General features: G+C 44.3%; 8 protein-coding genes across 8 annotated transcripts; 2 read left to right on the forward strand and 6 right to left on the reverse strand.

Annotated features, from left to right (window-relative positions):
* Window positions 1–3,299: 3,299 nt before the first annotated feature.
* Window positions 3,300–6,093, reverse strand: LOC105059135 (putative 4-coumarate--CoA ligase-like 8). Its single transcript, XM_010942352.3, has 6 exons — window positions 5,098–6,093; window positions 4,822–5,008; window positions 4,439–4,584; window positions 4,271–4,338; window positions 3,993–4,095; window positions 3,300–3,500 (listed from the first exon to the last, which is right to left on the reverse strand). Exons 1-6 carry the CDS (start codon window positions 6,088–6,090, stop codon window positions 3,363–3,365), a joined length of 1,635 nt encoding a protein of 544 aa, XP_010940654.1. The 5' UTR covers window positions 6,091–6,093; the 3' UTR covers window positions 3,300–3,362.
* A 5,057-nt stretch (window positions 6,094–11,150) lies between these two features.
* Window positions 11,151–11,964, reverse strand: LOC109506712 (transcription factor SRM1-like). The gene is made up of 2 exons (XM_019855370.3): window positions 11,587–11,964; window positions 11,151–11,398 (listed from the first exon to the last, which is right to left on the reverse strand). Exons 1-2 carry the CDS (start codon window positions 11,928–11,930, stop codon window positions 11,221–11,223), a joined length of 522 nt encoding a protein of 173 aa, XP_019710929.1. The 5' UTR covers window positions 11,931–11,964; the 3' UTR covers window positions 11,151–11,220.
* A 147-nt stretch (window positions 11,965–12,111) lies between these two features.
* On the reverse strand, window positions 12,112–27,331 carry LOC105059235 (putative 4-coumarate--CoA ligase-like 8). The gene is made up of 3 exons (XM_073249826.1): window positions 26,942–27,331; window positions 12,235–12,834; window positions 12,112–12,117 (listed from the first exon to the last, which is right to left on the reverse strand). Exons 1-3 carry the CDS (start codon window positions 27,329–27,331, stop codon window positions 12,112–12,114), a joined length of 996 nt encoding a protein of 331 aa, XP_073105927.1.
* An 18,172-nt stretch (window positions 27,332–45,503) lies between these two features.
* LOC140854367 (uncharacterized) lies at window positions 45,504–46,591 on the forward strand. Its single transcript, XM_073250252.1, has 3 exons — window positions 45,504–45,725; window positions 46,117–46,209; window positions 46,370–46,591. The coding sequence occupies exons 1-3, from the start codon at window positions 45,540–45,542 to the stop codon at window positions 46,484–46,486; spliced, it is 396 nt and encodes a 131-aa protein (XP_073106353.1). The 5' UTR covers window positions 45,504–45,539; the 3' UTR covers window positions 46,487–46,591.
* Window positions 46,592–51,757: 5,166 nt separating this feature from the next.
* LOC140854234 (transcription factor SRM1-like) lies at window positions 51,758–52,585 on the reverse strand. Its single transcript, XM_073249703.1, has 2 exons — window positions 52,183–52,585; window positions 51,758–52,038 (listed from the first exon to the last, which is right to left on the reverse strand). The coding sequence occupies exons 1-2, from the start codon at window positions 52,524–52,526 to the stop codon at window positions 51,861–51,863; spliced, it is 522 nt and encodes a 173-aa protein (XP_073105804.1). The 5' UTR covers window positions 52,527–52,585; the 3' UTR covers window positions 51,758–51,860.
* A 1,240-nt stretch (window positions 52,586–53,825) lies between these two features.
* On the reverse strand, window positions 53,826–56,139 carry LOC105037228 (uncharacterized). Its single transcript, XM_010912919.3, has 2 exons — window positions 55,719–56,139; window positions 53,826–55,393 (listed from the first exon to the last, which is right to left on the reverse strand). Exons 1-2 carry the CDS (start codon window positions 55,917–55,919, stop codon window positions 53,969–53,971), a joined length of 1,626 nt encoding a protein of 541 aa, XP_010911221.2. The 5' UTR covers window positions 55,920–56,139; the 3' UTR covers window positions 53,826–53,968.
* Window positions 56,140–57,870: 1,731 nt separating this feature from the next.
* On the forward strand, window positions 57,871–59,267 carry LOC140854276 (uncharacterized). The gene is made up of 4 exons (XM_073249827.1): window positions 57,871–58,056; window positions 58,135–58,338; window positions 58,447–58,539; window positions 58,700–59,267. The coding sequence occupies exons 1-4, from the start codon at window positions 57,871–57,873 to the stop codon at window positions 58,745–58,747; spliced, it is 531 nt and encodes a 176-aa protein (XP_073105928.1). The 3' UTR covers window positions 58,748–59,267.
* A 3,258-nt stretch (window positions 59,268–62,525) lies between these two features.
* Window positions 62,526–64,662, reverse strand: LOC140854235 (putative 4-coumarate--CoA ligase-like 8). The gene is made up of 3 exons (XM_073249704.1): window positions 63,670–64,662; window positions 63,008–63,359; window positions 62,526–62,820 (listed from the first exon to the last, which is right to left on the reverse strand). The coding sequence occupies exons 1-2, from the start codon at window positions 64,660–64,662 to the stop codon at window positions 63,354–63,356; spliced, it is 999 nt and encodes a 332-aa protein (XP_073105805.1). The 3' UTR covers window positions 62,526–62,820; window positions 63,008–63,353.
* Window positions 64,663–66,352: the final 1,690 nt, after the last annotated feature.

Here is a 66,352-nt window from a genome sequence, read left to right on the forward strand (position 1 = left end):
TGATGACTACTCAAGAATGACATGGGTGTACTTTATGAGGCATAAGTCCGAGGCATTCACCATCTTTAAAAAGTTTAAAAATCTTGTGGAAAGACAAAATGAGCACTACATCAAAGTGCTAAGAAGTGATAGAGATAGTGAACATAACTTAAATGAATTTGAGAAGTTTTGTGAAGATGTTGGTTTGCAAAGATAATTGACCGTTGGCTATACACCAGAATAAAATAGAGTTATCGAAAGAAAGAACCATACTATTTTTGAGATGGCTAGATCTATGCTCAAAGACAAAGGCCTTCCAATTTTTTTTTGGACGGAAGCGGTGTACATGGCGGTATACTTGATGAATAGATGTTCAACAAAAACTCTTCAAAACAAAACACCATTTGAAGCTTGGTCCGGTAAAAAATCTTCGGTGAAGCATTTCAAAGTCTTTGGATGTGTATGCTATGCACATGTTCCAAAAGAGAGGAGGTACAAACTTGATGAAGTGAAAAATATATTTTTGTTGGCTATAGTTTTAAATCAAAAAGTTATAGACTTTTTAGCTTGAAACATAATAAGGTGATCATAAAAAGAGATATTCTTTTCAATGAGAAGACTACTTGGGATTGGAAGAATAAGAAAGTTGAAGAAAATGTTATTACTCTTGATGAAAAAATTCATGATGTCCAAAATGAAGAAAATGAGGATGAAGATTCACCACAAATTTTTTCAAATGTAAGTCCATCATCAACTTCAAACTCAAGCTCATCTTCAAATTCTACTCCCACAAGAATGAGAAGCCTAAATAATATTTATGCCACTTGTAACTTTTGCATGATTGAACCTAAAACTTATGAAGAAGCTGTACATGAAGAAATGTGGAACAAGGCAATACAAGAAGAAATTGATGTGATTGAGAAGAACAAAACTTGAGAGCTAGTGGAGAAACCAAATGATAAGGAAGTCATTGACTTGAAGTAGATCTACAAGACAAAACACAATCCGGATGAGTCTATTCAAAGATACAAAGTAAGATTGGTAGCAAAAGGGTACTCTCAACTACCCATGATTGATTATCAAAAAATTTTTGCACCGGTTGCTCGACATGATATAATTAGAACTCTCATTTCTATGGTGGCATATAAAGATGAGAAACTACACCAACTTGATGTAAAATCGGTATTTTTAAATGAGATATTGGAAGAAAAAATTTATGTAGAACAATCTCAAGGTTTCATTATCAAAGGTCAATAAAGTAAAGTGTACAAGTTGAACAAAGTATTGTATAGATTGAAGCAAGTACTCCAAGCATGGTATTCTCAAATTGATGCCTACTTCAATGAAAAATATTTCCAAAAAAGTCTAAATGAACTAACACTTTATGTGAAGAAGAAAGGTAATGACATTCTCATTATCTCTCTTTATGTTGATGATTTTATCATTATCGGTAACAATGAGAATATGATTTTGGCTTTCAAAAGTGATATAATGAGAAGATATGAAATGAATGATATGAGTTTGCTCCATTATTTTTTGGGAATTGAAATCAAGCCAAGAGAAGATGGCATTTTTATTTGTCAAAAAAGTATGTAGAAAGCATTCTCAAGAAGTTCAAAATGGAGAATTGCAATGTTGTGACAACACCTTTAGTAGTAAATGAAATGTTCATGAAAGAAGATGAAAGTGATGAAGCCAATGCACCATTGTATAGAAGTATTGTTAGAAGCTTATTGTATCTCACAACTATAAGACCGGATATAATGTTTGCATCTAGTTTACTTTCTAGATTCATGCAAAAGCTAAGCAAAGTCTACTTTGGGATGGCAAAAAAGAGTCTTGAGATACATCAAAGGTACTAAAGATTATAGCATCATGTATGAAAGGAGCATAAATGACCATGTAAAGTTATTTGGATTTTGTGATAGTGATTGGACCGAAAGCATTGATGATATGAAGAGCACATCGGGCTATACATTTTCTTTTGAATCCGGTGTCATATCTTGGGCATCAAAGAAGCAAGACATTGTGGCATTGTCATCCACGGAAGTTGAATATATCTCAACTACCTTGGCGGTATAACAAATAATTTGGTTGATAAGAATACTAGAAGATGTGGGTGAGAAATAAGAAGAAGCCACTACACTACTTTATGACAACAAATTTACCATCTCTATGACAAAGAATCCTATCTATCATAGCCGCACCAAGCACATCAAAATTAAGTACCATTTTATAAGAGGTGTGGTAGAAGAAAAAGAAGTTGAAGTGAAGTATGTGAGGACGCCAAACCAAGTGCCGGATATTTTCACCAAGGCATTACCTAAAGAGAAATTCACCTACCTTAGAGACCTCATGGGTATTCAAGAACAATCATTAAAGGAGAGTGTTAAAATGTAATGTTTGTTTTTTTTAATTTCTAAGTTATGTAAGTTTTGGTTTAGTTATATATTGGGTTAATATATGGGCTCATATATAGTTGGGCTCATGTTGTCATAGTGCTTTTTGTGTTGATATATGAATTTTTATAGGATATGGTAGTCTCACACATAAGAGGCCTTATGTACTAAGAAAAAAGAAAGAAAGAACTCTAGATCTATATTTTCTCCCAATTTTCTATCTCATTCTCCACTTCAATCTCCTCTCAAATTTCACGAAGTTAGTAAACAAAGCCAACACACATGACAGACTTGCTGGTGTTCATCATCGAGGTTCATCTCGGCATTTTTGTTAGCCTAAGATTTCCGAGGATGAGCCCTGAGAACCATGGCTGAGGTGGCGTGATGCCGTAACAGCCACCTGAATTTATTTAAGTATGCGAAGTATATACAATGGTAGACTTACAATACAAGCAGCAGGGGTGAGCAGAGGAGAAAAGGAGAGAAGAAAGCTAAGAGGACCAAGTAGAGATGTCAAGGGGTGAGAATGAAGCTCAGAAGATAGAACAGAGGCTGCTGAATGTCAAACTGCAGTTTTGGTACCGACGAAATAAAGCTTAGCAGACTAACAGACCTTTCCAAAAGCAATTTCTGCATGAAGAAACCACAAATTAAATCCACGACCTCAGACAAGGAAGAGACATTAAAGCGAGGGGGAGCTAAATAGAGATTTCAGCTTGTTCCATAGTCTGCTGTGACGATGCATTGTTTTGTCATTGGACAAATGCTCCCAAAGGTGGTAAGCGTGAAGGATCCATTGCAACACGCAGCAGACGGACGAATTCGTCTTTAGGAAGATTATCTCCTTGGGGAGCTAATTAACCAACATATATAACATCAAATGAATCAGTTGTAATGCCACAATGTAACATCCAGTTAATCCCTATCAGCTATAAAGTTTCAACGTAACAATTCAATGTATAAAGATACTGAAGAAATCTTTTTCTATAGCCTTGCAGAAATTCCTAGCTTTCGATGCTGCATGACTGTAGCCTTTAGATGCCGCCGGAGGATCTTTCCTGAAGGTGATCTTGGGATGATTTCCACAAACAATACTTTCCTGATCTTCTTGTAAGGGGCGACCTGATAATATTTGGAAACATTCTGTTAGTTGGTGTGAAAAACTGATATAATTATTTCCAGCTAGCACAGCATTGATGTTGGTGAAATAACTTCTCTTTATTACGTATAGAAGCAGTGAACGCCCGAAGGGGTTTTCAGTAAATTTAAAAAAAAAAAAACCCGAAGGTTATAATAGATAAAGGTCTATATTGTCCTTGCATTTGTTTATCCGACTCTCATAACGTCTCATATTTATGAATTATTTGATACTATAAAGTAGTTTTATCATTCATTAAAACAAAAAGGATAGATGCAAGAGTTTTGTTGTATGACCTCCTCGTTCCTTTTGGTATATTTGCATGGAAAAATTTTCCTCACTATAGTTTATAGGTAAGAGCGTATTGGCACAAACATTAATGGAATAATGTCCATTCACTCAAATAAGAAACCTGAGAGACATATTCAAATAAGTGAATGGTCAGTCAGTAAAATGAAATCGACTAAGTTTAACACCTTCTTCTCCATAAAAGAAATTATATCTTCTTCTCTGATTTTGCTCCCTGCCTTTCTCACTACACATGCCATTGGAATCTCTCCTGCCTCCTCATCTGGGTACCTATATATCACCCCAAAAAAAAAAAAAGAAGAAAAACCATTTACAGCAATACTTCTCATAACGGAAAAGAAAAAAAAGGTACAATCGATGACATCGAACAATCTGCATCAACAGGATCAACGGTGATACTATGCGTTTCCCATAAGCTTTTTTAAAAACTTTTATTTGCACTCACGGTGTCACGGCAACATCGAGAATCTCTGGATGGGTGGAGAGAACCTCTTCAAGCTCTGCTGGGGCTACCTACGTTATCAAAGCACACCAACATTACATTGTTGCTTCATAGTCGATCGATGTTTTCCTGCATAATAGATCACTTGAGACGAAGATAAGAAGTGATGACCTGGTAAGCTTTGTATTTTATGAGCTCTTTGATCCTGTCAACGACGTAGACATGCCCCTGCGTGTCAATATAGCACAAATCCCCAGTGCGTAGCCATCCTTCTTCATCAATAGCCAGAGATGTGGCTTCCTGGTTCTTCAGATAACCTACAAAGCTTCATAATTAACTTAATTACTTGCATCATGATAAATCGAACTATATTGATCATGGCTCTCAAATAATGTACATCTGGAAAAACAATACATGCATGCATATATTCCAGCACGCATTATATATCATGCACGTAAAAAGATTTATATGCATTCGTACATGCATGCATCTGTAGGCACAGAGACACACACACACACATATATATATATATATATATATATATATACATATACCCTGCATAACAGGAGGGCCCCTAAGGCATAATTCCCCGTGTTCGTTCGGTGGAAGAGCTTTCCCGGTGCGTACGTGAACTATCTTTGCCTCCACAGTAGGGATCAATCTTCCAATGGAAATTTGGAATCTTCCTTTAAGCCCATGACAAACGGTTACCGGACCACTTGTTTCAGTTAAGCCATAGCACTGCACCACCAAGCAATTTATATATTAAGCGTACGTACAAGGAAGAAGAGATCTACTATTACTAGTGGTAGAAGATATGAGACAGAGACCTGAGATAGGGTTATGCCGGGGTATGCGTCGGCGAAGCGCTCCATGTTGTCCCTCCCGAGCGGCGCGCCGGAGCTGATCACCTCCCTGAGCGAGCGCAGATCGTAATTGGCTCGCGCCACGCCGCCCGACCTCGCCAGCTGCACCACCATCGGCGGCACCGCCGGCAGCAGCGTCACCCGGTGCTCCTCCACCGCCATCAGCAGCTCATCCAGCGCGTACCGCCGAAGCACCACCACCGTCGCCCCCGCCGCCACCGCCCCGCACACAAACACCGAGAAGCCGAACATGTGGGACAGCGGCACCACGCACGCGTACACCTCCTCCCTCCTCCCCCACACGTGCCGCAGAACGCTGGCCATCGCCACCAGATTCCCGTGCGAGCTCACCACCCCCTTGCTCTTCCCCGTCGTCCCGGACGAGTACATCAGCGCCGCCGGATCGGCTGGGCCCACGCCGGGGAACTCGACCGGGGCGTTCCGATCGATGGAGAGCGATGCGAGGAATTGGTCGATCAGGGTCGGAGGGCGGGGTATGAGGCCGTCGAGCTTGGGGGCGAGGTCAGCGGTGGTGAGGATGAGAACGGGGCCGGAATCTTGAACCTGGGATTGGATCTCCGAGCGGGTTTGGAGGAAGTTGGCGGTGGAGAAGACGGCGCCGAGGGACATGACGGCGAGGACGAGAGCGGGGAAGTGGAGAGAGTTGGGAGAGACGTGAAGGACGACGTCGCCACGGCGGACGCCGAGGACGGCGAGTGCACGGGCGGCGGCGGCGGTGAGAGCGCGGAGGTTGGCGAAGGTGAGGGCTACGCCGGTCTCCGCATCGATGAAAGCGGGCTTGGAGGAGGAGGAGGAAGCGGAGTGGGAGAGGAGGAATTGGGGAAGCGAGAGAGGTGGTGTGGGAGCCAGCGACGAACTCCATGGACCGTTGTAGATGCCGGTGGAGGGGCAGAAGAAGCTTCTCTCTTCTCGTGTAATAAATGAGGAGCCTGCCATCTCTCTCTCTCTGGCACTGCGACTCTGAGCCTCGTATGAGAGGCCTTAAATAGGTGGGGATGGGGGAACAGCGCAGCAGTTTTTTATTTTTTTATTTTTGGTACAACAGTACAGTAGGTGATGGATTTCACGAGAGGTGAACCTTCTCCGTGCTGTTGGTGAGGGGCCGAACCAGATAATGATATCCATCATTGTAGGGAGCAGCTGAAGAAGTGGGTGTTATCCCTTATGATTTTCATCTTCAACATCCAGAATGTTAGGATTTGAAAAATTTTTACACTCCTCATAAGGATTGTAACGGTTGGTCTTTATCAGATCTATTGAAAAAAGTTTTTTAAGCATAGAGAGGTTCGATGGGTCCGGAGGATCAAAATACGTTCAAAGATAAGTCTATTCCACTGAAAGATGGCTTGAAATTGACTCCTAATTTTTTCTACGAGCTCAGAACATGAATATTCAGCTGGTATGTTCTTGGTGCAACGTTGAAGAGAAGACTATGAAGCATGCTCTTTTTTAATGTATGAGGATGAGATCTGTTTGATCCTTGATGAAAATGTATCTGTAAATTGCTTAGGCGAAGGATCCCACCTAAAGTTTTCTAAAATTTCTACAGTACAGTCTTAGACATGATGCTTCTAGGGCAACAAGTATCCGAGTGGCCTATATAGCCCTTCACATTTGGTTGATGAGGAACAACTTGATGTTTGATTCTCGATGATTTTCGGTGCGATTTGTTTTCGAGATAGCCTTAGACATGGCAGTGGAGATCATCAATGTGACGTCCAGACTTTTAGAGACTTGGAGCTCCCACTCTGCTCACGTAGTGATCTATCGGATGTTCATTTTTTGAGGCCTCCTCTGTTGTATCTGAAGGTCAACTTCAATGGAAATGTTAGAGATAATTATGGTGGGACTGAGTTTGTAATTCGTGGACTTGACTCTAAGCTTGTAGCGGCTTGGGGAGTCACTTATTAAAGACTACGATTCTTAGGGGGGGCTTTCGCGCGGCCTGGGCCGGGATTGTATTTGCTAGGCAGATATTGGGAGCAGACCAACTTGTTGTGGAGGATGACTCAGCATGGTAGTGTATTGACTTCATAGCTGTATCCGTGATAGAACCACTTATGTCCTTCTGCATGACATTTTGATTTTGTTGGAGGGATGCACTGTACTAGTTACAAGGCATGTCTTCTATGAGAAGAATACTGCAGCCAATTGGGTGGTAACCTTTGTAGCTGAGCATGTTGGAGAAGTTTTTTGGACTGAGGTAAGGATTATTCTTGAGCAACTCTGGGATACTTTATTTTCATTTTTTTTTATTATATTCATATAAGAATTATTTAAGTAAACCATCTTATCAAAAAAAAAAGAGAAATTATTGGTTAGAACCATCATACCACGTATATCATCGACCATTTAATAAAAAATATCATATCTTACTAGAGGAGGTTAATGTTGCAGAGATAGCATAGTAGTTAAAGGATGCCCCGAAATAGAAAAATTATTGGTTAGAATCATTATACCATACATATCTTCGATAATTTAATGAAAAATTATCATATTATCCTAGGAGAGACTAATGTTGCGGAGTTGAAGGATATTATCGATATAGCAATTTTTTTTTGTTGAAACTATTGTATCGAATGTATCTTCAATGATTCTGATAGCCCTCATTTTTGGAGTTTGTCAAGATCAGCTTTGATAACAGTGTCAAAAATGACAGAGGTGGTTTGAATTTTATCATCCGAGATCCAGATGTGAAGCTTTTGATAGTGAGGGAGTCCCAGCTTTTTGACTCGACCGTCCCCGATGCTGAGCTTCGTGCCGTTTGAGCAGATATTATCTGTACAAGGCAAGAGTTGTAGACTGAGAGGATCTTCATCGAGGATGATTCTGTCACTGTCATTGTTTGGATCTAAGATGAGGTTGAATATCTGAATATTTATCCGCTTCTCTATGATATCTGGAAGTCCCTTCGTCTTTCCATCGAGATGACTAATCGACATATTTATTGGGTGGCCAACAGTGCTGCAAATTGGGTGGTTTTCTTTATTGTCAAGTATTCTGAAGATTAGATTTAACATCGAAATGATATCTATCTTCGTGTCTTGAAAGATATTTTATATCCTCATTCTTTAGATTGCTCTCATATTAAAATAACGTGATCATTCATATATATATATATATATATATATATATATATATATATGCGCCATCATTCATCTACAGCCCTCATCCACATGCAATGCACTTCTTCGAGATACATAGCAAATGGAATTGAATGCGTAACTTGTAGGTGGAGAGTTAAAGTTGCGCGCAACATCCCACAAAACGTTGAATCTTTGGTAAAGCAGAGGACGCCACAGCTTTATTAGAGCATGGACGGCAGTTCACAAATACAAGTAACCAACATCAGTAGGTAAACCATTAAATGCTTTTCACTATTGCGTCGGTGATTGGCAAATTCCCCATGGATTAAGGTTCAATTCCAGCCCAGCCATGCGACAAGCATTGATTTCGATCATTTTTTTTTTGAACATATCTGTTCAGAGGACGTGGCCGATCCTCCATTTTAATCACCCGGCCCTCTCATCTCATGTTTCCTCAGCAACGTGAGCTAGGTAAATTAGTTAACGACAAGGTCCCACGTCCAAACCTTACTCCATTATTCATTTATTTTTCACAAAGGGACACGTGCGAAGCACGTGTGACATGTGAGTCAGGATGACTTGTACTTTTGTGATGGGAGCTACTGGAATCATTGCATTCAACCCTTCCTCTATTGTTTATTAATTTATGTTTTTAGTAAAACATGTGCATCGCACGTGTAATGTTTCAATGATGATAACTTTGTGCATATGACGTTGGATCGTCCTTTAGACCGTATGCAAGGCCATCATAGCTTATATCCTGCACCACTTACGTCATATAGTGGTGCGCCATGCCAACCATAACATTTTGTTCTTGTGAGCCAATAATCAAAATAGATGATGGAGTCCAAATGAAATGAGATAATTAAGATGATGTACCACCATACAGTGAATGATATCGTTTCTTTGAAGCCACTTGCATGAGGAGATCCGATTGTATCTTTCATATCGAAAAAAAATTCACCTTCCTTTGTATGAGGCTATCATTGGATCACCCACCGTGCAATTCTAAAGCACTTCAAATCCATTCATTCATCCATCATTACAAATCTCAAAGGCAAGCAAATGATCCAATGGTGGATTCATGCGAACGAAGATGCATCCTTCTTTGCTGTGAAAAATACACCCCCTAATCCAAATACGTAGTCGACAGGTCAATTCTGATTAGATCTTTCTATTGGCATCACTCTCTATGGAATGTGAGTTGGGGCCAGACCTTGAATTCTTCTCACTATTTCACAGTTCTTTCTTAGACTCTGATGGAAGAAAAAATAATTTTTTTTTTAAAAAGAAAAAAATCCCTTGTTGCAAATCCATAATTTGACAAAATCTTGAGCATGAAAATTACACTTCTTGCAGCTCCATTTTTCTGGATGCATTAATTTTCAGCTAATAGAGCATGATGATAATCTTATATAATTAGAACTTAGAAGAAAAGAGAATGTCAGACAATTTAATCCCATTGTTTTACCAATCTGTCAAAGCTTTGGATGTCATGACTAGGAAAGATTTCTCGTGGTCACGTATATATTCCATACGCAATTTGGCCAAGACCACTTCAATCTGATTAATGTTTTATGTTATAAAATTAAGGTCATAGCATTACAACAAAGTTTAAAGACTGCTGACCAGAGAAAACCATAAAAGCAACAGTGTCAGATAAGTTCTGGTGTACATATAGTATTCTCTAAAGGTAACTCAACCGTAATCTAGTACACTGAGACATGGTAAACTTGCACTCTTTTCCTTGCTCCATCACAAGTTGGCTCAATCTCTGAAAAAAATATCGCTTAATAGAGAGTGATGAGCCTGTATTTTAGAAACTCGTATTGCTCCAAATCCACTTTTGATCTCTTACAGATGAATAAGGACAACAAGACATAGACCATCCTGGCGATTCAAACTTATGAATCAGAACAGAAAGACATCACACATTTGGCTTACCTGAAGTATGTTGCGTTCGTTAATTTGTGAGGCGTTGACTTCTAGATGAGGCTGGCTTCCACACCGAGCTAGTTTGAGTCATGAAACCAATTAATAATAAAGGTCAAAACAGATTGACCGTATCTTTCCATATACGCTCTTAGTGCAAGATCTGAAAGCCAACTTTTGAGAGATGGCATTGAATCGATTAGTTAAGATTTTCTTTTTAGTTGAACTAGGAAGCAACATTATAACAAAAATAGGGAAGTTTATGGACTGTTTGACAAGTTATGGAATTGCGTCAGGTTTGAGTTGGTTCCGTAGTAAACATGATGATTATTAAAACACTGCAATATTACTCTAATTAAGGAAATCATATGCTGCAAGCTTTAAAATTTTGTTGTTGGAGAAACATTTGCAAAGCCCAAGGATATCATGTCATATAGCTAGGAGATGAAAGTTGTTCTGTTACATGATTTCTTGGATAACCGAGTGCAACATAATGATCCATCCCTTTTCTCCTTATCTTTAAAATATTAATTACTTGACAATCCATTTATGACCCACCTTCAACATGTATATATATATATATATATATATATATATATATATATATATATATATATATATATATATATATATATATATATATATATAAAAGACTTGCATACGCTGCCGTAGAAGCTCCATGCAAATGCTGATACTGTGGCTGATGGCAATAGACACAAGCCCTAAAATCTAAGGCATGCATGAACTCCAAAACAACTCCAGTTTTCTGCATGGTGTTGAACGTGTCCCATCCGAAAGAAGACAAAGGAAAGAATTTCTTAAACACTTAGAGCATATCTAGCACGGAGAACATATGCTAATTAATTAACGAAGAAATATCACAAGCATTTTTTGCATTGAGAGTCAGAAGAACTCAAAGTCTAACTGAATTTTCATAACACCAAACATAATTACTACTAAGGCTTTGTAATGTCTGCTAAAGAAAGAAGAAATTAAACAGCTGCACGCTAATATGGCAACTTATCTGAGATGCATCATAGAAGAAGATCTAAAGATTGGTGACATCGTGGATGCTCTTTCTCTTGCGCTCCATGTCTTGTTTTTGGCGGATGAAGAACTTCTGTGCATGACTGGCCACTTGCACTGACGTCCTCGTCACCACTGCATGTCGAGATATGCTCTTCCAATCCCCCTTCCCATAAGTTGCAAGTCCTTGTAAAAATAACCTGCATGCATGTAAAATTAATTAATAATTAATGTACAAGCAAATTTTTTTTTTAAGGAAATCCCTATTGAGAAATTTATCCCCTCAATCGAGTACGTACTTGAAGTCCAATCTGTTGTGCGCCTTGGTTGGATTGCTAACTTTTTAAAATAATAATAATAATAACAATAAAGTAAAATATATATATACCGATGTTCCTCCTCCGTCCATGGCTTAGCCTTCCTCCTCTCCAGACCGCGGCGTCCTGACCCAAGAGAGGTGTTCTGATCTTTCGGTGGGCGTTGCTCCGGTGCCATACCCATACTACATCCATCACCGGAATTGCCACCTTCTTCCTTCTGCAAGTCATCTTTCAGAATCTGATAATGATGGTACAGTACTTGTTTCGGACTTTTTCTTGAAAAATTGGCACTGATCCGAGACCATCGATCTGGCATTCCCTCTGGGTTTGCCAGGAGAGCAAGCTCCAAAACCATCTCTTCGAACGGGCTCCACTCCGCTTGCGACAAACCAACGTCGTGAGAAGAATCCATGATACCTCTCTTTCAGAACTAGAGATTTTGATAGACCAATTAGTTGATGAGAGTTTAGTACAACAATCCCACGTATGGTATGATTTATAGTGGTTGAAACACAGAGCCATAGATAATAAAATATTAAAGGAAGTGTTAACGTTGTGCAGCCTTTGCATAAAATTTTCCTATTTATCTCTCATCACCTCTGAAAAATTAAACTGATCCAGATTTAAACGTGATCGCTTTGTCGAATCAGCGAATTGATTTCCTTCCTAAAATAGACACACTCTTCTACTTGGGTTTGAATGATGACTCTTTCTACCTGAGAGAGGGTTATGCCGGGGTATGCGTCGGCGAAGCGCTCCATGTGGTCCCTCCCGAGCGGCGCGCCGGAGCAGATCACCTCCCTGAGCGAGCACAGATCGTAATTGGCTCGCGCCACGCCGCCCGACCTCGCCAGCTGCACCACCATCGGCGGCACCACCAGCAGCAGCGTCACCCGGTGCTCCTCCACCGCCATCAGCAGCTCATCCAGCACGTACCGCCGGAGCACCACCACCGTCGCCCCCGCCGCCACCGCCCTGCACACAAACACCGAGAAGCCGAACATGTGGGACAGCGGCACCACGCATGCGTACACCTCCTCCCTCCTCCCCCACACGTGCCGCAGAACGCTGGCCATCGCCACCAGATTCCCGTGCGAGCTCACCACCCCCTTGCTCTTCCCCGTCGTCCCGGACGAGTACATCAGCGCCGCCGGATCGACTGGGCCCACGCCGGGGAACTCGACCGGGGCGTTCCGATCGATGGAGAGCGATGCGAAGAATTGGTCGATCAGGGTCGGAGGGCGGGGTATGAGGCCGTCGAGCTTGGGGGCGAGGTCGGCGGTGGTGAGGATGAGAACGGGGCCGAAATCTTGAACCTGGGATTGGATCTCCGAGCGGGTTTGGAGGGAGTTGGCGGTGGAGAAGACGGCGTCGAGGGACATGTGTTAGGATTTGATGCCTCGAGATTCAGCCCACGTTGAGCCCACAGCGAGGTTCGCGGCGAAAAACGGAGTCCAACGAGACCAAGATCACCTGAAACGGAGCTCGGATGGAGGAGATATGAGCTTTTGAAGTCGGCACGAGAATCGAGACGGCGGAGGACCGCCGGCGACTGGCGGCGGGCGGCAGCGGTGCTGCCGCAGGCGGCGGCATGCGGGACGCGCGACCCAGGCCCAGGCCCACGCGGGACACGCGACCCAGGCCGGTGCGGGACGCGCGACCCAGGCCCACGCGGGACGCGCGACTCAGGCCTACGCGGGACGCGCGACCCAGGCCCGCGGCCCCTTTGCCCCGGTCCACCGTGGATCGGACGGTCCACGGCGGGGCCTGTGGACCGCGTGGGCGTTTCCCACGCGTGGACTAAGGGTCGGATGAAAAGGAGACCGGGAAATCGGACGATACCTAGTCGGGGGACCAAGCTTAAGCCGGCGTCATAGAGAGCTTGTTCGGTAACAAGCTCCCTCTGCTTCGGGACCGACATATCTTTCAGTCGGTGGAAGTCCTCCCGGTCGTCCGCTTCCACCCGACTGTTGTCATTAGCTTCGGTTCGGGGCACGCCCCAGTGAGAAGGAAAGCCCCAAGAAGATGGAGAAGAAACAAAGAAGAATTGGTTCTTCCACCCATGAATGGACGATGGAAGACCGGTGATGAAGGAAAGACCCTTCCGGGGGTTGAAGAGCCACCACCCTCGGGCTTTAGGGTGGGGTCGGAGTACAAAGAAGGCCCGGAAGAGAGAAATGCGAGGGTTGGTCGGTAAGAGCTGACACAACAACGCAAAACTAATTATGAGCCGGACAGAGTTCGGCGCTAGCTGCGCCGGACAGAGTCCGTAATAGTTCAAAAGATTCCGGACGAACTCCGGAATCGGGAGCCGAAGACCTGCGCGGAGGTCCTCGGCATACAGCGCCAGTTGACCAGACGGAGGGCTGTTAACCCGACCGCCGGCCCTTGGGGCGGACAGTTGAAACTGCTCCGGGATGCAATATTGCTCCCGAAGCCGATCAACATTCGGCCCCGAAAGCGAGGAAACCTCATCTTCCGGAGTCGACCGGGAGTCGTCAGTCGGGTTCTCCGACCGAGCTCCCTGAGTCGGATTCCTGGCCATTGTACCGGAACCGAATAAGAAAGGAACGGAGAAGAAGAAGATGAGGAGGACGAAGAGGAGACCACGAACCGGAGGGGCTCTTCTGGAAGTAAGAAAGCTCTGCCCGCGACGATTGAGAAATCGCCCGGACAGAGTTTCGGCAGCAAAATGGCAATGGTGGGGTCTTGGGTCCGAGAGGTCCTATATATATAGGCCCGACCGACGGCCAAGATGACTCCGCGCCGACCGAAGCTCGATGGATGCGCGACACGTGGCGGCCTTCGGGTGGCTGAGGATTCGGCGCGCCCCATCCCGAGACGGCCGCACCGCCCATATTAAATGCGGGGGGCGCCGGCCAACCACCTACGACACGCGGCACGCGGGGACGCGGTTCCGCATTTATGCGCCCGCGCCGATTCGTGTTCCCGATGGGACGCCTGCCAGCGCCCCACGCCCCCACGATCGGCGCCGGATATTCAGTCGTCTGACACCGTATCGTCCGGCGCCCGATCTCCTGACAACCGACGTAATATCTGACGACGACAAGACACGACGCCTGACATCAGACGTGACATCTGACACCGACTAGACGCCCAAATCGCTTGGCATTTATGAGGCGCCTGACATCGGATCAATCGGCGGTACGGTCGGATCTGTGCATACGACAAATTCACTCCCAGTCGCCCAGGATTGCTGCCCGAATGAAAGCATCGGCCAGCTCACCATCCGACTCAGGAGTGGAGGGAAGCAACTATTGGGGAATACCCACCGACCGACCGACTGATGGCTGGAGGAACCGACCGACCGACCGACTTACGGTCGAAGGGACCGACCGATCGACTTACGGTCGAAGGGACCGACCGACCGATTTACGATCGAAGGGACCGACCGACCGACTGCCAGAAGAACCGACCGACCGACCGATGGCCGGACCGACCGACTGACGGACGCCATCACCGGCTAATTATCGGCTCACGACCGACTGAGGATATGTCGGGCGCACCTTTCCCGACCGACTGAACCCAGAGGTCTGATGGCCGACTCACGAAAGACTCGCCGACCATCGGAGGGGCCCGACGCCACTCAGCTGGCCACTGACTTAGGGTCGGTCGGCTCCTCCAATCGCCGTACAGCCGTCAGACCTTGTCAGCTCTGACAGCGACATGCGGCACGGCTATCTAGGGGCATTGTCCCGCCGAGGGCATTGTCAACCCTGGTGATTTGACGGCCACACGGCGACATGACACTTTCACGGTGACTCTGACAGTCTACAGTGAGTTGACAGTTTCTCACTTATCTGCGCCATTAATGACGGCGCCATACCGTGCTCCACTATATAAACCGGGGAAGGCAACAGTGCGAGGGATCGCTCCCACTTCTCGACTTCGAAACCACAGGCTCGCTCCTCTTTCCCTTTCTCTCTCTCGATCGAGCTCTCTGTCTTCATTTCACTGTTGCCCAGTCACCTCTCTGACTTGACCGTCGGAGGGTCCCCGCTGGAGCCGCCTCCGGTCAGTGCGGACTTCTCATTTTTGCAGGTGCACGCTCCCCGGCGATCGGGCGACGAGGCGATTGGCCGCAACAGATTGGCGCGCCAGGTAGGGGACAGCATGACAAAGACAAGAGCTCAACGATCGAGGATCATCGGATCGGCGAGGTGCTCTTCCCGCCGAGAAGAGGCCCCCCCATCACCGCCGGTGGTGGAGCCCAGCTCTCCGCGCCCCGCAGTGACCACGGAGGCGCAGATTGCGGCCATCGTACGGCAGATGACCGTACTGACGGATGCAGTCAAAAGCCTCCAGCAGCAACCGGCGGCCCGTCCGATGCCCTCTAGGAGCAGTCGCCGACGACCGCGCCGATCCCCGTCGCCTCTATGCGAGCACCCTCAACAGCGCTCCCACGGAGAAGAGGAGGGACGACCATGGCGCGACGACCGACGATCCCAGCGGCCCTCTCCTTCCCCGTTGGAACGGGCAAGGAAGGAGAAACGACCGCGCACGCCGTCGGCCTCCCTCTCAGAATCTTCCAGAGACTCCACTCCCGGTGTCTCCCAGCATCGACGAGCGGACGACTACGAGCGCCGGTTCGAGGAAATCGACCGCCGACTCGCCCAGTTGCAGATGGACGGCCAGAAGTCTTCGAACGACGTCGACTTCCAGACCGCCCAACCTCTCTCCCGACTGGTCCTCGACGAACCGATTCCCAGTCGGTTCAAAATGCCGCACGTGGAGCCATACGACGGCTCCACCGACCCAGTCGACCACCTCGAGGGCTATAAAGCTCTCATGACGATTCAAGGGGCAACCGACGCTCTTTTTTGCATCGGCTTCTCCGCTACGCTCCGCAAGGCTGCCAGGGCCTGGTACTCCGATCTCCGATCGGGAAGTATCCACTCCTTTGGGCAGCTCGAGCACTCGTTCGTGGCCCATTTCAGCACCAGCCGAAAGCCACCGCGAACGTCGGACAGCCTTTTCTCCCTCAAGCAGGGGGAAAATGAGACGCTCCGACACTTCGTGGTGCGATTCAACACGGCCACGCTTGAGATCCGGGACCTCAACGAAGACATGGCTGTCTCAGCCATGAAGCGGGGCCTGAGGGCGTCCCGATTCACCTACTCTCTGGACAAGACCCTCCTCCGGACATACGCCGAGCTACTGGAGCGCGCGTACAAGTATATGCGCGCGGACGAAGGAGCGTCCGACCGACGTTTGGCCGAACCCAGGGGCCCGAAGGAGAAGCGGAGGAAAGGTCGGGAGCCCGCCGAACCCAGCAGGCCCCCGACTGATAGTCGGGTCTCGCCGCCCCGACGAATCCAAAAGTCACCCCGGCAACAGACTCCGAGGCCGGCACGCCCCAGGTATGACTCCTACACTCCTCTCTCCGCTCCTCGTGCGCAGATCCTAATGGAGATCGAGGGGGAAGAATACCTGCGACGGCCTCCGCCTCTGAAGGCAAAAAGCCTCGACCGTCGGAAGTACTGTCGATTTCACCGAAGCCACGGCCACGACACCGAGCAGTGCATCCAGCTGAAGGATGAGATCGAAGCTCTCATCCGCCGGGGGTATCTCGACAAATTTTGGAAGGGTCCGCCGACCCAACCAGTTGCCGATCGACGACCCCAGCCGACTGAAGAAGCGGCGAACAATCAGCCGACGGCCGGAGTCATCAACATGATCTCCAAGCGGCTGGGCTCGGGGATGTCTGCGGGAGGGGAGCCGACGAAAAAGCTTCGCCCGGACGACGTAATCACCTTTACGGAGGACGACGTTCGGGGCATCCAAACTCCCCACGACGATGCTGTTGTTGTGTCGGCGATAATGGCAAATTATGATGTAAAACGAATTTTTGTTGATAATGGAAGTTCAACGAATATTTTATTTTACTCGACCTTCTCCCGGATGCAACTGTCAATCGACCGACTTAAGAGGGTCTCCGTGCCCTTGATCGGCTTTGCTGGAGATGCCGTCACGACAGAGGGAGAAATCACCCTGCCCGTGACGGTCGGCACCGAACCACGGCAAAGCACGGTCCACCTAACTTTCACGGTCGTCCAAGTCCCTTCGGCTTACAACGCCATACTTGGACGACCCGGACTGAACGCCCTCAAGGCGATCGTCTCGACGTACCATCTTCTTGTTCGGTTCCCGACCAGAAACGAAATCGGAGAGATGCGCGGAGATCAACAGCTCGCCCGACGATGCTTCCAAATCTTCGATCAAAACGACGAGTCGAAGGGCTCCCTGACAATCGACAAGCTGGACCAGCGGGAGGAGGAAGAGCGAGGTTCGCCGGCCGAGCAGCTCGAGGCGATCCCGATAGGAGAAAATCCCGGCAGAAAAGTTTGGGTCGGGTCTCAATTGCCCGACACCGAACGACGCCGACTGACGGAGCTGCTGACGGCCAATGCCGACATATTTGCTTGGTCGGCAGTAGATATGTCGGGCATCCCCCTAGAAACAATAACCCACCGACTCAATATCGACCCGACGATGAGACCGGTGAGGCAGAAGAAAAGGTCCTTCACTCCAGAAAGGCAGAAGGCCATCGACGAGGAAGTGGACAAGCTACTCGAAGCAGGCTTCATCCGAGAATCCACGTATCCCGATTGGCTCGCCAATGTCGTCATGGTCAAAAAAGCCAACGGGAAGTGGAGGATCTGCATCGACTATACCGACCTCAACCGAGCCTGCCCAAAGGATAGCTTTCCACTTCCCAAGATCGACCAGCTGGTGGACGCGACATCCGGATTTTGACTGCTCAACTTTATGGACGCCTTCACCGGGTACAACCAGATCCAGATGGTGCCTGAAGACGAGGAGCACACCGCGTTCGTGACTCCCAAGGGCCTCTACTATTATCGGGTGATGCCCTTCGGGCTGAAGAACGCCGGCGCCACCTACCAGCGACTTGTCAATAAGGTCTTCAAAGGCCAGATCGGGCGCAACATGGAAGTATACGTGGACGACATGCTGGTGAAAAGCGCGCAGATCCCGGACCATGTTCAGGATCTCGAGGAGACCTTCCACACCCTTCGACGACACCGAATGAAGCTCAACCCGACCAAGTGTGCTTTTGGGGTGACCTCAGGGATGTACCTCGGATTCCTCGTTTCTCAGAGAGGGATTGAGGCCAACCCTGAGAAGATAAAGGCAATCCTCGACATGCGTCATTCGAACACCAAGAAGGAGGTCCAACAGCTGAACGAAAAAATTGTCGCTCTTAGCCAATTCATTTCTCGATCAGCTGAAAGGTGCCTCCCATTTTTCAAAACTTTGCGTCACGCAAATGGGTTTTCTTGGTCGGATGAGTGCCAACAGGCCTTCGAAGGCCTGAAGAAGTACTTGGCTTTCCTACCGCTGCTCGTAAAGCCGCAGGACGGGGAGACCTTGTATCTCTACTTGGCCACATCTTCTGAGGCGATCAGTTCGGTGCTCGTCCGAGAAAACGAGTGCCGAACCCATCAGCCTATCTACTACACCAACAAGGTGCTCCACGGTGCAGAGGCCAGATACTCGGAGACGAAAAAGATGATTTTTGCCCTGACCATCTCCGCGCAACGACTCCGTCCATACTTCCAGGCCCACGCCATAGTGGTGCTTACCAACCAGCCCCTGAGGGCGATACTGCACCGACCCGACACATCTGGACGACTCACGAAGTGAGCGATGAAGCTCAGCGAGTTCGACATTCAGTACCGACCAAGGCCTGCCCTGAAAGCTCAGGTCTTGGCCGACTTCATCGCCGAATGCCCGACAACCGACCAAGGGTCGGGAGCTGAAGACCCAGGACGAGATGCGGTCTCTGAGCCAGACCCGATCTCCACCTGGGTACTCCACATCGACGGAGCCTCAAACGCTCAGGGAAGCGGGGCCGGGCTCCTGCTCATGAATTCGGATGGGGTGGTCACTGAGTATGCCCTCCGGTTCGACTTCAAGGCCTCCAACAACCAAGCCGAATACGAGGCACTCCTCGCCGGCTTGAGGATGGCAAGGGAGCTGGGCGTCGACAGCCTCCGGGCATTCTCCGACTCTCAACTGATCGTAGGGCAGGTCAAAGACGAATTCGAGGTGCGAGATCCGACCATGGTCAAGTACCTTCAGAAAGTGAAGGACCTCATGGCACGCCTCAAGTATTTCAAAATTTTCCACATCCCTAGGTCGGAGAACGCCCATGCCGACGCACTCTCCAGACTGGCGACTTCGAACTTCGACTCCTTGGGTCGGACGTTCGTGGAGAACCTCGAGCAGCCGAGCATCGATCGGGTCAAGGGAGTACAGCAGCTAACGTCCGAACCAAGTTGGATGGACCCGATCGTCCAGTATCTGACCGACGGGATCAGTCCCGAAGATCCCACGGAGGCCAAGCGACTCCGATGGTCGGCCTCACAATATGTCATCATGGACGGCCGACTCTACAAGAGGTCGTTCTCCCTTCCCCTGCTTAGGTGTTTGGGACCGACCGACGCCGACTACGCTCTCCGAGAGGTTCACGAAGGAATTTGCGGGAATCACTTGGGGGCAAGTCCCTGGCCTACAAGGTCTTGCGACAGGGCTACTACTGGCCTACCATGAAGAAGGATGCGGCCGAGTTGGTCCGGAGGTGCGAGCCATGTCAAAAGTATGCAAACATCCAACACCAACCGGCCAGCCAAATTGCTCCTATTGTCGCTCCGTGGCCCTTCGCCCAGTGGGGAGTCGACATTCTTGGTCCATTCCCACCAGCGTCGGGTCAGAGGAAGTTCATAGTCGTCGCCATCGACTACTTCACCAAGTGGGTGGAGGCCGAACTATTGGCGCAGATCACCGAGCGGAAGATGGAGGACTTTATCCAGAAATCCGTCATTTTCAGGTTCGGATTGCCGCACACCATCATCACCGACAACGGACGGCAATTCGACAACCAGGACTTCAGAGACTTCTGCGCCAGGTTCCACATCAGGCACCGACTGACTTCGGTCGGGCACCCCCAGTCCAACGGCGAGGTCGAGGTGACCAACCGAACCTTGCTCCACGGACTCAAGACCCGACTAAACGAAGCCAAAGGTCTCTGGGTCGACGAGCTGGGCTCCGTTCTGTGGGCTTACCGAACGACCCCCCGCATTTCGACCGGGGAGTCGCCTTTCAGTTTGGCCTACGGAACGGAGGCCATGATCCCGCTCGAGATTGGCCTGCCATCTTCAAGGGTCGAGCGGTATCGAGAGCCGGACAACTCCGAGAGTCGGAGGGCCGACTTAGACCTTCTCCCCGAACTGCGGGACGAGGCCCAAATTCGTATGGCTTCGTACCGACAAAGGATCGCCCGGTATTACAACGCCAAGGTCAGACCGAAGCTTTTCAGGCCTGGCGACTTGGTCTTGAGGAAGGCAGAAGTGTCGAAGCCCTTGGACCAAGGGAAGCTGGCTCCCAATTGGGAAGGACCCTACAAGGTAGCAGACACCTACAGTCCGAGAGCTTACCGACTGGAGACCCTTGAGGGGAGATCCATTCTCCGAACTTGGAACGCCGACAACCTGAAGCTGTATTGCCAATGAACTTTGTAATTCGATAGTCGGAATACAAATTCAGTTTGAAAGTTCAGAGTTTTAACTCTTCGACTGATGATCGGTGCTCATCAAGGTCAAGCCCCGACATGCCAATGTGGACTTAGTGTCCTCCTGGAACCAACGGTCTTATCGCCGGTGATCCATCGAACCCTTACAAGGATCGATGAACTCTTATTGACGGGAGTTGACACTCCTTCGACGATGCGTCGGACCCTTACAAGGACCGATGAACTCTTATTGGCGGGAGTTGACACTCCTTCGACGATGCATCGGACCCTTACAAGGACCGATGAACCCTCATGGACGAAAGTTAACACTCCTTCTACGGTCGAACTTTCGGGCCAAACCATCGGCTGACAAGCTGATCGGGCCCCGACCAAAAGAGAGGCAAAAAGCCCACGCGACTGTCGTCGCGACTCCCGACCAGACTACGGTCGGTCGAAGGATATTCGGCTTACCACCGTCTATCGCACAACGCGACCTTAGTCGCATCCACGACTTGCCGACCGACTTATGGCCGGCAGGATGATATTCGGCTTACTACCGTATATCGAAAGACACAAAATGAATACCCGACGCAAGAGCATGGGGATCTGACTTGATGTCGTTCCCCCGACACTGCGCCGGACGACATTCGACTGATCGCATCCATGGAAGCCCGACTACCGAACCTTTGCCAGGTTCGGTCGGCTCCCGACTCGACAAGACGCGCCCGACTGACAAGCTCGACTATCAGAAGCCGACCCAAAGTCGGGACTTACCCCTCCTTCGTAGCGGCACGAGTTGCCGAACGTCCTACCGACTTATGAGAGCTAGCGACTTACACAAGTTAATGACTCGCTAAGGCATTCAACTATACATTTGGAAGGAGGAAACAAAGGGAAAGCAGAAGAAATTTTCATTCAAAATTTTCATTCAAAATGTACAAAGTCGGGTCGTAGCCCGATTACATACATTCCAAAAAATAGAAAAAGCAAAGGAATCGGTATGGCCCGGTCACCCATCTGAGTCGATCTCCTCAACCGACGGGAGATCGGGGATGACTGGCGTGTCGGCCACAAGCGGAGCCGGGTCGACGGCTGAAGCTGGTCCTTCGATCGGTGGGGGACTGGCAGTCGGCACCGCTTCTTCCGGGATGACTTCCTCCGCAGCAACTACGCCTCCCGACGGCTGGTCGGCCATCTCCTCGGTGGCTTCCTCCTCGGCCCCCGGTGGGACGATGCTGCTAAGGTCGAGCTCCGGATACAAGGCCCGGACTGCCTCCCGACCATCCTCGTACCCCACCCGGTACGAGGCGAAACCCGACTCGAGCATCTCCTCCCGATATTGGTCGGAGACCCTGAAGTCTTCAACCGCCCGGTCGGCCGACTCCCTCGCCGACCTTGCCTCTTCCTCCGCCCGGCCGAGCGACTCCTTCGCCGACTCCGCCTCCGCCTTTGCTATGTCGGCGTCGGCTTGGGCGATCGAAAGCTCCTCCTCGGCCTTGGCGAGCTTCTCCAGGCTCATCCGAAGCTGCTTGCGCTCGCCTTGGAGTTCGGCGGTGGCGCCGTCCCGTTCGTGCCGAAGACGACGCACGGCCCGACCCTTGTGTCTGGCCTCCTTTTTGGCCGACTTAAGTTCGGACCCAAGCCGGGAGACCTCGTCTACTAACTTGGCCTCCCGGTCGGCCGATTGCTGAAGGTGGTCGGCCAACATCACCCTCTCGGCTTCGACCGCCGCCGACCTCTCCTTATAAGCGGCCCGGACATTGCCGAACCTCCGGTACCCGACCTCCAGTTTCGACATTGTATAGATCAGCTGCCGATTGCAAATGCTTCGTCAGGATCACATAACAAGAAAAATTTCTAAGGAAAAGAGAAGGTGATGCGAGGCTTACCTCGACCATAGTCGGATAGAACCTGGACAGCATCTCGGTTACCTGCCGAGATCTCAGCGACTCAACGTCGGCCGGAAGAAGAATCCCCTGGCACAACCTCCTCGCCAGGTTGTGGTCGGCCAACGCCGACGCGCCTTCGGAGAACTGTGCGTTGGGCGGCACGGATCGGCTCCCCGACCTTGTCTCGTCCGCGGGGTCCATCGGGGCTTTCCCTCGATCGGCCCCCCCGACCGACGGAACCGGCAGTGAGGGGATGCTCGAAGTAGAACCAGCACCCCCCGCTGCGGCCACAGACGCCGCCGGATGATGTTCGATTTCCCGAACTACATCCGGCTCCACCGCCTCCGGTGATGCTGCCGACGTTCCTTCGGCCGCTTCACCCATCGGCCTCTCCTCCGAATGCGTCGCCGGAGCCGCGAGCGCGATGACGGGCTCGAATTGATCGGTCACCGATGCTTCGATGATCGGCGCCGCTGGAGCAGGCTTCTTCGGCGGACGCGATGGTCCGGCCCCCGATGCTGGCCTCTTCCTTGTCGCGAACTGCCGAATCTCCGTGTCCGTCGGCCGCATTCTTGGAGGTGTCCCTGCAATACCGACAAAGGTGTTAACTAAAGAATCGGACTAAGGGTCGGATGAAAAGGAGACCGAGAAATCGGACGATACCTAGTCGGGGGACCAAGCTTAAGCCGGCGTCATAGAGAGCTTGTTCGGTAACAAGCTCCCTCTGCTTTGGGACCGACATATCTTTCAGTCGGTGGAAGTCCTCCCGGTCGTCCGCTTCCACCCGACTGTTGTCATTAGCTTCGGTTCGGGGCACGCCCCAGTGAGAAGGAAAGCCCCAAGAAGATGGAGAAGAAACAAAGAAGAATTGGTTCTTCCACCCATGAATGGACGATGGAAGATCGGTGATGAAGGAAAGACCCTTCCGGGGGTTGAAGAGCCACCACCCTCGGGCTTTAGGATGGAGTCGGAGTACAAAGAAGGCCCGGAAGAGAGAAATGCGAGGGTTGGTCGGCAAGAGCTGACACAACAACGCAAAACTAATTATGAGCCGGACAGAGTTCGGCGCTAGCTGCACTGGACAGAGTCCGTAATAGTTCAAAAGATTCCGGACGAACTCCGGAATCGGGAGCCGAAGACCTGCGCGGAGGTCCTCGGCATACAGCGCCAGCTGACCAGGCGGAGGGCTGTTAACCCGACCGCCGGCCCCTGGGGCGGACAGTTGAAACTGCTCCGGGATGCAATATTGCTCCCGAAGCCGATCAACATTCGGCCCCGAAAGCGAGGAAACCTCATCTTCCGGAGTCGATCGGGAGTCGTCAGTTGGGTTCCCCGACCGAGCTCCCTGAGTCGGATTCCTGGCCATTGTACTGGAACCGAATAAGAAAGGAACGGAGAAGAAGAAGAAGATGAGGAGGACGAAGAGGAGACCACGAACTGGAGGGGCTCTTCTGGAAGCAAGAAAGCTCTGCCCGCGACGACTGAGAAATCGCCCGGACAGAGTTTCGGCAGCAAAATGGCAATGGTGGGGTCTTGAGTCCGAGAGGTCCTATATATATAGGCCCGACCGACGGCCAAGATGACTCCGCGCCGACCGAAGCTCGATGGATGCGCGACACGTGGCGGCCTCCGGGTGGCTGAGGATTCGGCGCGCCCCATCCCGGGACGTCCGCACCGCCCATATTAAATGCGGGGGGCGCCGGCCAACCACCTACGACACGCGGCACGCAGGGACGAGGTTCCGCATTTATGCGCCAGCGCCGATTCGTGTTCCTGATGGGACGCCTGCCAGCGCCCCACGGCCCCACGATCGGCGCCGGATATTCGATCGTCTGACACCGTATCGTCCGGCGCCCGATCTCCTGACAACCGACGTAATGTCTGACGACGACAAGACACGATGCCTGACATCAGACGTGACATCTGACACCGACTAGATGCCCAAATCGCTTGGCATTTATGAGGCGCCTGACATCGGATCAATCGGCGGTATGGTCGGATCTGTGCATACGGCAAATCCACTCCCAGTCGCCCAGGATTGCTGCCCGAATGAAAGCATCGGCCAGCTCACCATCCGACTCAGGAGTGGAGGGGGGCAACTGTTGGGGAATACTCACCGACCGACCGACCGATGGCCGGAGGAACCGACCGACCGACCGACTTACGGTCGAAGGGACCGACCGACCGATTTACGGTCGAAGGGACCGACCGACCGACTGCCGGAAGAACCGACCGACCGACCGACGGCCGTACCGACCGACTGACGGACGCCATCACCGACTAATTATCGGCTCACGACCGACTGAGGATATGTCGGGCGCACCTTTCCCGACCGACTGAACCCAGAGGTCTGATGGCCGACTCACGAAAGACTCGCCGACCATCGGAGGGGCCCGACGCCACTCAGCTGGCCACCGACTTAGGGTCGGTCGGCTCCTCCAATCGTCGTACAGCCGCCAGACCTTGTCAGCTCTGACAGCGACATGCGGCACGGCTATCAGGGGCATTGTCCCGCCGAGGGCATTGTCAACCCTGGTGATTTGACGGCCACACGGCGACATGACACTTTCACGGCGACTCTGACTGTCTACAGTGAGTTGACAGTTCCTCACTTGTCTGCGCCATTAATGACGGCGCCATACCGTGCTCCACTATATAAACCGGGGAAGGCAACAGTGCGAGGGATCGCTCCCACTTCTCGACTTCGAAACCACAGGCTCGCTCTTCTCTCCCTTTCTCTCTCTCGATCGAGCTCTCTGTCTTAATTTCACTGTTGCTCAGTCACCTCTCTGATTTGACCATCGGAGGGTCTCCGCCGGAGCCGCTTCCGGTCAGTGCGGACTTCTCATTTTTGCAGGTGCACGCTCCCCGACGATCGGGCGACGAGGCGATTGGCCGCAACAATGGAAGTTCAGAACAACAATCCCACGCATGGTACAATTTATAGTTGTTGAAACACAGAGCCATAGATTCCCAGGAAAACCCAGGATGGAAAGTATGTACCAAAGATAATAAATTTTGCGACTAATTATGATTGTTTACTTATTAATTATTTCCGAGTTAAAGATGATAAGGATCTAACTCCATCGAAGATGAACAAATCATTAAAGTAAGTGTTAACGTTGTATATGCCTTGTAGCCTTTCCATAAAATTTTTCTATTTTTCTCCCATCACCTCTGACAAATTAAACTGATCCAGATTTAAACGTGATCGCTTTGCCAAATCAGCGAATTGATTTTCTTCCTAAAATAGACACACTTTTCTACTTGGGTTTGAATGATGACCCTTTCTACCAAAAAAAAGTGAGCATGAAATTAATTACGCTTGTAACAGCTAATCATTGTTTCTTTCTTGAAATAGAAATAGCCATATGGTTGTTTCCTGTCTCCGTATGGGTGGCCAAAGGCTTATTTAGCGTCATATGTCTGCTTTAAACTCTTATCAAATTAACTCAACCTCCATATCCTGAAACACCAAAGCGTGCTCATCATCCACGTACCCTTGATTTGTTACTAACAGTCATCATTAATATCTGTTTTTCTATCAAACCCTTTATTAACCTTTTAATAACTGAGTTACATTTTGGTGCTACAAGGCTCTAGAGAATAGATTATAAGATCGGTGCTGATCCAAACTAGAGAGCTATTAGAAGTCAAATTAGTGAACATGTGGGACAGCGGCACCACGCACGCGTACACCTCCTCCCTCCTCCCCCACACGTGCCGCAGAACGCTGGTCATCGCCGCCAGATTCCCGTGCGAGCTCACCACCCCCTTGCTCTTCCCCGTCGTCCCGGACGAGTACATCAGCGCCACTGGATCGGCTGGGCCCACGCCGGGGAACTCGACCGGGGCGTTCCGATCGATGGAGAGCGATGCGAGGAATTGGTCGATCAGGGTCGGAGGGCGGGGTATGAGGCCGTCGAGCTTGGGGGCGAGGTCGGCGGTGGTGAGGATGAGAACGGGGCCGGAATCTTGAACCTGGGATTGGATATCCGAGCGGGTTTGGAGGAAGTTGGCGGTGGAGAAGACGGCGCCGAGGGACATGACGGCGAGGACGAGAGTGGGGAAGTGGAGGGAGTTGGGAGAGACGTGAAGGACGACGTCGCCACGGCGGACGCCGAGGATGGCGAGTGCACGGGCGGCGGCGGCGGTGAGAGCGCGGAGGTTGGCGAAGGTGAGGGCTGCGCCGGTCTCCGCATCGATGAAAGCGGGCTTGGAGGAGGAGGAAGCGGAGTGGGAGAGGAGGAATTGGGGAAGCGAGAGAGGTGGTGTGGGAGCCAGCGACGAATTCCATGGACCGTTGTAGATGCCGGTAGAGGGGCAGAAGAAGCTTCTCTCTTCGCGTGTGATAAATGCGCAGCCTGCCATCTCTCTCTCCGGCACTGCGACTCTGAGCCTCGTATGAGAGGCCTTAAATAGGTGGGGATGGGAGAACAGCGAAGCAGTTTTTTTATTTTTTTATTTTTGGTACAACAGTACAGTAGGTGACGGATTTCACGAGAGGTGAACCTTTTCCGTGCCGTCGGTGAGGGGTCGAACCAGATAATGATATCCATCTTTGTAGGGAGCAGCTGAAGAAGTGGGTGTTGTCCCTTATGATTTTCATCTTCGACATCCAGAATGTTAGAATTTGAAATATTTTTAGTATTGTAACGGTTGATCTTTATCAGACCTATTGGAAGAAGTTTTTTAAGCATAGAGAGGTTTGATGGGTCCGGAGGATCGAAGTACGTTCGAAGATAAATCTTCCTCTAAAAGGTGGTTTGGAATTGACTCCTAATCAGATTTTTTCTACGAGCTCAAAATATGAATATTTAGCTAGTATGCCCTTGCCGTAACGTTGAAGAGAAGACTATGGAGCATGCTCTTTTCTGATATCTGAGGATGAGATTTATTTGATTCTTGATGGAAATGCATCTGCAAATCACTTAGGCAGAGAATCCCACCCAAAGTTTTCTAAAGTTCCTACAGTACAGTCTTGGACATGATGCTTCTAGAGCAACAAGTATTCGAGCAGCCTATATAGCTCTCCACATTTGGTTGACGAGGAACAATTTGGTGTTTGATTCCCGATGATTTTTGGCACGGTTTGTTTTCGAGATAGCCTTAGACATGGCAGTAGAGATCATCGATGCGATGTCCAGGCTTTTGGAGACTTGGAGCTCCCACTCTGCTCACGAAGTGATCTATCGGATGTTCTTTTTTTGAGGCCCCCTTTGTTGTATTTGAAAGTCAACTTCAATGGGAGTGTTAGAGATAATTAATTATGATGGGACTGGGTTTGTGATTTGTGGACCTGACTCTAAGCTTGGTACGGCTTGGGGAGTCACTTATTAAAGACTACAATTCTTAGGGGGGACCTTCGCACAGTCTGGGTCGGGATTGTATTTGCTAGGCAGATATTGGGGGCGGGTCAGCTTGTTGTAGAGGATGACTCAACATGGTAGTGTCTTGACTTCAGAGCTGTATCCACGGTAGAACCACTCACCTCCTTCTGCATGACATCTTGATTTTGTTGGAGGGATGAACTGTACTAGTTATAAGGCATGTCTTCTATGAGAAGAACTTTGCAGCCGATTGGGTAGTAACCTTTGTAGCCGAGCATGCTGGAGAAGTTTTTTGGACTGAGGTAGGAGTTATTCTTGAGCAACTCTGGAATACTTTATTTTTAGATTTTTTTTATTATATTCATATAAGAATTATTTAAATAAACCATCTTATCAAAAAAAAAGGAGAAATTATTGGTTAGAACCATCATACCACGTATATCATCGACCATTTAATAAAAAATATCATATCATACTAGAGGAGGTTAATGTTGCAGAGATAGCATAGTAGTTAAAAGATGCCTCGAAATAGAAAAATTATTGGTTAGAATTATTATACCACACATATCTTCGATAATTTAATGTTGCCGAGTTGAAGGATATTCTCAATATAGCAATTTTTTTTGTTGCAACTATTGTATCGAATGTATCTTCAATGATTATGATAGCCCTCATTTTTGGAGTTTGTCAAGATCAGCTTTGATGACAGTGTCAAAGATGACAAAGGTGGTTTGAATTTTATCATCCGAGATCCGGATGCGAAGCTTTTGATAGCGAGGGAGTCCCAGCTTTTTGACTCGACCGTCTCCGATGCTGAGCTTCGTGCCGTTTGAGCAGATATTATCTGTGCAAGGCAAGAGTTGCAGGCTGAGAGGATCTTCATCGAGGATGATTCTGTCACTGTCATCGTTTGGATCTAAGATGAGGTTGAATATCTAAATATTTATCCGCTTCTCTACAACATCTGGAAGTCCCTTCGTCTTTCCATCGAGATGACTATTCGATATATTTATTAGGTGGCCAAAAGTGCTGCGGATTGGGTGGCTTTCTTTATTGTCAAGTATTCTGGAGATTAGATTTAACGTCGAGATGATATCTATCTTCGTATCTTAAAAAATATTTTATATTCTGACTCTTTAGACTGCTCTCATATTAAAATGATGTGATCATCCATATATATATATATATATATATATATATATATATATATATATATATATATATATAATACTCTAAATGCCATCATTTATCTACAGCTCTCATCCACATGCAATGCACTTCTTCGAGATATATAGCAAATGGAATTGAATGCGTAACTTATAGGTGGAGAGTTAAAGGTTGCGCGCGCAACATCCCACAAAACGTTGAATCTTTGGTAAAGCAGAGGACGCCACAGCTTTATTAGAGCATGGACGGCAGTTCACAAATACAAGTAACCAACATCAGTAGGTAAACCATTAAATGCTTTTCAATATTGCGTCGGTGGTTGGCAAATTCCCCATGGATTAAGGGTTCAATTCATATCTGTTCAGAGGACGTGGCCGATCCTCCATTTTAATCACCCGGCCCTCTCATCTCATGTTTCCTCAGCAACGTGAGCTAGGTAAATTAGTCAACGACAAGGTCCCACGTCCAAACCTTACTCCATTATTCATTTATTTTTCACAAAGGGACACGTGCGAAGCACGTGTGACATTCGAGTTAGGATGACTTATACTTTTGTGATGGGAGCTACTGGAATCATTGCATTCAACCCTTCGTCTATTGTTTATTAATTTATGTTTTTAGTAAAACATGTGCATCGCACGTGTAATGTTTCAATGACGATAACTTTGTGCATATGACGTGGGATCGTCCTTTAGACCATATGCAAGGCCACCATAGCTTATATCCTGCACCACTTATGCCACGTAGTGGTGCGCCATGCCAACCATAACATTCGTTCTGGTGAGCCAATCATCAAAATAGATGATGGAATCCAACTGAAATGAGATAATTAACATGATGTACCACCATACAGTGAATGATATCGTTTCTTTGAAGCCACTTGCATGAGAGGATCCGATTGTATCTTTCATATCAAAAAAAGATTCACCTTCCTTTGCATGAGGCTATCATTGGATCACCCACCGTGCAATTCTAAAGCACTTCAAATCCATTCATTCATCCATCATTACAAATCTCAAAGGCAAGCAACTGATCCAATAGTGGATTCATGCGAACGAAGATGCATCTTTCTTTGCTGTGAAAAATACACCCCCTGATCTGAATACGTGGTCGACAGGCCAATTCTGATTAGGTCTTTCTATTGGCACCACTCTCCATGGAATGTGAGTTGGGGCCAGGCCTTTGATTCTTCTCACTATTTCTCAATTCTTTCTTGGACTCTGACGAAAGAAAAAATATTAAAAAAAAAAAAAAAAAAAAAGCTCTGCTTACAAATCCACAATTTGTCAAAATCTTGAGCATGGAAATTACACTTCTTGCAGCTCCATTTTCCTGGATGCATTAATTTTCAGCTAATAGAGCATGATGATAATCTTATATAATTAGAACTTAGAAGAAAAGAGAATGTCAGACAATTTAATCCCATTGTTTTACCAATCTGTCAAAGCTTTGGATGTCATGACTAGGAAAGATTTCTCGTGGTCACATATATATTCCATACGCAATTTGGCCAAGACCACTTCAATCTGATTAATGTTTTATGTTATAAAATTAAGGTCATAGCATTACAACAAAGTTTAAAGACTGCTGACCAGAGAAAACCATAAAAGCAACAGTGTCAGATAAGTTCTGGTGTACATATAGTATTCTCTAAAGGTAACTCAACCGTTATCTAGTACACTGAGACATGGTAAACTTGCACTCTTTTCCTTGCTCCATCACAAGTTGGCTCAATCTCTGAAAAAAATATCGCTTAATAGAGAGTGATGAGCCTGTATTTTAGAAACTCGTATTGCTCCAAATCCACTTTTGATCTCTTACAGATGAATAAGGACAACAAGACATAGACCATCCTGGCGATTCAAACTTATGAATCAGAACAGAAAGACATCACACATTTGGCTTACCTGAAGTATGTTGCGTTCGTTAATTTGTGAGGCGTTGACTTCTAGATGAGGCTGGCTTCCACGCGGGACACGCGACCCAAGCCTGCGCGGGACGCGCGACCCAGGCCCACGCGGGATGCGCGACTCAGGCCTGCGCGGGACGCGCGACCCAGGCCCGCGGCCCCTTTGCCCCGGTCCACCGTGGACCGGGCGGTCCACGGCGGGGCCTGTGGACCGCGTGGGCGTTTCCCACGCATTTCTCACGGTCCACGGTACTATTCCATGGACCGGAGCGTGATGGGACGGCCCAGAGAGATTGCGGTCTTGATCCGATGGTTCAGGGGGTTTTTTGACTTTGTTTAGGACTCCTAATCCCTCTCTAATCAAGTTTAAACTCGGTTTAGCCCTTTAAAAGGGTACTGTGACGAACAGAGGTGTGGTTCGGGTTTCTCGCCGTACAGAGCCTTACGAACCCGATTGAAGAGAGAGAGAGGCGAGGGCGCTGAGAGAGAAGGAGCAGGAGGCTCCTGGACAGCGGTCGCCAGGCTCTTCAGATGTTCAGGGGGTCTCTAAGAGAGAGAGAGCTTTTGTGAGGGAAACTTCAGGTGATAGAGAATTGGGTGTACAAGGGTTGAGGGTGAGGTCTCCTCTTGTAAAATTTTTTTTTTCATAGTGAAGTTTGCATGCCCCGTAGAGGCGAGCCCTTTTGTGGCTGATCCACGTATTTTGATTATTTTTTCTTTTGTTTTGTTTCTTCTTTCTTCCTGCTGCATCGCGTGGTACTGAAAGGATCTTGGGAGGTGGTGTCCTGGCCAGACATCCACCCAACAAGTGGTATCAGAGTAAGGCGGTATAAGGACGCAGATTGCAGCGGTGGTGAGCAAGACTGAAGATGGAGAAAACAGGAACAATCAAGATGGAGATCAACAAGTTCGATGGTAAGAGCAATTTCTCCTTGTGGCAGGCAAGGGTGAAGGACGTGCTCATCCAACAGGGGTTGATCGATGCTCTCTTGTACGATGAGAAGCCGACCACCATGGAGGTGCGGGATTGGAAACGGCTACAGATGCAGGCGGTGAGTACCATCCGCATGTACCTGACGGATGAGGTGGTGATCCATGTGCTGAGCGAGACTTCCCCGACGGTGCTGTGGTCGAAGCTCGAGGAGTTGTACATGGCGAAGTCTCTCACCAACACACTTTTCCTCTGGAGGCAGTTTTATCAACTGCGGATGACTGAGGGACAGAGCGTGCAGGAGCATCTGAGCCACTTTCAGAAGATCCTCACCGACCTTCTCAGTGTTGGCGAGAACGTTGAGGAGAAGACCAGGGCGCTGGTTTTGCTGGCGTCGCTTCCCTCTTCGTACGAGTCCTTGGTGACTGCTCTTCTAGTAGGGAAGAGCACTATCAAGATGGACGAGGTCACCGCGGCGATACTCCAGAACGAGGTTCTCTGGAGGGAGAATCCAGCTTCGAGCTCAGGTGTCGATAGCTCAGCTTTGGTGGCTTCTGGAGGTGCAGGAGGCGGTAGACGGAGCGACAGGAGATCGCAACGAGGGCGGTCTAAGTCCAGGAGGGACTTGAGCAAAATCAGGTGTTACCGGTGTGAAGAGTTGGGGCATCTAGTCAGAGATTGCCCTCAACTGAAAAATCGGATGGTGGCTGCTGTAGCGACGGCCGGTAGTGATTTAGATGGAGATGACTTTGAGATATCTGACGAGGTATCTACTTCTTCCCAGTAGTGGATATTAGATTCTGCATGCCCCTATCATGTGTGTTGCAGAAAGGAGCAGCTTGACTCCCTGGAGAACAGTGAGGGCACTGCATATCTGTCGGATGGATCGAGCTGTGCGATCAGAGGTATTGGGATGGTCAGCTGGAGGATACATGACGGTGCAGTGAGAAGATTGGGGGAGGTCCGATACATACCCGATTTCAGGCAGAATATTATCTCACTTAGCAGACTGGATTCGAGAGGCTACAGGACGATAGCTGGTGGAGGAATCCTGAGGGTGCTACGCGGTGATAGGATTGTGCTGGAGGGAAAGAAGGGGAGCAGAGGACATTATTACCTGGCAGGGAGCCCAGTGCAAGGTGGAGCTTCGGGAGCTAGGAGGAGCCCAGAGCGAGGTGGAGCTCCAGGAGGTGGATCGGGCACGAGACAGGAGACTCGGGAGGACGAGAGGCGACGTCGCAAGGTGAGATTCCTATTGCCGCAGGATGATGCCCTGAGCAGGTCTCAGGTCAGGAGGAGCACAGCATACGACGGAGATGGGATCGAGCAGCCTGGCTCGACTCTCATGTTTGCCCATCCATGATCAGCAGGCGATTGCCCCAGGGCATGGGGGCGCAGAGATCCAGAAGCTCTCGGAGTTTGGAGGAGGCCGAATATCGAGTCGAGGTGGAGATTGTTAGGATTTGACACCTCAAGATTCAGCCCATGTTGAGCCCACAGCGAGGTTCGCGGCGAAAAATGGAGTCCAACGAGATCAAGATCACCTAAAACGGAGCTCGGATGGAGGAGATACGAGCTTTTGAAGTCAGCACGAGAATCGAGGCGGCGGAGGATCGTCGGCGACCGCCGGCGGGCGGCAGCGGCGCGGCCGCAAGCGGCGGCGCGCAGGACGCGCAACACAGGCCTATGCGGGACGCGCGACCCAGGCCCGCGGCCCCTTTGCCCCGGTCCACCATGGATCGGGCGGTCCACGGCGGGGCTTGTGGACCGCGTGGGCGTTTTCCACGTGTTTCTCACGGTCTACGATACTATTCTGTGGATCGGAGTACGATCGGACGGTCCAGAGAGATTGCGGTCTTGATCCGACGGTCAGAAGATTTTTTGGCTTTGTTTAGGACTCATAATCCCTCTCTAATCAAGTTTAAACTCGGTTTAGCCCTTTAAAAGGGTACTGTGATGAACAGAGGAGGTGTGGTTCGGGTTTCTCACCGTACAGAGCCGTACGAACCTGATTGAAGAGAGAGAGAGGCGAGGGCGTTGAGAGAGAAGGAGCAGGAGGCTCCTGGACAGCGGTCGCCAGGCTCTTCAGGGATTCAGGGGGGTCTACAAGAGAGAGCTTTTGTGAGGAAAACTTCAGGTGAGAGAAAATTGGATGTACAAGGGTTGAGGGTGAGGTCTCCTCTTGTAAAATTTTTTTTTTCATAGTGAAGTTTGCATGCCCCGTGGAGGCGAGCTCTTTTGTGGCTGATCCACGTATTTTGATTGTTTTTCCTTTTGTTTTGTTTATTCTTTCTTCCTACTGCATCGCGTGGTACTGAAAGGATCTTGGGAGGTGGTGTCCTGGCCAGACATCCACCCAACAACATGACGGCGAGGACGAAAGCGGGGAAGTGGAGAGAGTTGGGAGGACGGCGAGTGCACGGGCGGCGGCAGCGGTGAGAGCGTGGAGGTTGGCGATGGTGAGGGATGCGCCGGTCTCCGCATCGATGAAAGCGGGCTTGGAGCAGGGGCGGCTGAAGGGTAAGGCCACCGAAGCCCTTGCCTTAGGCCCCCGCCCCCAGGAGGCCCCCCGCCTCCGCCTCCGGCGTCCTGGTCCCGCCTGAGCCACCCTCCAGGCCTCCGGCGCTCCGCGGCTCCGCCTCCATGTCTCCGCGGGACCGCAGCTCCGCCTCCGGCCGCCTGTCGGCACTCGGCAGCGCTGGCCCGCGTCGGCCCCCGCCTCGACGAGATCCACCAGCGCCTCCCCTTTCTCGAGGCCTCCGTCCGCCCGATCCGCGCCCATCGCGACACCCTCGCTGCCGTCGGCGGCCATATCGACCGCGCCGTCAGCCCCGCTGCCGCCGTTCTCAAGGTGTTTGACGCAATGACGCCGTCCACGGCCTCGAGCGGCTGCTGCGGCCCCTCCTCTCCGACCCCGACGCCGACCTCCCCGGCTCCCCGGCTACCTCTCCGTCCTCAAGTGCCTCGAGGAGGCTCTCCGCTTCTTCTCCGACGGCGACAACTGCGGCCTCGCCGTCCAGTGGCTCGATGACATCGTCGACTACCTCGACGATCATTCCGTCGCCGACGGGCACAGCCGTCAGCCGTCCAGGACCACCACCGGTAAGTTTCTTCTTTTTTTTTGTTTTTCGGCACTCCCCCTCCGCCCCGCTTGGTGCGTCGGGCCGGCGGCCAGCGGGCCGCCGGTCTGCCTTCGTTTCTCGAAAGCCAGAGCCCGGAAGAACCGAAGAAGGCCCCTCCCTGGCGGCAGTCCACCCCCCGACCTCCACCAGTAAGTTTTTTCATTTTTTTTTGTTTTTCGACACTCCCCCTCCACCCCGGTTGTGCGCCGGGCCGGCGGCCCGCCGGTCCGCCTTCGTTTCTCGAAAGTCGGAGCCCGGAAGAAGGCCCCTCTCTGATCCCGCCTTCATTTTTAGCTTTAGGCCTCCAAAGATGTTGAGCCACCCCTGGCTTGGAGGAGGAGGAGAAAGCGAAGTGGGAGAGGAGGAATTGGGGAAGCGAGAGAGGTGGTGTGGGAGACAGCGATGAACTCCATGGACCGTTGTAGATGCCGGTAGAGGGGCAGAAGAAGCTTCTCTCTTCTCGCGTAATAAATGAGGAGCCTGCCATCTCTCCCTCTGGCACTGCGACCTTGAGCCTCGTATGAGAGGCCTTAAATAGGTGGGGATGGGGGACAGCGTAGCAGTTTTTTATTTTTTTATCTTTTGCACAACAGTACAGTAGGTGATGGATTTCACGAGAGGTGAACCTTCTCCGTGCTGTTGGTGAGGGGTCGAACCAGATAATGATATCCATCTTTGTAGGGAGCAGCTAAAGAAGTGGGTGTTGTCCCTTATGATTTTCATCTTCAACATCCAAGATGTTAGGGTTTGAAAAATTTTTACACTCCTGAGGATTATAATGGTTGATCTTTAACAGATCTATTGAAAAAAGTTTTTTAAACATAGAGAGGTTCGATAGGTCTGGAGGATCAAAATACATTCAAAGATAAGTCTATTCTTCTGAAAAATGACTTGAAATTGACTCCTAACCAGATCTTTTCTATGAGCTCAGAACATGAATATTCAGCTGATATGCCTTTGCTGTAACATTGAAGAGAAGACTATAGAGCACACTCTTTTCTGATGTCTAAGGATGAGATCTATTTGATCCTTGATGGAGATATACCTGCAAATCGCTTAGGCGGAGGATCTCACCTAAAATTTTCTGAAATTCCTACAGTGCAGTCTTGGATGTGATGCTTCTAGGGCAACAAGCATCCGAGTGGTCTATATCGCCCTCCACATTTGGTTGACGAGGAACAACTTTGTGTTTGATTCCCGATGATTTTTTGCACGGTTTGTTTTCGAGATAGCCTTAGACATGGCAGTGGAGATCATCGATGCGATGTCCAGGCTTTTGGAGACTTGGAGCTCCCACTCTGCTAGCTCACGCAGTGATCTATCGGATGTTCATTTTTTGAGGCCCCCTTTGTTGTATCTGAAAGTAAACTTCAATGGGAGTGTTTGAGATAATTATGCTGGGACTGGGTTTGTGATTCGTGGACCTGACTCTAAGCTTGGTACGGCTTGGGGAGTCACTTAATAAAGACTACGATTCTTAGGGGGGACCTTCGCACGGCCTGGGTCGGGATTGTATTTCCTAGGCAGATATTGGGGGCGGGTCAGCTTGTTGTAGAGGATGACTCAGCATGGTAGTGTCCTGACTTCGTAGCTGTATCCGTGGTAGAGCCACTCATCTTCTTCTACATGACATATTGATTTTGTTGGAGGGATGCACTGTACTAATTATAAGGCATGTTTTCTATGAGAAGAACAATGCAGCCGATTGGGTGATAACCTTTGTAGCTGAGCATGTTGGAGAAGTTTTTTAGAATGAGATAGGGGTTACTCTTGAGCAACTCCGGGATACTTTATTTTCAGATTTTTTTTTATTGTATTCATATAAAAATTGTTTAAATAAACCATCCTATCAAAAAAAAAGGAGAAATTATTGGTTAGAACCATCATACCACGTATATCATCGACCATTTAATAAAAAATATCATATCTTACTAGAGGAGGTTAATGTTGCAGAGATAGCATAGTAGTTAAAGAATGCTCCGAAATAGAAAAATTATTGGTTAGAATCATTATACCATACATATCTTCGATAATTTAATGAAAAATTATCATATTATCCTAGGAGAGACTAATGTTGCGGAGTTGAAGGATATTCTCGAAATAGCAAATTTTTTTGTTGAAACTATTGTATCGAATGTATCTTCAATGATTCTGATAGCTCTCATTTTTGGAGTTTGTCAAGATCAGCTTTGATGACAGTGTCAAAGATGACAGATGTGGTTTGAATTTTATCATCCGAGATTCGGATGCGAAGATTTTGATGGCGAGGGAGTCTCAGTTTTTTGACTCGACCGTCTCCGATGCTGAGCTTGGTGCCGTTTGGGCAGATATTATCTGTGCAAGGCAAGAGTTGCGGGCTGAGAGCATCTTCATCGAGGATGATTCTGCCACTGTCACTGCTTGGATCTAAGATGAGGTTGAATATCTGAATATTTATCCACTTTTCTAGACATCTGGAGGTTCCTTCGTTTTTCCATCGAGATGACTATTCGACATATTTATTGGGAAGCTAACGGTGCTGCGGATTGGGTGGCTTTCTTTATTGTCCAGTATTTTAGAGATTAGATTTAATGTCGAGATGACATCTATCTTCGTGTCTTAAAAGATATTTTATATTCTGACTCTTTAGACTGCTCTCATATTAAAATGATGTGGCCATCCACTTATATATATATATAATACTCTAAATGCCATCACTTATCTACTGCCCTCATCCACATGCAATGCACTTGTTCGAGATATATAGCAAATGGAATGGAATGCGTAACTTATAATTGGAGAGTTAAAGGTTGCGCGCGCAACATCCCACAAAACGTTGAATCTTTGGTAAAGCAGAGGACGCCACAGCTTTATTAGAGCATGGACGGCAGTTCACAAATACAAGTAACCAACATCAGTAGCTAAACCATTAAATGCTTTTCAATATTGCGTCGGTGGTTGGCAAATTTCCCATGGATTAAGGGTTCAATTCCAGCCCAGCCATGCGTCAAGCATTATTGATTGCGATCATTTTTTTGAACATATCTGTTCAGAGGACGTGGCCGATCCTCCATTTTAATCACCCGGCCCTCTCATCTCATGTTTCCTCAGCAACGTGAGCTAGGTAAATTAGTTAACGACAAGGTCCCACGTCCAAACCTTACTCCATTATTCATTTATTTTTCACAAAGGGACACGTGCGAAGCACGTGTGACATTCGAGTTAGGATGACTTGTACTTTTGTGATGGGAGCTACTGGAATCATTGCATTCAACCCTTCCTCTATTGTTTATTAATTAATGTTTTTAGTAAAACATGTGCATCGCACGTGTAATGTTTCAATGATGATAACTTTGTGCATATGATGTGGGATCGTCCTTTAGACCATATGCAAGGCCACCATAGCTTATATCCTGCACCACTTACGCCACGTAGTGGTGTGCCATGCCAACCATAACATTTCGTTCTTGTGAGCCAATCATTAAAATAGATGATGGGGTCCAAATGAAATGAGATAATTAACATATTGTACCACCATACAGTGAATGGTATCGTTTCTTTGAAGCCACTTGTATGAGGGGATCCGATTGTATCTTTCATATCAAAAAAAGATTAACCTTCTTTTGTATGAGACTATCATTGGATCACCCACCGTGCAATTCTAAAGCACTTCAAATCCATTTATTCATCCATCATTACAAATCTCAAAGGCAAGCAACTAATCCAATGGTGGATTCATGCGAACGAAGATGCATCCTTCTTTGCTGTGAAAAATACACCCTGATTCGAATACGTGATCGACAGGCCAATTCTGATTAGGTCTTTCTATTGGCACCACTCTCCATGGAATGTGAGTTGGGGCCAGGCTTTGGATTCTTCTCACTATTTCTCAGATCTTTCTTGGACTCTGATGAAAAAAAAAAATAATTTTAAAAAAAAAAAAAATCTCTGGTTGCAAATCCACAATTTGTCAAAATCTTGAGCATGGAAATTACACATCTTGCAGCTCCATTTTCCTGGATGCATTAATTTTCAGCTAATAGAGCATGATGATAATCTTATATAATTAGAACTTAGAAGAAAAGAGAATGTCAGACAATTTAATCCCATTGTTTTACCAATCTGTCAAAGCTTTGGATGTCATGACTAGGAAAGATTTCTCGTGGTCACATATATATTCCATACGCAATTTGGCCAAGTCCACTTCAATCTGATTAATGTTTTATGTTATAAAATTAAGGTCATAGCATTACAACAAAGTTTAAAGACTGCTGACCAGAGAAAACCATAAAAGCAACAGTGTCAGATAAGTTCTGGTGTACATATAATATTCTCTAAAGGTAACTCAACCGTAAAGTAGTACACCTGAGACATGGTAAACTTGCACTCTTTTCCTTGCTCCATCACAAGTTGGCTCAATCTCTGAAAAAAATATCGCTTAATAGAGAGTGATGAGCCTGTATTTTAGAAACTCGTATCGCTCCAAATCCACTTTTGATCTCTTACAGATGAACAAGGACAACAAGACATAGACCATCCTGGCGATTCAAACTTATGAATCAGAACAGAAAGACATTACACATTTGGCTTACCTGAAGTATGTTGCGTTCGTTAATTTGTGAGGCATTGACTTCTAGATGAGGCTGGCTTCCACACTGAGTTAGTTTGAGTCATGGAACCAATTAATAATAAAGGTCAAAACAGATTGACCGTATCTTTCCATATACGCTCTTAGTGCAAGATCTGAAAGCCAACTTTTGAGAGATGGCATTGAATCGATTAGTTAAGATTTTCTTTTTAGTTGAACTAGGAAGCAACATTATAACAAAAATAGGGAAGTTTATGGACTGTTTGACAAGTTATGGAATTGCGCCAGGCTTGAGTTGGTTCCGTGGGAAGCATGATGATCACTAAAACACTGCAATATTACTCTAATTAGGGAAATCATATGCTGCAAGCTTTAAAATTTTGTTGTTGGAGAAACATTTGCCAAGCCCAAGGATATCATGTCATATAGCTAGGAGATGAAAGTTGTTCTGTTACATGATTTCTTGGATAACCGAGTGCAACATAATGATCCATCCCTTTTCTCCTTATCTTTAAAATATTAATTACTTGACAATCCATTTATGACCCACCTTCAACATGGATATATATATATATATATATATATATATATATATATATATATATATATATATATATATATATATAAGACTTGCATACGCTGCCGTAGAAGCTCCATGCAAGTGCTGATACTGTGGCTGATGGCAATAGACACAAGCCCTAAAATCTAAGGCATGCATGAACTCCAAAACAACTCCAGTTTTCTGCATGGTGTTGAACGTGTCCCATCCGGAAGAAGACAAAGGAAAGAATTTCTTAAACACTTAGAGCATATCCAGCACGGAGAACATATGCTAATTAATTAACGAAGAAATATCACAAGCATCTTTTGCATTGAGAGTCAGAAGAACTTAAAGTCTAACTGAATTTTCATAACACCAAACATAATTACTACTAAGGCTTTGTAATGTTTGCAAAAAGAAAGAAGAAATTAAACAGCTGCACGCTAATATGGCAAATTATCTGAGATGCATCATAGAAGAAGATCTAAGGATTGGTGACATCGTGGATGCTCTTTCTCTTGCGCTCCATGTCTTGTTTTTGGCGGATGAAGAACTTCTGTGCATGACTGGCCACTTGCACTGACGTCCTCGTCACCACTGCATGTCGAGATATGCTCTTCCAATCCCCCTTCCTATAAGTTGCAAGTCCTTGTAAAAATAATCTGCATGCATGCAGAATTGATTAATAATTAATGCACAAGCAAATTTTGTGCCAGCTGATGATTTAAATGCTACGACGACGTTGGTTAGAACAGAATTTGAAGGAAACACTACTACTTAATTGTTTCTGATAATAATTATTTATGATGTATATATTTTGCATTAATTATTGTATTATTTTACTCCATATATTAACTGATTCTACCTTTTATTTATATAAATATTAGGTGACATCATACGTCGCAGGGGACGATATGCTGGTGTGCAGTTCTAGTTTTCACAGACAGAGGCCGGTACGTCTTCTTCAGCACAGCAGCCTGAGGCCAGTTCAGCTGCACAGCATTCTGAGCCCTGTCCTTCATCATCTGCACAACACGATCCTCCTGTTCATCAGCCAGATGATGAGATACACGTGCAGGGTATATATTATCTTTTCTGCAATTTTATTTTTATTTTATTTTATATAAATTTATGATATAGTTACTTTTATGTATTTTTTGCAGACGGATCTGGGAGAGTCGCCCCAGACGCGGACCCACAGTAGTACGAGATGTGTGGTAGATGCGTGAGGGCGAGAGAATTGTTGTGGAGTGCAATCAGCTAGGTCAGCCAATTAAGAAAGCTGCCTGCTTATTGACTTCATTTTTGGGGACTATTGCTCGGAGGCCTCAGCTATGTCCGTTGGGTTATGCAAAATGGAATGACATACTTCCAACGTACAAAGTTGAGCTCCTCCGAGTTATAGAGGTAATGAATTGATGTTCATACTGTATTTAATTGTTAATCACTTATATAATTTATTTTATTTAACTTTTTTTTTTTATAGAGCAAGTTTGTTCTCCCTCCATCCACTCATGATTTTGTAATGAAGTCTCTCAACCGTAAATGAAAAGAATATAGAGCACAATTGAAGAGGGACTATATGAGACAGGGTATGACAGAGGAGGTTGCTAGGAATTATCCTCCTGATGTACCTCCTCATCAGTGGATGGAGTTGGTTCATTATTGGTTCTCCGAGAGGGCACAGGTATATTATCTGCTCATTATCTTTTTTTTTCTAAATATTTTATAAAAATATTAATTTTTATTATATATTATATATTATACATATAACAAGTTCTTTACTTTATTTTACAGACTTATTCTGCTATTGGTAGAGCTGCACGAGCAGCTCAGTCTGTTCCTCATATATCAGGGTCGAAGAGTTATGCACGACTCCGATGGAGTTTGTATGTTCCTTAAACTTTTATAATTAATTTTTAATTTTTATGTTAAAATATTTATATAATTAATATCATTATGTATCGTGGATCATGTTTGTATCATGATACTCATATATTTTTTTAAATTATTATAACTGTTTGCTTAAAATTGAAATTATTTGTGTAGGTGGATGAGCATGGGAGGGAACCCGGTAAAGTGGAGTTTTATCGGATGACTCATACTCATCGGGATGGTACTTTTGTTCGAGATGAGTCGAGAGATTTATATGTATGGCATTATTAATATTCTATTTTTTACAATGATTTTAATTTAATTTTGTTAGCTATTAATGTATAACTCTTGTTTTCAAAATAAATACAAGAGAGGGCTACATCTCTCATTGCGGAGCGTGACGACGAGTCCGCAGCATCTACGCAGTAGAGCCGTATCGAAGTCGAGGTGTTCACAGAGTTGATGGGACCAGAGCGCTACGACCGAGTGAGGGGTTATGGAGTAGGAGTCACCCCCACTCAGTTATCTGAGGTTAGTAGATATACGCAGCATGCTGCAACAGATGCTCAGAATTCACGCATTCACAGACTCGAGGCAGAGATACAGGAGATTAGATAGAGTCGTGCCGCTGAGATGGAGGAGATGCGATAGGGCCGTGCGAGATGCAGGCCATGAGGGGACAGATTGATCGGCTTACATCTTCATTAGAGATGTATGGCCCATCTCAGGTAAACACATATTATTAAATATATATTTTTGTATTAATTTAATGATCTATATATTTTTATTTATAGATATACAAATCATGCTTTTGATATGTTTCTTGTAGGCTCCTGGCACATCAGGCACTCGTCGAGACAGCGGCACGTCACGTGGAGACAGCGACGACCATCCGCCTGCGAATTGATATTATTTTATTTTTATTATATTCTTATATTTATTTATATTACTCTTGATTGTAATGGACGATTAGTACTTTATTTTTATTTATATAAAATAATATCTTTTGGTTTGGTTAAATTTGCTATTGAAGTTTGCTTTTGGTGTGAATGGTGGTGATTGTACAGGTATGAATGGTGGTGATTGTACAGGTTTATGTTTGAATAATTGATATAATTTTGTACAGAAATATATGTATTCTTTTTTTTTATATAAAATCTGTATTTTTTTTTCTTTTAAAAATTTTAACGACGCTTATAAGCATCGTTAAAACAATGTTTAACGATGCTTATAAGCATCGCTAAGGACTTAACAGCCGACGCTTCGAAAAGCATCTTGGTAGAGTGGAGGACGCGTTGTCATTAACGACGCTAAAAAATACCGTTATAATTAAATTTTACGACGCTTTAAAGCGTCGTTATAAATAATATTTAACAATGCTTATAAGCATCGTTAAAATAATATTTAACGACGCTTATACGCGTCGCTAAGGACTTAACAGCCGATGCTTCGAAAAGCATCTTGGTAGAGTGGAGGACGCGTTGTCATTAACGACGCTAAAAAGCGCCGTTATAATTGAATTTTACGATGCTTTAAAGCATCGTTATAAAATAACGACGCTTTTAAAAAGTGTCGATGCTTTTCGTCTCCACTCTTACATAGACGACGCTTTCTCGATGCTTTTTGAAGCGTCGTAAACGTTATTGGCGACGCTTATTAGCGTCGTAAAATAACTTTTATAGCGTCGTCTTTTATCATTTTCACTGTAGTGGTAGTAAACATGATGATTATTAAAACACTGCAATATTACTCTAATTAAGGAAATCATATGCTGCAAGCTTTAAAATTTTGTTGTTGGAGAAACATTTGCCAAGCCCAAGGATATCATGTCATATAGCTAGAAGATGAAAGTTGTTCTGTTACACGATTTCTTGGATAACCAAGTGCAACATAATGATCCATCCCTTTTCTCCTTATCTTTAAAATATTAATTACTTGACAATCCATTTATGACCGACCTTCAACATGGATATATATATATATATATATATATATATATATAAGACTTGCATACGCTGCCGTAGAAGCTCCATGCAAGTGCTGATACTGTGGCTGATGGCAATAGACACAAGCCCTAAAATCTAAGGCATGCATGAACTCCAAAACAACTCCAATTTTCTGCATGGTGTTGAACGTGTCCCATCCGGAAGAAGACCAAGGAAAGAATTTCTTAAACACTTAGAGCATATCTAGCACGGAGAACATATGCTAATTAATTAACGAAGAAATATCACAAGCATCTTTTGCATTGAGAGTCAGAAGAACTCAAAGTCTAACTGAATTTTCATAACACCAAACATAATTACTACTAAGGCTTTGTAATGTCTGCTAAAGAAAGAAGAAATTAAACAACTGCACGCTAATATGGCAAATTATCTGAGATGCATCATAGAAGAAGATCTAAGGATTGGTGACATCGTGGATGCTCTTTCTCTTGCGCTCCATGTCTTGTTTTTGACGGATGAAGAACTTCTGTGCATGACTGGCCACTTGCACTGATGTCCTCGTCACCACTGCATGTCGAGATATGCTCTTCCAATCCCCGTTCCTATAAGTTGCAAGTCCTTGTAAAAATAACCTGCATGCATGCAAAATTAATTAATAATTAATGCACAAGTAAATTTTGTGCCAGCTGATGATTTAAATGCTACGACGACGTTGGTTAGAACAGAATTTGAAAAAAATACTACTGCTTGATTGTTACTGGTAATAATTATTTATTATGTATATATTTTGCATTAATTATTGTGTTATTTTACTCCATATATTAACTGATTCTACCTTTTATTTATATAAATGCTAGGTGACATCATGCATCGCAGGGGACGATATGCTGGTGTGTAGTTCCAATTTTTACAGATAGAGGCCGGTACGTCTTCTTCAGCACAACAGCCTGAGGCCAGTTCAGCTGCACAGCATTCTGAGCCCTGTCCTTCATCATCTGCACAACACGATCCTCCTGTTCATCAGCCAGATGATGAGATACACGTGCAGGGTATATATTATCTTTTCTACAATTTTATTTTTATTTTATTTTATATAAATTTATGATATAGTTACTTTTATGTATTTTTTGCAGACGGATCTGGGAGAGTCGCCCCAGACGCGGACCCACAGTAGTACGAGATGTGTGGCAGATGCGTGAGGGCGAGAGAATTGTTGTGGAGTGCAATCAGCTAGGTCAGCCAATTAAGAAAGCTGCCTGCTTATTGACTTCATTTTTGGGGACTGTTGCTCGGAGGCCTCAGCTATGTCCGTTGGGCTATGCAAAATGGAATGACATACTTCCAACGTACAAAGTTGAGCTCCTCCGAGTTATAGAGGTAATGAATTGATGTTCATACTGTATATTAATTATTAATCACTTATATAATTTATTTCATTTAACTTTTTTTTTATAGAGCAAGTTTGTTCTCCCTCCATCCACTCATGATTTTGTAATGAAGTCTCTCAACCGCAAATGGAAAGAATATAGAGCACAATTGAAGAGAGACTATATGAGACAGGGTATGACAGAGGAGGAGGTTGCTAGGAATTGTCCTCCTGATGTACCCCCTCATCAGTAGATGGAGTTGGTTCATTATTGGTTCTCCGAGAGGGCACAGATATATTATCTGCTCATTATCTTTTTTTTCTAAATATTTTATAAAAATATTAATTTTTATTATATATTATATATTATACATATAACAAGTTCTTTACTTTATTTTACAGACTTATTCTGCTATTGGTAGAGCTGCACGAGCAGCTCAGTCTGTTCCTCATACATCGGAGTCGAAGAGTTATGCACGACTCCGACAGGAGTTTGTATGTTCCTTAAACTTTCATAATTAACTTTTAATTTTTATGTTGAAATATTTATATAACTAATATCATTATGTATCGTGGATCATGTCTGTATCATGATACTCATATATTTTTTTAAATTATTATAACTGTTTGCTTAAAATTGAAATTATTTGTGTAGGTGGATGAGCATGGGAGGGAATCCGGTAAAGTGAAGTTTTACCGGATGACTTATACTCATCAGGATGGTACTTTTGTTCGAGATGAGTCGAGAGATTTATATGTACGGTATTATTAATATTCTATTTTTTACAATGATTTTAATTTAATTTTGTTAGCTATTAATGTATAACTCTTGTTTTCAAAATAAATACAGGAGAGGGCTACATCTCTCATTGCGGAGCGTGACTACGAGTCCGTGTAGGAACCAGATCTAGGGTTTCAGGGTTAGATCTTGAAACTTTTTCAAGATCATACAGCGGAAGACTAAAATAAATCAAAATTTATTTTCTAAAATCAGAGAATCTCTAGATCTAAGATCCTATTACATGATTATTACATAGCATTAAATCAGAAATTAAAATATATAAATATAGCATGAACTACATGTTGATCATATCAACATGTTTCTATACCACATCTAATGTATGTATTAAACAATAGATCAGATCTATTACCTTGCAAGTTAGACGCTCTAACCTCGCTGATCCGGCCTTAAGGATGATGTTGCAAGCCGCACATGCGTCCGATCTCTAGGAGTCATCCACACGAGCCCACGAATCTCGATCAGAAGTCCTGCTTCAGAAAATCAGCACAGTATGCTAGTACTGCACTGATCCTTCTTTGATGGTTGATCAGGTACCTCCTTCTTCTTGATTTGGACTCTTTCAAAGATGGAAAGTAAAAGGAGGAGTTTCAGATCTGAGACGCTCTCAGGAAACTCAAGATGGAGGGAGGAAAGATATGAAAATAAAAAACCCTAGAAGAAGACCCTCTTCTTCTTCACGTTTTTCTCTCTAGACACCTTAACTTGCGTCTTTTATATCTCCACGATCCAAAGGTCTTTCTCTCTGATTTTTGGATGGCACAAAGGTCTCTCAAATCTCTGTCTTCTCCTAAAATTTTATGAAGAAACTCATTTTATACAGAGAGATATGATAGAGTCCTTGTCTAGGTCAAATACCTAGTCAAGGCTTATCCAAACATGGCAAGTTAAGGGGTGCCCAACTCTTAAGCACCTCCTCCATATTTTCATGCATGGATCACCAGAAAAGGGTGCACAATGTGTACCCTAAAAGTCATAAAAATTTTAAAAAAAAATTTGGATAAATTCGGTACAAAATTGAAAGAGTTTTGGATTTCTAAAACTCTATCTCATAGAATTCGAAATCCAAACTTATTCCTTTTTGATTTGATCCAAACCACCTTCCATGTAAGAAAGAAGAGAGAAAACCTTTTGTGAACGTGGGAGAGACCTGGGAGAGGACTTTTGTCGCACAAAATAAGTGGAGATTGGCGTTGAATAAGAGAGAGGGCGTGGGGAAGGCTTATGTGGCGCAAGGTGGAATCCTAGTTTTACTAGGATTCTATCTTATGACTTGTTTTAATTTGGTTTCCCAAACCAAATCAAACCAAAATTAGATCAACCTAATTAAAATAGGTCTTAACCCAATTAAGAACCTAATTTAATCAGATTAAATTAGATTTAAATCTGATTTAATTTTCTAATCAAATTAGAAATTAGATTGACCCAAGTCCTAGTTGAACTAGGACTAATTTTTTCTTGCACTTGGCTTATCCAATAAACCAATTGGACTTGATCCAATCAAGTCCAAAATAAATCTAATTAAATCATATTTAATTAGACTTAATCTCAGCCCATTGGCTTAATCAAATTAAGCCAATTAGCAATCGAATTGCTAATCGATCCTCCTACAACACTTGCACTGGGTTAAATGTCAATCGTATTGATCATTTAACCCTAGAACGATTCTTAATCATTGATCAACCATCCGATCGGATCATGAACTCTAATGTGTGTGACCTCATAGGTCCGAACCTAAGTCGGTAGCACAGAAACAAATTTCTGTACCAATCGAAGTGACCATCTAGCAATGATACCCGACGATCGGATAGGTCGAATGTGTAGAACAACATCCTTAGAACCCATGCGGATATAGTTTTCATATAATTCATCCCCTTGACCAAAATGATCATAAGATACCCCAGAGTTCAACTGTCAACTCTGATCAGGTTGTCCACACTGTATTTCAAAATATCAAATCCATCTGATGGATTACCCTGGCCAAGGTTTTGCTAAATTGAAATACAGCGACTCATTCTTCTCCAACTCTTGGAGTGGTCAATCCCATCTCGATCACACTCTGACTTCGCAAGTACTTAACTGTGCCCAGAAACCTTCCGTCCCTGAATTAGAAATTCAGTTAGTCCAGTACTAAAGCACAGTGAGTTGCTTGCAAGTCACTGAGACGATCTCAAGTCTAAGGGACACTTATACCTATATCCCATCAGAGACATTTTCGACAGCAGAATGCTCTGAAGTTGGTCACGTTCAATGATGATGTACCCTTACATCTCACCTGTATGCCATACCAGTGTCTCCACACTCCTTGGTTAAGAGGATAACCAACCTATATGGCCTACAGCGACCTATGCTTGATAGAAGCTGTCGTCCTTATTAACAGCTTATCATTTGATCGTGAACAGTTTTAAAGACTAATCGATAAATCCTCTCTTTATCGAACTTAAATAGTTCTAAGGACTTCATCATAACAACGGAGTTCATTAGAAGATGAAAGCTTATGATGAAGATGCCAAATATATTTTATTTATTAACAAATCAATTACAATACTTGGTTGCTCAACCGTCAACAGCTTGACGATTAGCTTTTTGGGACACATTTCTCAACAATCCGCAGTATCTACGCAGCAGAGCCGTATCGAGGCCGAGGTGTTCACAGAGTTGATGGGACCAGAGCGCTACGGCCGAGTGAGGGGTTATGGAGTAGGAGTCACCCCCACTCAGTTATCTGAGGTTAGTAGATATACGCAACATGCTGCAGCAGATGCTCAGGATTCACGCGTTCGCAGACTCGAGGCGGAGATACAGGAGATTAAATAGAGTCGTGCCGCTGAGATGGAGGAGATGCGATAGAGCCGTGCCGAGATGCAGGCCATGAGGGGACAGATTGATCGGCTTACATCTTTATTAGAGATGTATGGCCCATCTCAGATAAACACATATTATTAAATATATATTTTTATATTAATTTAATGATCTATATATTTTTATTTATAGATATGCAAATCATGCTTTTGATATGTTTCTTGTAGGCTCCTGGCACATCAGGCACCCGTCGAGACAGCGGCAAGTCACGTGGAGACAGCGACGACCATCCGCCTGCGGATTGATATTATTTTATTTTTATTGTATTCTTATATTTATTTATATTACTCTTGATTGTAATGGACGATTAGTACTTTATTTTTATTTATATAAAATAATATCTTTTGATTTGGTTAAATTTGCTATTGAAGTTTGCTTTTGGTGTGAATGGTGGTGATTGTACAGGTATGAATGATGGTGATTGTATAGGTTTATGTTTGAATAATTAATATAATTTTGTACAGGAACGTATGTATTTTTTTTTTTTGTATATAAAATCTATATTTTTTTTTTCTTTTAAAAACTTTAACGACGCTTATAAGCGTCGTTAAAATAATGTTTAACGACGCTTATAAGCGTCGCTAAGGACTTAACAGCCGACGCTTCAAAAAGCGTCTTGGTAGAGTGGAGGACGCGTTGTCATTAACGACGCTAAAAAGCATCGTTATAATTGAATTTTACGATGCTTTAAAGCGTCGTTATAAATAATATTTAACGACGCTTATAAGTATCATTAAAACAATATTTAACGATGCTTATAAGCGTCGCTAAGGACTTAACAAGAAAAAATAATTTTTTTTTAAAAAAGAAAAAAACCTCTTGTTGCAAATCCATAATTTGACAAAATCTTGAGCATGGAAATTACACTTCTTGCAGCTCCATTTTCCTGGATGCATTAATTTTCAGCTAATAGAGCATGATGATAATCTTATATAATTAGAACTTAGAAGGAAAGAGAATGTCAGACAATTTAATCCCATTGTTTTACCAATCTGTCAAAGCTTTGGATGTCATGACTAGGAAAGATTTCTCGTGGTCACATATATATTCCATACGTAATTTGGCCAAGACCACTTCAATCTGATTAATGTTTTATGTTATAAAATTAAGGTCATAGCATTACAACAAAGTTTAAAGACTGCTGACCAGAGAAAACCATAAAAGCAACTGTGTCAGATAAGTTCTGGTGTACATATAGTATTCTCTAAAGGTAAATCAAACGTAATCAGTACACCTGAGACATGGTAAACTTGCACTCTTTTCCTTGCTCCATCACAAGTTGGCTCAATCTCTGAAAAAAATATCGCTTAATAGAGAGTGATGAGCCTGTACTTTAGAAACTCGTATTGCTCCAAATCCACTTTTGATCTCTTACAGATGAATAAGGACAACAAGACATAGACCATCCTGGCGATTCAAACTTATGAATCAGAACAGAAAGACATTACACATTTGGCTTACCTGAAGTATGTTGCGTTCGTTAATTTGTGAGGCGTTGACTTCTAGATGAGGCTGGCTTCCACACCGAGCTAGTTTGAGTCATGAAACCAATTAATAATAAAGGTCAAAACAGATTGACCGTATCTTTCCATATACGCTCTTAGTGCAAGATCTGAAAGCCAACTTTTGAGAGATGGCATTGAATCGATTAGTTAAGATTTTCTTTTTAGTTGAACTAGGAAGCAACATTATAACAAAAATAGGGAAGTTTATGGACTGTTTGACAAGTTATGGAATTGCATCAGGTTTGAGTTGGTTCCGTAGTAAACATGATGATTATTAAAACACTGCAATATTACTCTAATTAGGGAAATCATATGCTGCAAGCTTTAAAATTTTGTTGTTGGGGAAACATTTGCCAAGCCTAAGGATATCATGTCATATAGCTAGGAGATGAAAGTTGTTGGATAACCGAGTGCAACATAATGATCCATCCCTTTTCTCCTTATCTTTAAAATATTAATTACTTGACAATCCATTTATGACCGACCTTCACATGGATATATATATATATATATATATATATATATATATATATATATATATATATATATATATATATATATATATATATATATATATATATAAGATTTGCATACGCTGCCATAGAAGCTCCATGCAAGTGCTGATACTGTGGCTGATGGCAATAGACACAAGCCCTAAAATCTAAGGCATGCATGAAATCCAAAACAACTCCAGTTTTCTGCATGGTGTTGAACGTGTCCCATCCGGAAGAAGACAAAGGAAAGAATTTCTTAAACACTTAGAGCATATCTAGCACGGAGAACATATGCTAATTAATTAACGAAAAAATATCACAAGCATCTTTTGCATTGAGAGTCAGGAGAACTCAAAGTCTAACTGAATTTTCATAACACCAAACATAATTACTACTAAGGCTTTGTAATGTCTGCTAAAGAAAGAAGAAATTAAACAGCTGCACGCAAATATGGCAAATTATCTGAGATGCATCATAGAAGAAGATCTAAGGATTGGTGACATCGTGGATGCTCTTTCTCTTGCGCTCCATGTCTTGTTTTTGGCGGATGAAGAACTTCTGTGCATGACTGGCCACTTGCACTGGCGTCCTCGTCACCACTGCATGTCGAGATATGCTCTTCCAATCCCCCTTCCCATAAGTTGCAAGTCCTTGTAAAAATAACCTACATGCATGTAAAATTAATTAATAATTAATGTACAAGCAAATTTTTTTTTTTAAAGAAGTCCAATCTGTTGTGCGCCTTGATTAGATTGCTAACTTTTTAAAATAATAATAATAATAACAATAAAGTAAAATATATATATACCGATGTTCCTCCTCCGTCCATGGCTTAGCCTTCCTCCTCTCCAGACCGCGGCGTCCTGACCCAAAAGAGGTGTTCTGACCTTTCGGTGGGCGTTGCTTCGGTGCCATACCCATACTACATCCATCACCGGAATTGCCACCTTCTTCCTTCTTCAAGTCATCTTTCAGAATCTGATAATGATGGTACAGTACTTGTTCCGGACTTTTTCTTGAAAAATTGGCACTGATCCGAGACCATCGATTTGGCGTTCCCTCTGGGTTTGCCAGGAGAGCAAGCTCCAAAACCATCTCTTCGAACGGGCTCCACTCCGCTTGCGACAAACCAACGTCCTGAGAAGAATCCATGATACCTCTCTTTCAGAACTAGAGATTTTGATAGACCAATTAGTTGATGAGAGTTTAGAACAACAATCCCACGTATGGTATGATTTATAGTGGTTGAAACACACCGCCATAGATTCGCAGAAAAACCCATCGAAGATGAATAAAATATTAAAGGAAGTGTTAACGTTGTGCAGCCTTTCCATAAAATTTTCCTATTTTTCTCTCATCACCTCTGACAAATTAAACAGATCCAGATTTAAACGTGATCGCTTTGTCGAATCAGCGAATTGATTTCCTTCCTAAAATAGACACACTTTTCTACTTGGGTTTGAATGATGACTCTTTCTACCTGAGAGAGGGTTATGCCGGGGTATGCTTCGGCGAAGCGCTCCATGTGGAATATTTTGCAGTTCAAATTCTCTGTACTTCATTTACTTACGATTGTTATTTATTTATTTATTTTCAATCTGGAATCAAGATCTCACACAGCCGTATGTAGTGCTTATGCACAAACATGTCCAAAATGTATAATAAAATATTACCCCTTAAAATTAGTTATTCTCTCACACCAAATTTTTGCCTGACCAGGAGGATTTGTTTGCATGCTAAAATTCACTTGATTTTCGTTGCGCATGTTTATTTTATTACCAGATTTTCTTAATTTTGAGGTTAGGAACAAAAGCCCAAGTCCAACATGTAAGTGGACTGACAAATCGTCTCTCTCCAGGGTTACGATTCATAGCCAACTCAATTGGATTTTAGGTTTAGTCTATTTGAGTTGGACTTCACCTAGTTGGGTTCGGTGTTACATTTGGATGGGTTATGGATTCAGCTGAGGTGAGATGGTAAGGATGCCATGCTGAGGCGGTTATGAGTTCTGGCACAGGATTGAGGAGGCTAATCAGGAAGTGTTAATGGGTGAACGTATGTTATTGGGATTGGATGGGCTTGGGCTAATCGATGGAGGTTCTCATGCGGTGGGATAGGCTTGGTGTTCGAGGTTCATGTTCGCAGGGTTGGCACTAATGATTGTTGGATTGCACAAAGGTCTTGAGGTTTGTAGATGGAGAAGTGTTTTGACTGGTGTCATACTGTTGCATTTATCAAGAAGTTGATTGATAAACTGCAAAATATCAAACATACAACCAAGTAGGGTCGTTTCTGCGCTGCAGCAACCCATGCCTTGAATTGTCCTAGACTCTTTAAGGGTCAATAATAAGCTCCACCGCAACTAGCATATCCTACCTGATGCAGAAGGCATAAAATCCATTTCCTAACAACTTACTAAATAGATGCGTCAAATTAGTGCAAAATGAAAAGTAAACAAAAGGAGATGGGATTAGCTCCTACAAGAATACATCGAGGACAACAAAATTAACAGGTCATTTATATATAGAAAAACTGTACAGGCTCAAAACAAAACCCTGTACAACTTACCAACCGCAATGCCATTTCTTAGAGAACTAGCTGTCCGATATCGTCTCCTCAGAAGATGCATCACTATCAATAACAACCAAGTTACTTGGTCCGCCAGGACCTGAATTCTTATTCAAATTGGATACACCATTCAGACCTGAACCTGTATTAACCGATGTAGGTTTCGGGGAGTTCACACCCAGAGTTGGAAGAGCACCAGGCCTTTTCCCCATCCGATGCTCATTCATAGATACCGATCTTTCAGACACGCTTACGGTGCTAGCATGATTACCAGATGTGATGTTCTTTCTCTTCAGAATTCCCCGTCCCCGGGAATCCTTAGGTGGAGCAGTTGGCTCTACTCTTGTGTCAGTACTAAGCATGCTTGCAGGTTGTGCCAGGGCTGAAACAGGAGGCAATGTTGAATTGCTTGGCTTTGGTTGTGGGATCAACACATCTCTAAGCCAATGAGGGAGATTACTTGCTGGCACACTCGTTGGTTGGTGATCCTGAGTCAGCCTTTCAACTGACTTGTGGTGCGAAGAAGATGATTCATAGTCATACCTTGTGTGAACATTGAAAGATTTATGGTGAGCGAGTCCTGACCCTGGGAAAGAAGAACCCACCGGGAAGCTGCAGAGGATGGAATCTGCAGGCGGACTGACACTTGTGAGAGGATTGGCTGGGCCCAGGCCTAATGAATGAAGTGGATTTCTCTTGAAGGTGTTCTCATTCTTGAGGTATACATCTCCCAGAGAAAGTTTAGGCTCAGCTGTGAGCATTGGGAATTCTGAACAAGCTGACCAGGCACCATTACCACCATAGTGGTTACTTAATGATGGTTTTGCTGGCCAAGAATCAGTCGTAAAAGGAGGCAGTGAAAGGTCTGGTACAGACAGTGTTCCTGGCTTGAATAGTGCACCATTCAGAAGCTTTCTTTGCTCTAAATTCCATCGCTCAGCAAGATCCTCCGCAGCTCTTGATTTCATGAAGCAAAGTTTTGGATCCCTTAGCATTGCATTCCAATTGTTAACTCCATATCTTCTCACACCAATCCAAAGAAAGTCTAATTCTTCTTCTGACCATTCATTTGCATTCCTCTTAAACTTATCTAATGGAGGGGCTTGCCTCTTTTCTAACATCTGTGAGCCAGTTATAATATCGTCGACTATCTGCTTTTGCTTTGATACACATGCATTCACGCCAATGCTAGGCCATGGAAATCTCCTGTTGCATTCCTGAGCGCTGTCTTTAATACTGAAATTCAATGACGAATGCATGCTTTGGAAATCCTTAACAGAGACATCAGGTCCCCCTGAATTCAATAGCAGACCTAGAAAACATGTAGAAAAAGAAGATTTATTTGCTCTCTCTTCATGTCGTTGCTTTTCAGAGCCAGTCTCAACTGATTTTGTTAAACATGCTCCATCTTGTGATCCAGTTATCTGATTCTTGAACTCCCTAGATGCATCCTGCAATCCAGTACCAACAAAGAAAAAAAGAAAAAGTAATATTAGAACCAAAAAACAATGTACAGTTTGGCAAATATTCAAATATTAAAACTAGGTTCTAAATTTGGAAAATATTCAAATCTTCCACATAGTTTTGTCATAGCAAAACAAAGGACCAAGATGCAGAAAGCAAGCCTGAATACTTTTGAATAGGAAGCTGGCCAGAGAATGTCTGGGGATAATTTAATTCAATGCCTCAAGGTTGCAGAGATTACTGACAACCCTAGCCTTTTACAAGCCCAGAAAAGACATAATTATATAAGTTTAATTTTATGTTATAATTCACCTGATCATGTTGAGTCTTCACAGATGAACTGACTGGCAACATGGAAGAAGCCCTTCCATTTAATTCTTGTTCGCAGTTGAGAACACTTTGCTCCAAGGATGAGCATATACTTCTTTCTTTATTCGTATCCTGCAGTTCTTTATCAAGTGTTTCAAGCCATTTAAGTTCATCGACTTTTCCATCAGCTTCTTTATCCGCCATAATGATGCCACAACTTCGAGTTAATGAACTTTGAGACTCCAGGAGGTTTTCAGGAATGACACTCGATGCTGATTTACCTGACTCTATCTTAGTTAGACCATTAGATGCGGGAGGGGCAATAGAATCCGATATTGCAATTACACTTTGTCAGATGGAAAAGATTTTTTCTCCTGGATTTTTCACTATTATGGTACATCTACTCATTCACCTAGCTTCAGAAGTTAAAGTTGGTGGACCGGTACATTATAGATGGATGTATCCTATTGAGAGGTATTATTTCAAACCTTAAATCTTTTGATAATTTTATTAGAAATAACAGCATACTGATATTTTAATAAATATTTAATTCTTGAAGGTATCTTGTGCGTCTTAAAGATTATGTGCGAAATAGAGCCTATCCCGAAGGCTCGATTGCTGAAGCATATATTGCGGATGAATGTTTGACATTTTGTTCAATATATCTTCAAGGTGTAGAGACTATTTTTAGTCGACCTCAACGGCATAATGACTTTGTGGAGAATGCAGAACTGTATAAGTTCTTAACTGCTGGAAAATTCTTGGGAAGAGCTGAAAGTATTGTACTTGATCAAAAATCCTTAGCACAAGTACATCGTTATGTGTTACTTCATAGTGACATAATATTTGACCATCGCAGGTTAGTATATTTAAGGCATGATATCAAAATTTAAATTTTATATTAGATATAATGTTCTAAATGATATATTTATATTTTATGCAGTGAATTTTTAATTTATCAGAGACGAGCCAATCATAACATTGGTCGAGTTATTCCCTATGTGGCTTTCGAATCAGGTGTGATTTATATTTAATTATGGGATATATTAATTTTTGATACATATTTAATATCAGATAACTCAACAGCACTTCGTCATATCATTTTTTTTTAGGTTTCAAAGATGATGGAGACAAATAATTCAGATGAACTAATAGCTCTTGCTCGAGGACCTAACAAGATTGTGAATAGATATAACGGTTTCATAATTAATGGCTTTAAATTTCATATTAGAGAACGAAAAAAATTTAGAAAAACATAGAATAGCGGTGTTATGGTGGAAGCGGATGGAAAATCCTATTATGGTGCACTTAAAGATATCTATGAGTTAGATTATTATGAAAAATTTAAAGTAGTATTGTTTAGATGTGATTGGATAGACATAAACTCACCAAGGGATTTGAAACAAGATGTAAATGGATTTACATTTGTAAATTTTTCAAGGTTGATACACACTGGTGTGTTATTGAAGGATGATCCATTCATTTTTTCATGTCAAGCTCGTCAAGTATTTTATGTACAAGATGCAAAAGATAAAGATTGGTTTACTGTAATCAAAACAAAACCTAGAGACTTATATGATATGGAAAACCAAGTGGAGGATGATGACGATGACACCTATACACAATGTTGTCCTACAATTTTGTGCCAGCTGATGATTTAAATGCTACGACGACGTTGGTTAGAACAGAATTTGAAGGAAATACTACTGCTTGATTGTTACTGGTAATAATTATTTATGATGTATATATTTTGCATTAATTATTGTGTTATTTTACTCCATATATTAACTGATTCTACCTTCTATTTATATAAATGCTAGGTGACATCATGCGTCGCAGGGGACGATATGCTGGTGTGCAGTTTCAGTTTTCACAGACAGAGGCCGGTACGTCTTCTTCAGCACAGCAGCCTGAGGCCAGTTCAGCTGCACAGTATTTTGAGCCCTGTCCTTCATCATCAGCACAGCACGATCCTCCTATTCATCAGCCAGATGATGAGATACACGTGCATGGTATATATTGTCTTTTATGTAATTTTAGTTTTATTTTATTTTATGTAAATTTATGATATAGTTACTTTTATGTATTTTTTGCAGACGGATCCGAGAGAGTACGCTCCAGATGCAGACCCACAGTAGTACGAGATGTGTGGCAGATGCATGAGGATGAGAGAATTGTTGTGGAGTGCAATCAGCTAGATCAGCCAATTAAGAAAGCTGCCTGCTTATTGACTTCATTTTTGGGGACTGTTGCTCGGAGGCCTCAGCTATATCCATTGGACTATGCAAAATGGAATGACATGCTTCCAACGTACAAAGTTGAGCTCCTCCGAGTTATAGAGGTAATGAATTGATGTTCATACTGTATATTAATTGTTAATCACTTATATAATTTATTTCATTTAATTTTTTTTTTATAGAGCAAGTTTGTTCTCCCTCCATCCACTCATGATTTTGTAATGAAGTCTCTCAACCGCAAATGGAAAGAATATAGAGCACAATTGAAGAGGGACTATATGAGACAGGGTATGACAGAGGAGGAGGTTGCTAGAAATTATCCTCCTGATGTACCCCCTCATCAGTGGATGGAGTTGGTTCATTATTGGTTCTCCGAGAGGGCACAGGTATAATATCTGCTCATTATCTTTTTTTCTAAATATTTTATAAAAATATTAATTTTTATTATATATTATATATTATATATATAACAAGTTTTTTACTTTATTTTACAGACTTATTCTGCTATTGGTAGAGCTGCACGAGCAGCTCAGTCTGTTCCTCATATATCGGGGTCGAAGAGTTATGCACGACTCCGACAGGAGTTTGTATGTTCCTTAAACTTTCATAATTAACTTTTAATTTTTATGTTGAAATATTTATATAACTAATATCATTATGTATCGTGGACCATGTCTGTATCATGATACTCATATATTTTTTTAAATTATTATAACTGTTTGCTTAAAATTGAAATTATTTGTGTAGGTGGATGAGCATGGGAGGGAACCGGTAAAGTGGAGTTTTACCGGATGACTCATACTCATCAGGATGGTACTTTTGTTCGAGATGAGTCGAGAGATTTATATGTACGGCATTATTAATATTCTATTTTTTACAATGATTTTAATTTAATTTTGTTAGCTATTAATGTATAACTCTTGTTTTCAAAATAAATACAGGAGAGGGCTACATCTCTTATTGCGGAGCGTGACGACGAGTCCGCAGCATCTACGCAGCAGAGCCGTATCGAGGCCGAGGTGTTCATAGAGTTGATGGGACCAGAGCGCTACAGTCGAGTGAAGGATTATGGAGTAGGAGTCACCCCCACTCAGTTATCTGAGGTTAGTAGATATACGCAGCATGCTGCAGCAGATGCTCAAGATTCACGCGTTCGCAGACTCGAGGCGGAGATACAGGAGATTAGATAGAGTCGTGCCGCTGAGATGGAGGAGATGCGACAGAGCCGTACCGAGATGCAGGCCATGAGGGGACAGATTGATCGGCTTACATCTTTATTAGAGATGTATGGCCTATCTCAGCTAAACACATATTATTAAATATATATTTTTGTATTAATTTAATGATCTATATATTTTTATTTATAGATATGCAAATCATGCTTTTGATATATTTTTTGTAGGCTCCTGGCACATCAGGCATCCGTCGAGACAGTGGCACGTCACGTGGAGACAGCGACGACCATCCGCCTGTGGATTGACATTATTTTATTTTTATTGTATTCTTATATTTATTTATATTACTCTTGATTGTAATGGATGATTAGTACTTTATTTTTATTTATATAAAATAATGTCTTTTGGTTTGGTTAAATTTGCTATTGAAGTTTGCTTTTGGTGTGAATGGTGGTGATTGTACAGGGATGAATGGTGGTGATTGTACAGGTTTATTTTTGAATAATTGATATAATTTTATACAGGAATGTATGTATTCTTTTTTTTTTTGTATATAAAATCTGTATTTTTTTTTCTTTTAAAAATTTTAACGACGCTTATAAGCGTTGTTAAAATAATGTTTAACGACGCTGATAAGCGTGGCTAAGGACTTAACAGCCGACGCTTCGAAAAGCGTCTAGGTAGAGTGGAGGACGCGTTGTCATTAACGACGCTAAAAAGCGCCGTTATAATTAAATTTTACGATGCTTTAAAACGTCGTTATAAATAATATTTAACGACGCTTATAAGCATCGTTAAAACAATGTTTAACGATGCTTATAAGCGTCGCTAAGGACTTAACAGCCGACGCTTCGAAGAGCATCTTGGTAGAGTGGAGGACGCGTTGTCATTAACGACGCTAAAAAACGCCGTTATAATTGAATTTTACGACACTTTAAAACGTCGTTATTTTATAACGACGCTTTTAAAAAGCGTCGGCGCTTTTCATCTCCACTCTTACATAGGCGACGCTTTCGCGATGCTTTTTGAAGCATCGTAAACGTTATTGACGACGCTTATTAGCATCGTAAAATAATTTTTATAGCATCATTTTTTATCATTTTCACTGTAGTGGTAGTAAACATGATGATTATTAAAACACTGCAATATTACACTAATTAAGGAAATCAGCAAGCTTTAAAATTTTGTTGTTGGAGAAACATTTGCCAAGCCCAAGGATATCATGTCATATAGCTAGAAGATGAAAGTTGTTCTGTTACATGATTTCTTGGATAACCGAGTGCAACATAATGATCCTTCCCTTTTCTCCTTATCTTTAAAATATTAATTACTTGACAATTCATTTATGACCGACCTTCAACATGGATATATATATATAAGACTTGCATACGCTGCCGTAGAAGCTCCATGCAAGTGCTGATACTGTGGCTGATGGCAATAGACACAAGCCCTAAAATCTAAGGCATGCATGAACTCCAAAACAACTCCAGTTTTCTGCATGCATGGTGTGGAACGTGTCCCATCCGGAAGAAGATAAAGGAAAGAATTTCTTTAACACTTTTCTACTTGGGTTTGCATGAGGCTATCATTGGATCACCCACCGTGCAATTCTAAAGCACTTCAAATTCATTCATTCATCCATCATTATAAATCTCAAAGGCAAGCAACTGATCCAATGGTGGATTCATGCGAACGAAGATGCATCCTTCTTTGCTGTGAAAAATACACCCCCTGATCTGAATACGTGGTCGACAGGCCAATTCTGATTAGATCTTTCTATTGGCATCACTCTCCATGGAATGTGAGTTGGGGCCAGGCCTTTGATTCTTCTCACTATTTCTCAGTTCTTTCTTGGACTCTGATGAAAGAAAAAATAATTTTTAAAAAAAAAAGAAAAAAACCTCTGGTTGCAAATCCACAATTTGTCAAAATCTTGAGCATGGAAATTACACTTCTTGCAGCTCCATTTTCTTGGATGCATTAATTTTCAGCTAATAGAGCATGATGATAATCTTATATAATCAGAACTTAGAAGAAAAGAGAATGTCAGACAATTTAATCCCATTGTTTTACCAATCTGTCAAAGCTTTGGATGTCATGACTAGGAAAGATTTCTCGTGGTCACATATATATTCCATACGCAATTTGGCCAAGACCACTTCAATCTGATTAATGTTTTATGTTATAAAATTAAGGTCATAGCATTACAACAAAGTTTAAAGACTGCTGACCAGAGAAAACCATAAAAGCAACTGTGTCAGATAAGTTCTGGTGTACATATAGTATTCTCTAAAGGTAACTCAACCGTAATCTTGTACACCGGAGACATGGTAAACTAGCACTCTTTTCCTTGCTCCATCACAAGTTGGCTCAATCTCTGAAAAAAATATCGCTTAATAGAGAGTGATGAGCCTGTATTTTAGAAACTCGTATTGCTCCAAATCCACTTTTGATCTCTTACAGATGAATAAGGACAACAAGACATAGACCATCCCGGCGATTCAAACTTATGAATCAGAACAGAAAGACATTACACATTTGGCTTATCTGAAGTATGTTGCGTTCGTTAATTTGTGAGGCGTTGACTTCCAGATGAGGCTGGCTTCCACACCGAGCTAGTTTGAGTCATGAAACCAATTAATAATAAAGGTCAAAACAGATTGACCGTATCTTTCCATATACGCTCTTAGTGCAAGATCTGAAAGCCAACTTTTGAGAGATGGCATTGAATCGATTAGTTAAGATTTTCTTTTTAGTTAAACTAGGAAGCAACATTATAACAAAAATAGGGAAGTTTATGGACTGTTTGACAAGTTATGGAATTGTGTCAGGTTTGAGTTGGTTCCGTAGTAAACATGATGATTATTAAAACACTGCAATATTACTCTAATTAAGGAAATCATATGCTGCCAGCTTTAAAATTTTGTTGTTGGAGAAACATTTGCCAAGCCCAAGGATATCATGTCATATAGCTAGGAGATGAAAGTTGTTCTGTTACATGATTTCTTGGATAACCGAGTGCAACATAATAATCCATCCCATTTCTCTTTATCTTTAAAATATTAATTACTTGACAATCCATTTATGACCGACCTTCAACATGGATTATATATATATATAAAAGACTTGCATACGCTGCCGTAGAAGCTCCATGCAAGTGCTGATACTGTGGCTGATGGCAATAGACACAAACCCTAAAATCTAAGGCATGCATGAACTCAAAAACAACTCCAGTTTTCTGCATAGTGTTGAACGTGTCCCATCCGGAAGAAGACAAAAGAAAGAATTTCTTAAACACTTAGAGCATATCTAGGACGGAGAACATATGCTAATTAATTAACGAAGAAATATCACAAGCATCTTTTGCATTGAGAGTCAGAAGAACTCAAAGTCTAACTGAATTTTCATAACACCAAACATAATTACTACTAAGGCTTTGTAATGTCTGCTAAAGAAAGAAGAAATTAAACAGCTGCACAATGGCAAATTATCTGAGATGCATCATAGAAGAAGATCTAAGGATTGGTGACATCGTGGATGTTCTTTCTCTTGCGCTCTATGTCTTATTTTTGGCGGATAAAGAACTTCTGTGCATGACTGGCCACTTGCACTGGCATCCTCGTCACCACTGCATGTCGAGATATGCTCTTCCAATCTCCCTTCCCATAAGTTGCAAGTCCTTGTAAAAATACCCTACATGCATGCAAAATTAATTAATAATTAATGTATAAGTAATTTTTTTTTTAAAAAAAAATTTATTGAGAAATTTATCTCCTCAATCGAGTACGTACTTGAAGTCCAATCTATTGTGCGCCTTGATTGGATTGCTAATTTTTTAAAACAATAATAATAATAACAATAAAGTAAAATATATATATACCGATGTTCCCCCTCCGTCCATGGCTTAGCCTTCTTCCTCTCCAGACCGCGGCGTCCTGATCCAAAAGAGGTGTTCTGACCTTTCGGTGGGCGTTGCTCCGGTGCCATACCCATACTACATCCATCACCGAAATTGCCACCTTCTTTTTTCTGCAAGTCATCTTTCAGAATCTGATAATGATGGTACAGTATTTGTTCCGGACTTTTTCTTGAAAAATTGGCACTGATCCGAAACCATCGATCTGACGTTCCCTCTGGATTTGAAGCTCCAAAACCATCTCTTCGAACGGGCTCCACTCCGCTTGCGACAAACCAATGTCGTGAGAAGAATCCATGATACCTCTCTTTCAGAACTAGAGATTTTGATAGACCAATTAGTTGATGAGAGTTTAGAATAACAATCTTACGTATGGTATGATTTATAGTGGTTGAAACACAGAGCCGTAGATTCTCAGAAAAACCCATCGAAGATGAATAAAATATTAAAGGAAGTGTTAACGTTGTGTAGCCTTTCCATAAAATTTTCCTATTTTTCTCTCATCACCTCTGACAAATTAAACTGATCCAGATTTAAACGTCATCGCTTTGTCGAATCAGCGAGTTGATTTCCTTCCTAAAATAGACACACTTTTCTACTTGGGTTTGAATGATGACTCTTTCTACCTGAGAGAGGGTTATGCCGGGGTATGCGTCGGCGAAGCGCTCCATGTGGTCCCTCCCGAGCGGCGCGTCGGAGCAGATCACCTCCCTGAGCGAGCGCAGATCGTAATTGGCTCGCGCCACGCCGCACGACCTCGCCAGCTGCACCACCATCGGCGGCACCGCCGGCAGCAGCGTCACCCGGTGCTCCTCCACCGCCATCAGCAGCTCATCCAGCGCGTACCGCCGGAGCACCACCACCGTCGCACCCGCCGCCACCGCCCTGCACACAAACACCGAGAAGCCGAACATATGGGACAGCGGCACCACGCACGCGTGCACCTCCTCCCTCCTCCCCCACACGTGCCGCAGAACGCTGGCCATCGCCACCAGATTCCCGTGCGAGCTCACCACCCCCTTGCTCTTCCCCGTCGTCCCGGACGAGTACATCAGCGCCGCCGGATCGGCTGGGCCCACGCCGGGGAACTCGACCGGGGCGTTCCGATCGATGGAGAGCGATGCGAAGAATTGGTCGATCAGGGTCGGAGGGCGGGGTATGAGGCCGTCGAGCTTGGGGGCGAGGTCGGCGGTGGTGAGGATGAGAACGGGGCCGGAATCTTGAACCTGGGATTGGATCTCCGAGCGGGTTTGGAGGAAGTTGGCGGTGGAGAAGACGGCGCCGAGGGACATGGCGGCGAGGACGAAAGCGGGGAAGTGGAGAGAGTTGGGAGAGACGTGAAGGACGACGTCGCCATGGCCGACGCCGAGGACGGCGAGTGCACGGGCGGCGGCGGCGGTGAGAGCGCGGAGGTTGGCAATGGTGAGGGCTGCGCCGGTCTCCGCATCGATGAAAGCGGGCTTGGAGGAGGAGGAGAAAGCGAAGTGGAAGAGGAGGAATTGGGGAAGCGAGAGAGGTGGTGTGGGAGCCAGCGACGAACTCCATGGACCGTTGTAGATGCCGGTAGAGGGGCAGAAGAAGCTTCTCTCTTCTCGCGTAATAAATGAGGAGCCTGCCATCTCTCCCTCTGGTAGTGCGACTCTGAGCCTCGTATGAGAGGCCTTAAATAGGTGGGGATGGGGGACAGCGCAGCAGTTTTTTACTTTTTTTTTTTTTTTATATTTTTCGCACAACAGTACAGTAGGTGACGGATTTCACGAGGGGTGTCGGTGAGGGGTCGAACCAGATAATGATATCCATCTTTGTAGGGAGCAGCTAAAGAAGTAGGTGTTGTCCCTTATGATTTTTATTTTCAACATCCAAGATGTTAGGGTTTAAAAAATTTTTACACTCCTGAGGATTATAATGGTTGATTTTTATCAAATCTATTGAAAAATTTTTTTTAAGCATGGAGAGGTTCGATAGGTCTGGAGGATCAAAATACATTCAAAGATAAGTCTATTCTTCTGAAAGATCGGCTTGAAATTGACTCCTAAACAGATCTTTTCTATGAGCTGAGAACATGAATATTTAGCTGATATGCCCTTGCTGTAACATTGAAGAGAAGACTATGGAGCATGCCCTTTTCTGATGTCTAAGGATGAGATCTGTTTGATCCTAGATGGAGATGTACTTGTAAATCGCTTAGGCGGAGGATCTCACCTAAAGTTTTCTGAAGTTCCTACAGTGCAGTCTTGGAAGTGATGCTTCTAGGGCAACAAGTATCCGAGTGGTCTATATAGCCCTCCACATTTGGTTGACGAGGAACAACTTGATGTTTGATTCCCGATGATTTTCGACGCGATTTGTTTTTGAGATAGCGTTAGACATAGCAGTGGAGATCATCAATGCGATGTCCAAGCTTTTGAAGACTTGGAGCTCCCACTCTGCTAGCTCACGCAGTGATCTATCGGATGTTCATTTTTTTAGGCCCCCTTTGTTGTATCTGAAAGTCAACTTCAATGGGAGTGTTTGAGATAATTATGGTGGGACTGGATTTGTGATTCGTGGACCTGACTCTAAGCTTGGTATGGCTTGGGGAGTCACTTAATAAAGACTACGATTCTTAGGGGGGACCTTTGCACGGCCTGGGTCGGGATTGTATTTGCTAGGCAGATATTGGGGGTGGGTCAGCTTGTTGTGGAGGATAACTCAGCATGGCAGTGTCCTGACTTCATAGCTATATCCGTGGTAGAGCCACTCATCTTCTTCTGCATGACATCTTGATTTTGTTGGAGGGATGCATTGTACTAATTATAAGGCATGTTTTCTATGAGAAGAACATTGCAGCTGATTGGGTGGAAACCTTTGTAGCTGAGCATGTTGGAGAAGTATTTTGGACTAAGATAGGGGTTATTCTTGAGCAACTCCGGGATACTTTATTTTCAGATTTTTTTTATTGTATTCATATAAAAATTATTTAAATAAACCATCGTATCAAAAAAAAAGAGAAATTATTGGTTAGAACCATCATACCACGTATATCATCGACCATTTAATAAAAAATATCATATCTTACTAGAGGAGGTTAATGTTGCAGAGATAGCATAGTAGTTAAAGAATGCTCCGAAATAGAAAAATTATTGGTTAGAATCATTATACCATACATATCTTCGATAATTTAATGAAAAATTATCATATTATCCTAGGATAGACTAATGTTGCGGAGCTGAAGGATATTCTCGAAATAGCAAATTTTTTTGTTGAAACTATTGTATCGAATGTATCTTCAATGATTCTGATAGCCCTCATTTTTGAAGTTTGTGAAGA

The sequence above is a fragment of the Elaeis guineensis genome, chromosome 16 (assembly GCF_000442705.2).
Source record: "Elaeis guineensis isolate ETL-2024a chromosome 16, EG11, whole genome shotgun sequence".
In the NCBI taxonomy this organism is placed as follows: Eukaryota; Viridiplantae; Streptophyta; class Magnoliopsida; order Arecales; family Arecaceae; genus Elaeis; species Elaeis guineensis.

Excerpts from the sequence above, each read along its gene's own strand:
- LOC105059135 (XM_010942352.3), bottom strand. The coding sequence starts at position 6,090 with ATGGCAGGCTCCTCATTTATTACACGAGAAGAGAGAAGCTTCTTCTGC. Across the intron at positions 5,009-5,097 it reads CCGGCATAACCCTATCTCAG|TGCTATGGCTTAACTGAAAC; the intron begins GTCTCTGTCTCA and ends TTGGTGGTGCAG. Across the intron at positions 4,339-4,438 it reads TAAAATACAAAGCTTACCAG|GTAGCCCCAGCAGAGCTTGA; the intron begins GTCATCACTTCT and ends TTGATAACGTAG.
- LOC109506712 (XM_019855370.3), bottom strand. The coding sequence starts at position 11,930 with ATGGATTCTTCTCACGACGTTGGTTTGTCGCAAGCGGAGTGGAGCCCG. Across the intron at positions 11,399-11,586 it reads TGGACGGAGGAGGAACATCG|GTTATTTTTACAAGGACTTG; the intron begins GTATATATATAT and ends ACATGCATGCAG.
- LOC105059235 (XM_073249826.1), bottom strand. The coding sequence starts at position 27,331 with ATGGCAGGCTGCGCATTTATCACACGCGAAGAGAGAAGCTTCTTCTGC. Across the intron at positions 12,835-26,941 it reads GCTCGGATATCCAATCCCAG|GTTCAAGATTTCGGCCCCGT; the intron begins GTTCAAGATTCC and ends ATCCAATCCCAG.
- LOC140854367 (XM_073250252.1), top strand. The coding sequence starts at position 45,540 with ATGCGTGAGGGCGAGAGAATTGTTGTGGAGTGCAATCAGCTAGGTCAG. Across the intron at positions 45,726-46,116 it reads AGCTCCTCCGAGTTATAGAG|ACTTATTCTGCTATTGGTAG; the intron begins GTAATGAATTGA and ends TTTATTTTACAG. Across the intron at positions 46,210-46,369 it reads CACGACTCCGACAGGAGTTT|GTGGATGAGCATGGGAGGGA; the intron begins GTATGTTCCTTA and ends TTATTTGTGTAG.
- LOC140854234 (XM_073249703.1), bottom strand. The coding sequence starts at position 52,526 with ATGGATTCTTCTCAGGACGTTGGTTTGTCGCAAGCGGAGTGGAGCCCG. Across the intron at positions 52,039-52,182 it reads TGGACGGAGGAGGAACATCG|GTTATTTTTACAAGGACTTG; the intron begins GTATATATATAT and ends ACATGCATGTAG.
- LOC105037228 (XM_010912919.3), bottom strand. The coding sequence starts at position 55,919 with ATGGCGGATAAAGAAGCTGATGGAAAAGTCGATGAACTTAAATGGCTT. Across the intron at positions 55,394-55,718 it reads TGAAGACTCAACATGATCAG|GATGCATCTAGGGAGTTCAA; the intron begins GTGAATTATAAC and ends ACTGGATTGCAG.
- LOC140854276 (XM_073249827.1), top strand. The coding sequence starts at position 57,871 with ATGCATGAGGATGAGAGAATTGTTGTGGAGTGCAATCAGCTAGATCAG. Across the intron at positions 58,057-58,134 it reads AGCTCCTCCGAGTTATAGAG|AGCAAGTTTGTTCTCCCTCC; the intron begins GTAATGAATTGA and ends TTTTTTTTATAG. Across the intron at positions 58,540-58,699 it reads CACGACTCCGACAGGAGTTT|GTGGATGAGCATGGGAGGGA; the intron begins GTATGTTCCTTA and ends TTATTTGTGTAG.
- LOC140854235 (XM_073249704.1), bottom strand. The coding sequence starts at position 64,662 with ATGGCAGGCTCCTCATTTATTACGCGAGAAGAGAGAAGCTTCTTCTGC.